General features: G+C 39.1%; 1 long non-coding RNA gene across 1 annotated transcript; it reads left to right on the top strand.

Moving 5' to 3' along the window:
* The first annotated feature begins 14188 nt into the window (after positions 1 to 14188).
* LOC141922437 (uncharacterized) lies at positions 14189 to 59860 on the top strand. Its single transcript, XR_012622984.1, has 3 exons — positions 14189 to 14354; positions 52050 to 52133; positions 59693 to 59860. It is a non-coding gene; the product is annotated as an uncharacterized LOC141922437 (long non-coding RNA).
* Positions 59861 to 72089: the final 12229 nt, after the last annotated feature.

The following is a 72089-nucleotide window of genomic DNA, read 5'->3' as shown; positions in this document are numbered from 1 at the left end:
CTTTGAATTGAAATATTCCTTCCTTTAGGCATAGATTAATCTCATATAGATTTTAAGATTTAAAAAATACTTGGTGAGGCATCATTTGGTGGCCCTGAACAAGAGAATGGATGGAGGTTGGCCTGCTAGTACAGAAGCTTTAAAAGATATAAAAGTGGACCATGGGCAGCCACACATATTTGTGAAAGGGTGGCTCCATGGGCATGTCAAGAGACAAAAAGAATTGGTCAGAGTTTCTGCAGCTGGACACTGCAGGTTGAGTGGGGATTCAGTGTCCAGTGCAGAAGGAAGTTGAGAATTGAATTACATGGATAAAAGATAAGTGAGAAGGAATAAATAAAGAGAAACAGGTAAAGATGGGTTTCCTATTGTTCCTACATCTAAGGGAGTCAAGATTCGGTTGGGATAATAGAAAATAATCCAGAGGGATAGTACCTGTCTATTGCACAGAAGAAAACAGTGGTTGTTATTGTAAACTAATATACTTAAAATGTACTTAAATTTAAGTCACCCTGGATAGCCTGTCTCCTGAAGCATGGGTCAGGCTACCCAGGAGCAAAGTGATCCGGCTCCAGTAGAGTTTTTTTGTTGCTTAGAAATGTAGGCTGTCCCATGCATCTTCATCTGTACTTGAAGAGCAAAGAAAGAACACTTCTTTTCTCTGAGCTCCACCCAAAGCAGCACGTTAAGAGACCAAAATTTAAGAAAAACAGAGCCAGCAGCGGAAGGGTAGAACATTAAATCTTTCTGAAGCAGCACACATACATATCTACTCCCATCCTGTTGCTGAGCACAAAATGTCATAAACTGAGGAAATTCTAGCCCTTCTTTGTTGCTGAGGACTGAAATCTAATTTTTTCACTTTTGAGTAGTTAGTGCTGTTAAAATGAAAGTCAGAAATAAACCAGGATATTGAAACTCTGTTTCTACTTTCTAGTTGCATGTTTTGACGAATGCAGGAGCAAGCAGGGAAGCTTGAAATTGGGAAGCCAGATGATCATAATATCATCTATGGCCAAACATTTGTTTGTTTTGCTTGGCCAATATGTTAAGTAAAATAACTTATGAGAAATGTTAGAATTCATCCCTTCTACTCCTTTTGTTAACAGTTTAGCAGTCGACCAATTCACATATCTAAGGCTTTATGTATTATTAATCAAAAGAGTTAAAAAGTCAATCCAATCTGGTTATATACAGTAGTTCTTGTGGTTTTCAAACCTTTAAATAATTTATAGTGTCATCACTTTCCCAGTGGATGTCAGGCTGGTAGAATGTCTGGAATCAGAATCCCACTGGGAAAAAAAGAAACATAGTCAGAAAAAGTAGTAATTTTTTTTTTAATAATAGCAACTCCAGCCTATTGTATCATCACTATCAGTCTCTAGAGAGATCATTTCTCTGAAAGAGAAGTTTTTCTTATACGAATCCTTTTGGGATCAAACAATCCTGACAAATCTGTGCCTACACAGTATTCTAACTGGCTAAGGGTGTGTGTGTGTTGAGCACATATACAGATGTGTCTTTATTTTTAAAAAATAAAATCCTAGATCTTTATGTACGTATTTCTAGATAAATGTACCCAGTACACAATATATAAATTTGTCTTAATCTTCTGAAACCAATCATAATTAATTATATTTTTTCGTTCTTTTTTGTAGAAATTATAATGTAACTGTAATTATCACTATGGTGTTGAGATCTATTCAACCCTTTTTATTTCAGACACATTTGTTCTGGTTCTTTTGAAGCAGTAAGCCCCCACAGTTGATCATTGTAATCTTAAATGGCTTTTTTTTTTGGTAAGTGTGTCCCAAATTCATTCAGCCATTTTTGATTATGTGGATATTGGGGAATCTACTTTTGAGCTTTTTTAATCTTTCTAGGTATTCAAGAATATCATAAAAAAGTGTTTTAAAAATAATACATTCAATTTAAAAGTGTATTAAGAAATAATGGCATTATTTTATGTGATAGAATACCAGCCTCTGCCTCCACGAATAAGGGACTTGACTTCAATTATGGAATAGACTGCTACCATATATTTAACACATGACCTCCTTTCAGAATTAAAAACCTCCTCTCAACCCAGAAAATCATATATTCTTTCTCCATGCAAAACAAGGTCATTGAAGGTCAGGTATATCTGACAGGTACTCTGCTAGTTTCCCAATAGATTATGAGTTCTTATACCTATTTGTTTTGTGCTGTAGATTTGTATCTTGCAATCAGTGTCCCATGCAAAGGCACTTTTTTTCCTTGAACCTCTCAATAACAAACCCAGGAAGCATCAGTTAAGAAAACTGTCCTGTGATCTTTTAACATGGTTGATTTTCCTTTCAGCTGCCAGCTCTTCATACTCACTCACTTCAGCCAGGTCCACAACCTTTGTTGATGCATCCAACTCCTACTCTTCAAATCCTCCTACAGGTCTAAGAAACTTTGCTTCCTGACCCTTCATTGCAGCCTCTACAATTGGTAACAGAACCAAGTGAATGTCAAAGATGCATTTCTACGTTCAGTCAGCCAGCCAGCCTAGCAACATCCTGCCCGCGGTTCAGAATTATGCATTTATGTAAATTAAGACCGGCCTTAAATGTAAGTAAGGAAAGTAAGCTTTCTGCAGCTGTGAGATATTTGTCATGTCATTATGAACTGAGGTTGAGAAGGTTTGGTAGATGAGGGAGGTAGATGTTTCACTTACAGAATTAGGGTTTGAGCCCCTTATTCCTTTAAAAACAGAAACATAAAATGTAATATTATAAAAAATAAAAAAAAAAAAAGTGAAGGATTTAGGTGCATGCATATCATAAAATTCCCCCAGTACCACTAACTCAGCTGTATTGATGACACATATTGACTCATATTCTGCTTTCAGCAACACTTGTGTAAATCCAGGGTATTGCAACTTCAGTCACTTTGGTGCAATTGCTCTTGATTTACACTCGTGTAACTGACAGCATTTGACCCTTAGACTATACATATATCTTAAATTATGCATTTAGCTTTCTGAGCTGCAACTGAACAATAAGGCAGTATATATATCATCTGGTATGTACCATGCATCAGCTTAATGTGGACATTTTAGTTTTGCAATTCTTCTACTCTTGTGCTGCCATTCTCATACTTGAAAGGGTATTAAATTTTATATATATATATATAAACACACATACATACACACGCACACACACACATACATACACTTTTAAGAAATTTGATTCTTAGATCACGTATGGCCCCAGAAAGCTGTGTACTTTTGTCAAGTTTCCTAAAGAGTGTGTGTAAAAAAGGGTTGAGAAGTGCATGATTGTTTAAATTGATCTTAACTAGCACTTTCCCGGTGATCAGAACCTATCTTGCTGTTCACAGGGATATTCCTCTCCTAGTTCCCTATCTCCAAAGAGGGACAAGGTTCCTCACTGAACATGTAAACATGTCTCAACACAGGATTACTGAGATGAGGGAGAAGAATAGGAGTGTCCTGGGTCCTGTGTTGGTTTTGGCCATATTTCTGGAGCACAGTTCCCCTTTTCATGTGATGTGGTCACACCTGTGGAGTTCTTTTTCCAGGGTAAATCTGGCTGAACATTGCAATATCAGCCTTACCTTGCTGATGCTCTGCCTAGCTCTCACTTGCACAATGATTGTCTTGTAATCATGTTCCCAGAAGCTTCTGACGAAGACAAAAGGTGCTTCCAGAAACAGCTCAAGGGATAAATAACAGACAAACCTAAGCAGCCTGCTTTAACTTCATCTGAAGTCAACTACCCCTGAACAACTCCAAAATGTAGGGTCCCAACATAAGTATTCTGTCCTCTAGTCTTTATACAGTGGGCACACCGTAACCACAGTGAAGGTGAGGCCAAGAGCAGAGAAATGGTACGTGTCTTTGGAAACACAGGAATGCCCTTAAGCATCTGCCCCCATTCTTCTCTGAGTAAAATTGAGCACTGCATTATAGGAACACTTAACATTTCCACAGACTCTTCTTTCTAAGGAGCCTAAACCTGCAGGGCTTGTATAATTTCTGAGGTTCCTGCAAGCTTCCAAAAGGCAGATATTCTCTGAAAAATGATTAAAAGTAACAGTCATCTTTTAAAATTATATTACTAAGAAACAAAGATAGAAATTAATTTTATTTATAAACAAAATCAAAGGGAAAAGAGAAGAAAGTTTAACAGAAAAGCAATGAAGTTTTGGACAGTTCACAAGGTCTGGCAGCCTGTGGGCCAAACAATAAGCAATTTGTTGAGGAAGAGAGAATAAAGACATTCTTTCAGGCTGGCCGGCTGGCATGGTGAGCTGCCCATTGTGCTGCTGGCTGCGAGACCTGGGATTAGGGAGCAACTCAGGTTCCCAGGCTTGGCACCAATGGAAATTCAAGTTTATGTATTTAGTCTTTGAACAGAAGAAGAGGTCACAGTTCAGTACCATTTGAGAGCTGATCTACCAAACAGCACTAGTACTGGCTCCAGAGGATGGATGTTCGTCTGCCCATTTGGTCAAAGGTGAACTGCCGTAATAATGCCTCTAGCAAGGTAGAAAAGATAAAAAAACTTGCAAAGCAAATCTGGAATGGGGGAGGGACACTTTTTCAAGTGATAGACTCCAGTGAAAAGGCAAAGTACAGTCATAATAACAATCTGCCACTTGAAAGTAGCATAGTAGGTTACAATAGAATAATGCAAAATACCCCAAAATACATTTTAAAATATTTTTCTTAAGATATTCACATGATTTTTTTTCTCAGACATTAAGAATGCATTTCTGCATTAAGAAACACAAAAGAGAGGAAGACAGTGTTCTTTCTATACTAGAACTCCAAATTTTTCACAAAAGCCAGATATTTCAGTCTTCACTTTAAAAAAAAAAAAGGCAGAAAAGCAGGAGCAGAGAGTAATAAAATCAATATAGTTATCAATCAAGTTTATATTGCAGGATTAAGCACACAGAATGCATTCCATAGCTGTCAGATTCCCCAAGAGTTAATAGATGAAAATAACAAAGCTACATTATCACCTATAATGTCCAGATATTATTACACTCTGATGACCATTAGGGGTGCTAATTTAGGAACTGGCTTTCTCTGTGGCTGTTGTAGATATTCCAAAAGAGGAAACCCACATTCTCCAAAATGATAGCTTTTTTTGACCAGCTCAAAAGATCAGACCTTTTTTGACTGCCTCCAAATAATTGAATTTTTTACTGGATATGCGGAATGAATTGTATGGTAATAGCAGAAATTATACATTAATAACAGACACATTAGTAGAAGAAATTTACTCCTTGCTGATACTGTTCATGTTTTGATATTTTTGTGTAGATCTAGGTGAATTTTAATAAAGCAATGACCTGATTTCACACTCATGTTTAAAAATTAAGCTACTTGAGTCATGTACACTAGAACTCTACTCTTTATGCTTTTTTCACTTCCTGCAAGTACTCACAGGATTGAGTTTTTCCAGCATGCGTGTCTCAGAAAGAAATGTTGACACTTGCATGTGTGAATGTGAAATTTAGAAGAAGCAGAATGAAAGGGACATGCAAGAATCTAAATAAACCCACCCAAACAAGTAACCAACCAGCTGCATCACTCAAACCTTCATGCTGACTCTGTGTAGAATAAGGAAGACAAAAGTGAAGTTAAGCAAACAGAAACCCTTATTGCATGGTTTTCTGTAATGAATACATTGAAGATAAATGCAGTCTCTTTATGAGCATCCAGTGGGCAGAAGTATCTAAATTTGTTCGTCACCCTCTCTGGGGTATGAACTGAGTCAGGATAGCTGAAACTGGCCTCAGGTGAATTGCTCATTAAAAACATTAAATCCAGCTCTACCTTCTTCAGATAAACAGAAAATTTCGACAGGTTTTTCAGGCAAGCAGCTTTCAGGAGTAGCAATTTGAAAAAATCTCCAAAGCACAAGATTGCATAAGGACTTGACATTCACTTCACTCTTTGATTTTACATTAAGGTCTTTAGTTTAATATTTCTGTCTTCTTACCAGACAGAGAAAAGAAACATTTTTTTGCATAATGAGACCACAGGGTAACCAGGTTAAAGAATTATATACATTATGAAAACTCATATTTATTGGTTTGATATTCCAACACAAGATAGCATGACACTTTGATGTTTCAGTTCTTTAGCTTCTGTTGAGGTAAAACAAGCCCCAAGTCCACCCCAGAAGCAGAAGAAAGCACATCACACAAGCCAGAGGGCCTGCCCTCAGCAGGGAATTCCTGCTGTTTGCTACTGGCCAGTGATCTCTGCAATCTGTTTGGCCTCGAATTCCTGCTATGAGTTTTCCAGAGAGTTTTTTAAATTGGGATAATTTCTTAAGTCGAATAAATGCTGAGCTTTCTTGCCTGTAGGAAATTTGGAGAGAGAAAGGATGCTCCCTCAGTTTTGGTGGGACTCTGAACCCCTGATGTCAGAGGAGAACAACCAAATTCTCCCCACAAAGAACTGAGTGGCAAAGGATATGAGGAGCCAGTGACATTGCCAGTGATGGTCAGAGGCGACATGCCTTACTTTTAGAAAATGCATATCTGACAGGGTCATAGAGCTTACTATGTAGTGTAGTGTTGCCTCAAGTCCTGCCTAAATTAAACAGGGTCAGTCCTCAGCTTGAAAGTTATTTGGGGTAGATACCACATCCTCCTTTAGGCTTTATCTGCACCTGGCATCAAGGGAAAAAGGGATTACTACTACTGCTGTGTCTGGGCATTACTGTGACAGCAATATGAAACAGCAACAAGTGATCATCTACTTCGGGAAGCATAGTTCAGATTGAGTTTGTTAGTGAGGAACCTAAATGTGGGTTTGAAATTCTGAGGAGCTCTCCAAGCCTCCAAATCTTAGAGAAGAGATCAACCACTAATGATTTATTTTTTTTTTAATTTCAGCATAAGGTAACTGTAACTTTATGCATAGAGCTTAGAGAGGGGTTTTCCATCTCTCTCTTTTTCTTGGTCATGTTGTGCCTTTCATCTTTGCTGTAATTCTTCTCCCTTCCAGTGTCAGTTCTCACATATCTCCCAGCTTTGTATCTTGATGTGCGTCTCTCCTATGACTTCTGTCACCTGCGTGTGCCTGGTACAGGCCCCACATGCCACCCCTCCCTTTTTCTCTTGCTGCCTCTCTCTCTTTCTCAGACCACAGGGGCCACACAATCACCACTTTCTCAGTGTGGCATTTCCTTCTGCACGTTGCTCTCACACGTTGTTTATCTCTCGGAAGGATTGTAACTATAGATAGCATCAGTGGAACTGTATCTGTCTAGGAGCAGATGTCTACCTCTGCCGTAGCATCTTAATTGCCCTGCTGTGGCTCACCTACCAGAAGCCATTTTTTTTTTTCTGTCTTACTTTTTTTTTTTTTTTCCTTTTCTTTTCCTCCCTCCAATTTTGCAAATGATTAGTTGAAAACCAGCAGAACTCAGCTTGTAGGCATAGGACTCATCCGGTCATATTTAAATTTGTAAGGAAAGAGAATTCCTTCAGTCCCTAAGCAACTGGACAGTACTTTCTAAGGTCTTTGAGGTTTTGTCTTATATCTTCATTTTGTAGTGATTAGGTAAACACTGCTGACAGAGAAGCTAGAGAAGTAGGAAATGATTATAAAAATATCAGTCTTCAACAATGTGCTACAGTCTGGACTAGAAGGATAAGCAAGTCCTGTAAATAACAATACTATTTTTGACAGAGACATACTTTTACCTGTTTCTAGGGTATTGATAATTTTAAGGTGGGTTTTTGTTTTTTTTTTTTTTTTTTGAGAGGGAGAAAACTGAATCACATAGTGCTTCAGAAGATTTCTCTATGTAACAAAATTGACAGATATTCATTTGGTAGTCTTAAATGTAAGTGGTCCAAATTCTACCTTTCAATCATTCTGGATTTACATTTATCAACAATAAAATATGGATTTGTACAAGTCTGGGACTAGAATTTAGCCTATGGGAAAAAAAAAAAAAAGAAAACTAGCAAATGATTTATCCGTATTCCATTGTAATTACTTTAGGTATTTGGTAGAGGGCTGATAAAAGTGTTTGTATCAGAAAGTCACACTTGAATTGTCTGTGTTCTCCATGTGAGGAAGATAGGTTTGAAAGGTATCCAGCCTTCAGTCAGCTCAGACTTAACCTTAAGTTCACAATAAGATTTGAATCAAGTTTCATTTCGTTTCTTGAAATTGCTCTGTAGAAATGTCTTATGATTGACCTAAATTATATTTCTCCAAGAAATGTTTGGTCCTTTCAATGAAGTAACACAAGCATAGTATTTTTAGCAGGCGTATATATATCAATATACCCATTTACTATGAGTGATTAATTAAAATTAATCAGACATTACCATGCTAGTATATAAAATGCTACAATTACTTCCAATCACAGGCAATACAAATTAACAGAAAAATAGAACTTTGATGTATTGAGCTAGAACTTTTATTTTCAGTACTTATATGCATATAAACACATAAACCATATTTTTTTGTCTCACATCCCTTCCTTTTTAATAAGAAGGATCTTCCAATACAAGAATATTCTGTGCTGAGCATCAGGAATGTGCCTGTCCATGACAGCTAACTTCTATTAGAGATGTTCACAGAAATTTTGGCAAAGTTAATTTAATTTTTTATTCCTCCCCCACCCCCCAAGTGAGTATTAGGTTCTGTTTTGCTGCATTTAAGGTCTTCTTAAGTTGTCTCCTGACTGCTTCAGTACCCTGAGAAAAGTAGAAGGTCTTTGTGCTCTATTTCAGGCACTGCAGTAGTAACAGTTTCAAAATAAACTCAGTTCAGTGCAGAATATTCATTTGGACTTTTTTTTTGTTATTGTTTTGTTTCAGTTCTTTAATACAGATTACATTGAGTCCAAAATTACGCTTGCAAAGACAGTATCTTTTTACTCATCATAATTATTTCCGAGGTGTCAGCAAAACAGTTTTTTTACAACAGAAACAGCAACAACAAACTAATACAGTTTTGGGAGGTGAGCTTCAATCTTTCTTGGTATCTCGTCAGAGCCTTTAATTAAATTTCATTTGATAATATTTACCGCAGGTCATGTTGAACCCTCCTGCCCTCCACTATACACACAGACACACAGACACATACACATACATGCACAGAAAAAAACCCAAACCCCATACCCCTGGAAAGAAAGTGAAGGTTTTAAATTTATTTACAACTGTAATAGTTCTACTTTCAGATTCTTCATTTGATTTCAAGAATTCTTAATGGCAAAACAATACAAAAGATAGTAAGCTTTAAGCAAGACATTGTTACTATTGCGTAAATTTTTGGTATAAATATACATGGTTGATTTTTAGTATTTAAAAATCAGCACACAAATTCAACAAAAAGCCCTAAGAATGAGACCCAGGAATTCTACTTAGAAATACAGGTAAAATTACAAACTACAGCTAAGAATGTGGCTCAGACAGATACATCCCAGAGGCTCCCTAATCCTGGAGATAAATGTAGCTCTTTATCTGCCTTTCTCTTTAGCTTCAAAGATCTCTGGACATCTAAGCTTGATTTCAAGCAAGTGTCCCTATTTCTGTACAAAGGTCCCTTTTATCTGACCACCACAGCAGTACCAGGAGGTACCTACATTTTTGTGAGTTTCTTGAGATCTGTTAACTTTCTGTTAATGTCCATCATTTACAGAGACTTATTTATTTGGATATTGGAGTTCTAAAAGTTCTGGAAAGTCTAAAAATTATTTCATTTAACTGAAGTGAACAATAACAATTAGAATTATTATTGCTGCAAAATGTTCAAAGTGATCTAGTGACTAAACCTCCTATTGCCTTGGAAAATAATAGTCTTAGATCCCTTCCCCAGCTCTGCCATTGATCTGTGGGTTTTTTTGGGCAAGTGACTAGACTTTCTCTATGCTTCTATTATCCTTTAGAAAAGGATGTTATTAACAAAAAACTTATTTTTTTCCTACCTCTTTTGTTTGTTTGTTTGTTTATCTTTACTGATTAGATTTGAAGTTTTTGAAAGACTGAAGCTAGCTTTTGTATGTTGGTAGAAGTAGGCTAAACAGTATCTTAGAATTTCTAGCCATTCTATAATACTAATGATAAGAATAGTAAATATCTGAATGATGAATTGATGTGAAGAGGAATTTGGAGCTAATCTTAAACCTCAAATGAATCCAAATTTTGTAGATGGCAGTAGTCCAGACATTCAGAGTCATATCTGAATTTCTTTCAAGTATGAAATGTTTGGGTAGTTCAAGCCCAAAGGACTTAATTATCTTCATGACTAAACTTGTAGTATCTCCAAGGAATTGGAAATTCCTCCCTATTTATGCAGGCAAAATAAGGCTACATGTAAGAACAATGTGAATCAGGAGAGTAGGACCAGGCTGTCATGTGTTCACTGTCATGTGCCATGACTTAGAGAATGTGAGCTGCAGAAGAAGCACCATTCAGAGAAGTGCAGGAGTGCCCAACATCCCTTTCTGGTCATTTCTGCCTCAGCCGCAGTCCAAAACAGTTCCATTTAGTCTTCCACTGTTATTCCCAAGTGATAATAGCATTATTGTGATTTGAATTTGGCCAGAAGTTTCCTTCTTCACACTTTTTCTTGATTTTTATTTTTCTGTTTCTGGTGTGACAATGAATTTTGGCAACACACAGTGTCAACTGAGCCAATATCAGCATCCAGTATTATATTGAATACAGTATCTGGAACCATTGTTACTATGTGCATATTATAAGCTGTTCAAGCCTGTGCTTCTGATGCTCATGATTCACTATGCCAAGAAGGAAGAATTTCAGAAAACTTGATCTGTGAATCTAGAAGAGGGTGGAAGAAGCTGGGTAGCTGAGGAAGTGTCTCATGATGCATAGGCACTATAAACTGACTCAGCGCTGATGGATACCAATTATCTGACACTGAAAAGAAGAAATGAACGCAAACCTGTTTAGAAGTGTCTCTGAGACCTTGGTCTTGTGTGTTGTGCTGGCTGACCACCTCAGAAAACAGGACATTGTGGATTTAGAGATGAGCCAGCCTTCTCACTCCCAGAGTTTGCCTTTCAGACCAAATCTGTAAAATTTCAGTCAGTCATAATGATTTCTGTAGATGAAGTCTGTCCATCTGATGGTTCTCAGTGGGAGAAAAGTTTAACGTAATAACCTTTGCCTTTGACCTATGCTAGAGAGTTATTTATTTTCCTTTTTTTTTTTTTATTTAGTCTTGGGTTGCCCATGTAATATTTACAACATATGCACACTTTTACTGGACCATCCTTATAATCCTTGCAAACTGCATTTAGAAGGAGAAGAAACTGGGATTACATAGATCTTTGCCTAATTATAGGGACTGCAATTTGAACTATTTGCTGGTCCAGTTTTAAAACACCCCCATATATAGAAGAGCACTTTTGAAGATGGCTATACCATCCTGTTATCTGTTTGTTCTCTGGGGAGAATCCATTGCTCTCAAGAGAGTCAAGCTGTTTCTTTTCATTAGCAACAAGTCTGTCAATAGCAATATCTTTCATGCATTTATGGTAAAAATAATGGAAATAACATTTTTTTCTGCACAGAGTGGATAAAAAAATTGTTTTCAGAAGTGTGTTCTTTTAAATATTTCAGAAGAACATGCTGATTTTAACAATATTTTAACGGAAACATTTCAGCGATTTAAACTCAAAATTAAAACATTAACTTCTGCTTTTTTTTTCTCTTCTGAATTTATGCTTTCAATATTTGTATTTTATTCTGTATTAACATTTACATCATATATACATTCAATATTTCAAGCTGTTCAGGGAAAAACTTTTTGCCTCTAGTGAAACAATTCAACAATATCAAAACAAATGTATTGTTTCACTTGTTGTAAATAAATATTTTTAGAGATTCTCCCCTGTTGCTCTGTGAATGTGGAGTTCTATATTTTGTCCTAGATTGGTACAAAAGGAAAAGTTGAAAAGTCCAGATTCATTCTACCATTCTTAGGGTGAAAACTGGCTGTTTCCAGGGAAAAAAAAAAAAAAGAAAAAAAAAAAGGAGAAGGAAATATCACAGGGAAAAAAGAAACAAAAACTCTCTTACCTTGCTTTAGACACTCACATATCTTTGACAATACACTGCACTGTCCAGCTCTGTCCCTTCAGTACCAGTGCTGCTCCTTGGTATTCATGTTTTTTATGGTTACATGCTGTCCTTCTGACTGTCTGTCAGTAAATATAGCCTAGCCATAACAGAGCTGTAAATATTAAGAGTTATTCAAAGACGTTTTGTCTACTAACCAAGACTTTTTGCAAAATAAAACCTAGTCTTCTTTAGACCTTTTATATGGGAGGTGACATGCCTGAGAGATAATAAAGTAAAACGTTATCTACCCACTGAGCAATGGAGACACTGGGCATCAGCATTACACAGAAACGTTTGTGAATTGTACCAGTAAGAGTATCTCAACTTTAGGGAAAGAAAAAAAATAAATTACTTGGCCTGTCATTAGCGAAGCTATAGCAATAGCAGCAGGGGAGAGGGTAAAAAATCCTAAAATAAGACAGAGAAAAGAATGAAATCTAATTAATGGAGTTTGTAGATTGGAAAGCCTATCTGTGGTTCATTTAAACATGAATATCTAATGCAAGGCTAGGCAATCCCTTACAGCACTGACTTCTAGAAACTATAAAAAAAGATCATGCTTTAGTCCTGCTATTACTTTACCTTGATGATAGGAGGTTAGAATATGAATGCAGTTTGAAAGATAGTACCATTTCTTTGATACATCAAAAAGCACTCTGCAGTAGACTACTACTTTAGTAGGACACTTATAGTCAAAGCTAGTATTTGACTATGCTCCTAATGTCATATTACAATGACAGAAGCTCAAGATATTTCAATTTAATCTTAGTTCAAAAAAATCTTTTAGTTCTGCTATAGCGAAGTCAAAATGGACTTTTATAGTTTTTCAGCTTGAAATTGGACAACGAACAACTTTTATAGTAAAAATGAAATGCAGAATATGGTTGAAAGGGTAATCATATTCAGAGTTAAAAAATAAAGCACTTGCTACTTATTTGGCACTAAAGTTTCCTAATAGGAAACTATGCTAACAAGAATGAGAGTACACAATTAAAAAGCAACTGTTCTGACTAGTAAAAGATAGTGGCTCTGCATTTCTTGTTGACTTGTTTTATAATGTTTAAGGATAATGGTGTCTTTGAAATGACTCCTGATAGACCCTCATGAAAATGAGAACTAGGCCCACTTCATAGATGTTAGGTTGAACAGTTTGATATATGGCTCAGTATAATGTGAATAAATTTTGAGTCATCTTGCAGTTTTTTAAACTTCATCAGTCTAATCTTTTGCACTAAAAAAAAAAAGAGAAAGTGTTCATTTGTAGAATTACAACATGTAAAAAGTTCTTACAAAGGATAGATGTTACCAGCTACTGGTTTCACCAGACTGTAAAATCAATCCAGTGGAGTGAGTCATGCAGTTCAGTCACGATACCTGGTAGCTAATTCGTTACTCACAAAGAGATACGGAAGTGGTGTGTACACAGACTTATCACCAATAAAATGTTTAACAGGTTTGCCTGACTTTAAAAAATTTCCAAGTCTAGATATAATCTAACTCAGGATTCAATTATGTAATTTAAATGACTGGCCTTAGAGATCAAAAAATACATACTGTAGATAATGTAGGTAATTTTCCCTCTGCATGTGTATAGCATTTTCTAGGTAGTATTGTAACTGTATGCAAAGACAAAAGGTATGAAATCTTCTAACTGCAGAGCAGGGGATTTTTCTGTCAAACACTGCACTTGGAGGCTTCTTGTTGCTCACTTCTTACTATATTTGCTATGTTTGACTGGGAACCAGGAAGAAAACTGCCTTCCAGCTTCCTCCTTCTCAGATCTGTTGGGATCCCTTAACAGTGGCAACAGTGACCAAAAAACCCCCAAGCCCCAGCTATTCACGAGTCTGTATAACTTCTCATTTTTCCTTTCCTGTCATGGTTGCAATAATGAAATTCTGTAGAGTATTGTGGAAGTAAACTATCCAACTCTTTGGTTTGCTTAAGAGGTAGTTTGTGGTCGGGTACCAAACAGACGTGTCAAATTACCTAACTTTAATTTCAAGTAATTGGTGAACAGAATTACCCTTGGGGTTGAGGGAATTATAAACAATGCAGCTCCTGGTACTTTTCTCCCCTCTGGATAGAGCCAAGTGGAAATTGCTGCTAGTAGGTATGCTACAGCTGCTCGTGACAGTCTGAGAAGGTGGATATTTGCAAATAATACAATTCACTTGACCTTCGCTGCTTGACAATGAAAGAAAAACTATCTGAAGTACTTTCTTGGGGTTTTGGTAAGCACTATCATTCTTTCCTGTGATTTCTGCAGTGAACGTTTAAGTGTTGGTAATAATTTAAGACAATATCTTTTGAGTAAGTTTTGATATGCACAAACTTAGCCTAATAAAAAGGACAATCCAGACTTGACCTCAAATGCTGCTCCTTAGTTAATGTTATGTCTGCAAAAGAAACATAAGGCTTACATTGACTAGGAAGAAAAAGAAGGAATAGTATATGTGATAATCCCTGTATGCTTTTTGATGATCCTAATTGCTATGAAGGGGGCAATGGGGAGGAATTCATGGGTTTTTCACTTCCCAAAGGACTTTCTGAGAACATACAGCCTTGATGAATCTCTATTTCTATTGTCAAATTCAAAGGTCCTGATTCTCATATCACTCAGACTGTGTGTTTCCTTGACTTGAATGGGTTTAATTTTGTTTTATGTGGGAAATGTCAACACACTCTTTTCATGGTATTCTATTCTGAAGTCTCCAAATCAAGAAGTGAGGATAATTCAAATCAGTTTGAGATAAATACCTGAGCTCAAGTGGTCCCTTTCAGACTTGATTGGCATTAAGTAGGAACCCAGCAGGTCTGTCAAATCCTTTCTTCATATAGACTAGTCAGATTATTTTGGATATCTCCATCCCTACACTTCATGCATTGCTCTGTTTCCTCTGTTGCTCTGATCACTGCTGAGACTGATGGATTCTGATGTTTTTAAACCAAACTGAACATCCACTGGGCCACCTGTCACCTTAGGGGACTTTATGAAATAGTATCTTGACCACAGAACTAACCACCAGTTGCTGAGAGTCAGGCACATATGAAGAAGCAGAGGAATGATCACCATGCAATTTTAAAAGTCAATGTGTATAAAGTTAATGCAGCTATATTGGTACCACTTAAACACTTAACCACATGCATATCCTATATTCAAACCCTCAAACTGAAAACCTTGAAAAACCCTATGCAAACACACAAGCCAAAACTTGATAATTAAGAATTCAGCCAGCACCAGTTAGAGTGTTGTGACTATCAGGCCACACACCCCATGGTAAAACACAGTAGAACTGAGGTTCCTGTTGTCTGATACTGCACTTCTGAGAAGGACAGAAGAAAAAGTGACATAGTCCACTGTATGTGAGTTAAGAAAGGCTCTCAACATATCAGTATGTTATTGACAAAAGCATCAGTTGGCCAAAACTTGGAGATCCCAAATTTTGTGGAACAGCTAACTACTCCAGTACTCAAAAGAAAAAAACTTTTAGGAAGAGCACAGTGTTCAATAGACTCTACTTACTATTACTGTGTGGTTTAACTGGTGAATTGCTGTTGTTTGTAACGTGAAACAAACTACTGGAGGGAAAAAGAGGGTTTTATTTTTATGTTCTATATCTCTTTTCAAGGCTATTGTTAACAGATGGAGGCAACCAAGAACCATACTGTGAGGTATTATGTGGCTGTGCTGTAAAATAAAAATTGAATTTGAATTCTTATAATATGAGAGATGAAAGGCATTACTGTGTTGATTTCTACATCAACTCCTGTAGTAATGAACAGTGGCAGTCCAGGCCCACTCACCAACAAAGAATTGGGTTTGCATGATGAAGTGCTTCTTTCAAGAGAAAGAAAAATCAGATATAAGATTTTTTACTTTCCGGTGCCACAGGACATTTGCTGTCTTACTAGTTCAACAGGTTTTACTCTCAGCTGCTTGTCAGGGCCTGTACATTGCCTCCATTTTGTTTGGTAACTGTTTATAATTTAACCTGGGATTGGTCTTGTTTACTTGCAAATGGTCTCTGCCTTCTTCAGTTTAGAGTTCTATCCATGATTATGTGTCTGTGAGTGTGTGTGCTAATGTTTTGTTTACCCATAGAGTTATATCTTGCCAGCACAGAAATGTTTGTCCATAAGGATAGTGATGTTTGTGGGGTTTTTGTGGGGATGTCTCTAAGGAAAGCCAAAAATACACCATGGTCAATTTCTATGGGTTTCAGAATGCATGTGAGAGGCTGGGAGTCAAATCTTGGGCTCACACATATTGTTTTATTCCAGTTGAGATCAACAGCAGATAGAGGTTTAGCCCCAGGTGTTTAAAGCCTTTCCTTCCTTTTTAACTATAGCTTGCCTTATCGGCCCCAAACTGTTTCAAGATCGTTAGCTTTTAACTGTGGGAAACTGAGTAAGCAACCAACTGAAGCCCTGCCTGCTTATGGGAAGCTGCTGTTGCTGCTGCTTTGAATGTCTGTCCATGCCACTTGCGCCTCAGCCCTGCTTCCTTCTTGCACTACCTGTCAGCAGCACATGTCCGCCAGGAAAGTCACCCCATCTTTAGTGCACCAAAACCGCTCGGTAGGCACATGACAACATTTGAGCTGAAGCACCTGGGCTTTGGCATTTCTTTCTCAGCTGCTAAAATCTCTCTTTGGAGCCTTCCTTTATTTGATTTGTTCCTTTATTTATTTATTACTGAGCTGTCTATGAGCAACTGGAAGAGACAAATATCATTCTCTGAAGTTTTCAAACTTTTAGAAAGTTATGAGGCAACAGGTTCTGCAAGCTGAAATCTTTCCTTTTTATTTTTGTTCTAATTTGTTTCTCATTTAGAATTTAATGTTAAAAATCTCCCCTATAAAATCATAGTTCCAGTAACATATTTGCTCCAAGCACTAGTTCATTCATGTTTGCAATACAGCTTCAGACTAAGTGGAAGATTTTCAGTTTTCTCTGTTATTTATTCCACTTTCTTGGTAATACCAAAGTTATGTCACTAGCATGCTTTGGTATTTCTTTTCATACTCTCTGCACTGACAAAATCAAGAACCCTAAAAATATGCAAGGCCTCTCTGAAACACAGGACTGACTTAAAGGAGTAAGATATGTTTCTTTGTTTAAAGTGTTGTGTTTTTTAGATTTTAGAGTTTATTTTCGAGAAACTTTCAAATTTTATTTGTGCAATGTATGCTAGAAACATTGTATTTTATACTGAGAGCTGAAATTCTTGCGAAATCACTTGAATCCAGTAGATATGAATGTAAAACTATTAAAAATCACAATGCAATTCTGACAACTGTCAGCAGGTCTCCCAGGTTAACAAGCAGAATTCTTCCACCAAGACACATTAAAAAAACAAAATGACAATCCATTGTATAGTTTATATTCAGCAGTGCCATTTTTATAAAAAAAACCAGTGTCTCTTTGTACCCTAGTACTTTTAATTTTTAATGAAGTCAGTTTTAGTTTAAAGTCAGTTTTAGTTTAATCTAGTCCTCTGGTCTGCATCAGTCTTAGTTTATAAAGGAGTTTTAGTGGTGGTTATGTCTTCTGATTCCCCCAGATCTGGTCATTCTGATTTGATATGTAATTTCTGTATTTTTGTATGAGTAATTTCTCCTGAAGATTACAGTGCTATTCTTTCAATAAGAAAAAAATCTTTTTTTCTCCTCCTCTACTGTGCCCATTTTAAGGTTAGTAAGGAAAGTTGGAATGTTAAATAAAACTTCTGGTGGGCACAGGGATTATGTTTGCGGTATCATAGAATCATAGAATGATTTAGGTTGGAAAAGACCTTTAAGATCATCAAGTCCAATCGTTAACCTAACACTGGCAAGTCTACAACTAAACCATGTCTCAAGTGCCACATCTACAAAGGTGTCTTTTAAACACCTCCAGGGATGGTGACTTAACCACTTCCCTGGGCAGCCTGTTCCAAAGCTTGAGAATCCTTTCAGTGAAGAATTTTTTCCTAATATCTAATCTAAACCTCCCCTGGCACAACTGGAGGCCATTTCCTCTTGTCCTATCATTTGTTACATGGGAGAAGAGACTGACACCCAACTCTCTACAACCTCCTTTCAAGTAGTTGTAGAGGGCGATGAGGTCTCCCCTCAGCCTCCTCTTCTCCACACTAAACAACCCCAGTTCCCTCAGCTGCACCTCGTAAGACTTGTACTCTAGAGCCTTCACCAGCTTAGTTGCCCTTCTTTGGACATGCTCCAGCACTTCAATGTCTGTCTTGTAGGGAGGGGCCCAAAACTCAACAGAGAATTCAAGGTGTGGCCTCACCAGTGCTGGGTACAGGGGGATCATCACTTCTCTAGTCCTGCTGGCCACACCATTCCTGATAGAAGTCAGGATGCTATTGGCCTTCTTGGCCACCTGGGCACACTGTTGGCTCATATTGAGCTGGCTGTCGATCAATACCCCCAGGTCCTTTTCCACTGTGTAGCTCTCCAGCCACTCTTCCACATGCCTGTAGTGTTCCATGGGGTTGTTGTGACCCAAGAGCAGGACATATCACTTAGTCTTGTTGAACCTCATACAGATGGCCTCGGTCCATTGATCCAGCCTGTCCAGATCCCTCTAGAGCCCTCCTACCCTCAAGTAGATCAACACTCCCACCCATCTTGGCGTCATCTGCAAACTTACTGAAGAATCCACTTGATCCTCTCATCCAGATCATTAATAAAGATATTAAACAGAACTGGCCCCAGTACTGAGCCCTGGGGAACACCACTTGTGACCAGCCGCCAACTGGATTTAACTTCATTCACCACCACTCTTTGGGCCTGGCCATCCAGCCAGATTTTACCAAGCAGAATACACCTGTCCAATCTATGAGCATCCGGTTTCTCCAGGAGAATTCTGTGGGAAATGGTGTCAAAGGTTTTACTAAAGTCTAGGTAGACAACATCCACAGCCTTTCCCTCATCCCCTAAAGCAGGTCACCTTGTCATAGAACAAGATCAGGTTATTCAAGCAGGACCTGCCTTTCATAAACCCATGCTGACTGGGCCTAACCACCTGATTGTTCTGTACGTGCCACGTGATCTGCTCAAGATGACCTGCCTCATAACCTTCCCCAGCACTGAGGTCAGACTGACAGGCCTGGAGTTCCCTGGATCCTCCTTCCAGTCCTTATTGTAGATGGGTGTCACATTTGAGAACCTCCAGTCAACTGGGACCTCCCCAGTTAGCCAGGACTGCTGATAAACAATGGGAAGTAGTTTGGTGAGCACTTCCACCAGCTCCCTCAGTACCCTTGGGTGGATCCCATCCAGCCCCATAGACCGATGTGTATCTAAGCGGTGTATCAGGTCACTAACCATTTCCCCTTGGATTATGGGGTCTTCATTCTGCTCCCTATCCCTGTCTTCCAACTCAGGGGGCTTGGTATCCAGAGAATAACTGGTTTTACTATTATAGACTGAGGCAAAGAAGGCATTAAATATCTCAACCTTTTCCTCATCTTTTGTCACTACATCTTCACCCACATCCAATAAAGGATAGAGATCGTCCTTAGCCTTCCTGTTGTTAATGTATTTACAGAAATATTTTTTATTGTCTTTTACGGCAGTAGTCAGATTAAGTTCTAGCTGGGCTTTGGTCCTTCTAATTTTCTCCCTGCATAACCTCACGACATCCTTGTAGTCCTCCCGAGTTGCCTGCCCCTTCTTCCAAAGGTCATAAACTCTCCTTTTTTTCCTGAGTTACAGCCAAAGCTCTCTGTTCAGCCAGGCCTGTCACCCTGGACCAGGGAGGTTCAGAAAGGTAAAAACCTACTAAGACATCTGCAGTAGTGTTTTCAGTTTGCCACCACTGGTAGAGGTGTTCATGTAGTGTAAACATGAACATGTCCTCTCTCTGAGTCCCACCAAGATGATGCAAGACATGAAGGATAATGAAGAACATACATTTTGATCTGGCTGAGAATGAAACCATCGTATTATTTTTTTTTCTGCTCTCTCAGTCAGGAAGCAGCATTATGACCTTGTTGAGCCATGTTTAGTCATGCACATTTTAGAAACGTTTTGGGTTTTTTTTTCCCTTTGGTAAGGGCCTTTTCTAGTTACCAGAGAACGCAAACTATTCTCTGCCTTAGGAATGTTTAATGTTCCAACTTGGAAAGCTAATTAAAGAAGAGCTACAAAGGTGTAAAAATCACATTGGATAACAACAAAGAAAATAGATTTTTATAGAACAAAATAAAGCTAGGGCATGAAGAAAGATAACACAGAAATATTGAGACTCACGTGATGCCACATTACGAGCCACTCTCCTCTGTCCGTTCAACCAGAGACCCAATATCATGGCTCTTCACAGAAGGGACCTGGATTAACGTATATACAACTCAACCCTCTGAAATGCAGTGGTTGAAACAAATATGACTAGGCAGGTAGAGGGTGCAGTAAGCAAGCTGAAGTGTCAAAAAAAATTAAGAAGCTAAAAAAAAAAGGTTGACATATCACTAAGGAGTGAGAAAGTCTCTACAATATAGCAATTCTCTGCACATAGAAACCTCACCTTCAACGATCTTTATAGTCTATATGGTGTATATTATTTACATCTGATCATTCAGTTTAGTAAAACAAAAAAGCACCATCTGCCCAACCGCACTTTCCTTCCAGGAAATTGAAATGAGAACGGATGTTGTCTTTCGTGCTTATTTTCATTCTTTTTCATGTTTAACTCTTAGTACAGTTGGTATATGGTCAAAAAGAAATGTAAACCAACGTATTCCTTAGCCACCCTTTCCCAAAGCACACAGTAAAGGAAAAAAAAAAAAAAAAAGAAGAGACAGTCATAGAAAGATCAAAAAAATCCATCCTGAAATAGATTTCCATGCACAATTATCACAATTAGAACATGGGGACACTGATTGCCTATGTTCCTTGGCAGCTGTTTTTTCCTATAAGGCATATAGTCAAGCAGATAGAAAACAATAGCACAGGAGAATAGTCAATTAATCAGGGAGTTATCAGTCTTTAGAACAAGATACATACTCAACCTTTAAGATTTCTGAAGTGTTAGAGGTAACAGAAAGCCCCATCTTTTCTTCCATCCCCCAAATAAGCAGTGTTGTATGCTTATGTACTTAAGCATATATGTCAAAAAGGTGAAGAAGAAAAGCTTCCAGTTATATTTTGATGTATAGGCATGACAGCATGGTTACATAGACTGAGTTGTTGTGGTAGCTAGAATTTTTACTGCAGTTCCCAGAAAATTCTTCAACATCTGTCTGTCCATTTTTTTTTTTTTTTTAATGTTATTCCTTGTGTAGTTAAAATTAAGGAGCAATGTGCGTATCAGGCATAAATAGTCAGGCTGCAGTCATATTCTCCAGGGAATGCTGTTCTTCCCATACTCATTTTACAGAAAGTGTCTGTATATATGCAGTTTAATCCTCATGTTTGTCTGATCATCTGTGAGTGTCTATGCAGTGAGAAGGAAGGATGATGAATTGCCTCTACACTCCTCACCACCCTGGGGTAGCTAGAGACTCTTTTTGGCACCAGTTTAAATGAGGATAGCCACAGATCTGCTCAAACCTACGCAATAACTACAGTAGCTTACTCACTATGAGCTGTTCCACTGATTCACTAGCTGGCATGATCTGTCTTTAATTGAGCCTCCCCCCCCATGTTGGACATGACCCCTTCTTCACTAGATGTAGAGGTTTCCACCTCTATGTGCCTATGTATTAAGTACACCTCCTAGTGGCTGTGGAACGGGAAGCCAGAAATGACTCAAAAACACTGAGTGAATGACAGCTGTGAACTGAGAGACATCTCCTTCTCCTCGCCCTTCTGGATTGCCCACTTTTTCCTTGGCAGAAATGTTACCATGTGATAGATAGCTAAAATCCAAGTTACCATTCACAATGTTTTCAGGGATTGGTTTCAACACTGAAAATGACCAACTACTAATTTTGGGTTTTCATGAGAATTTTAATTGCAATCCCAAAAGGTTTTGCACCAAAACCAAAAGTTTCTTCTGATAGTGGGAGAAATTTTTAAGAAGATAGTCCGTTGGGTAGTCCAGCCTGAGAAAGTTTAGTTTCAGTACCTGTTTTGTTGCAGCCATCCCATATGACCCCAGACATTCCTCTGAGGTTTTTTTGCCTAAATGGTGTGACACAGGTCCTGAAGAAATATCTCAACAAACCGAAAAGCAAAATATGTTAGCATAGATACAAACCCATACATTGCAGCCTTACTACTCATAATACCCATGCCATATATATCCCCATGCCTCAGCCTGTCTGGCCCAAATCCTAAAAAGTATTTGAAACAAATTAGGTGCCTAAGTACTTCTGAGACATAGGCTTCTAGGCCTTCATTTCCCATTTCTAACATACAGATAATAGATAGTCTTCCTTACCCAGATGGCCTAAGGATATTCATTAATCACATTAAGATTGTGAGGTGCTCAGCTACTATAAATAGCAGAGTTGCATGAGCTCCAAGGTGGTGGTTACCTAGGAGATATATGGATCAACATCCCTACTTTTCCCCGCCGTTCCTTGGGGATGGCATGGCCATGCTTTTTACTGATCAGCACCTTCAGGTTTTACTGCTGCTCTGACCAGCACCAAAACCACAAGTAGAACATGGCTACAGAAGAGGTAAAAGCTGTGTGTTCTGATTTGCTGACTTTTCCCCTCCTGTCTTCTCCATCAGTGTAATAAACCTCAAGTCTCTGCATTACCAATTAATAGGCTTTAAAATACCCTTTTAGAATTGTTAACATTTTTAATTAGTAGCGCAAAGAAAAAAACGTTCAAAGCTACCTACTTTTATACTACTCTTTAGCTCAATGATAAACAAGTCTGCTTATTTAAATCAATTTTATGTAAAAACAACAGCAAAGGCTGAGTGCTTTACATGTGGAGAACCTTCTTGATGGAGAAAGAGTGCAGCAGAGAATAGGAGAGAATGGGACTGCTTGTCTAATCGGGATGTACCACCGTACTGAGAATTGCTCAGCTCTATGGTATAGACCCTGAGCTGCTAACAGATATCCTTCTTTAGCTACAAGACTGTGCTTTTGGAGTAAAGAAGATCACAGCTCCATCTGTACTGTTGCTGTGATGTACTGAGTGGGAGTTGTGTACAGGACAGTGAGAACTGTGAAGTTCGAAAGTGGCCATGGATTTATTATAAAGAGAACTCTCGAGCTGTTTGGTGTTTTTCTGAAAGCTTATCTTGAATGAAGTTTTCAAAGTTTTTGATGTGCTCAGTTAGCTATTTGAAAAATTGTTTTCAATTTTTATCACATTTTTCACTTTTAGATGCCAAGAGAAAATATACCATGAAATGTGGCTTTTTTGGTGATTCTTTTGACTAGAAGGGGAGAAAATCTGGTAAGAAAGACTAATGATATGAGATCTATATGCCAGTATCCAAACTCAGTTGGTACCTTTGCTTATTCTAACCCTGAACTCTTCCTTTTGAAGGTTGACTAGCACTGGTCCTAAAAGCAAGGATAGATCCTAAAGAAATTCATAGAGAGGGACTGAAACGCCTTAGCTGAATTTTATGGATGTTCTAATGGAGAGATGCAGAGATTGAAAGCCATTCTGAATGTTGATATGGATGTGGATCTGTTTCCAATGTGATTTGCAGCTCCTTATGGAAAAATGTAAGAAAGCACATCTGGGCCACGCCGGCAGCCTGTCCAGCCCAGTGCTCTGTCCCCAGGAACAGCAAACGGCACTGTTGTTTAGGGAAATCCCACAAACCTGGCTGCATTTTGCAGTCCCATCCACAAAGATTGGATTAGGACTATTAGAGGGTACACCTTCACTTAATCCTTTTAGCATCCCTTTATGGACCTGTGGTCCATGATAAAACAGCCAGATTTAAAGCCCCTTAAAAAATGATGTCCTCTAGGGGAAACACTGACAAGATCCTTTAGACTGTTAGCACTGTTGGGTGCTGCTTTAATAAAGGAACTCCAGTCACACTGTGAAGCAAGAGCAATGCATGACTGCGATATCGCTGCCATGTGAATGAGCTGTCCCAGTACTGCAGAGTCTGCTCTTTACTGTACGCAGAGACACATCAATACTGAATATAGTGTGTTAGCAAAACAGAATGGAAATCTTTTAGGTGAAGAATGGCTTCACTGATTGCTTTGCTCTACCAGAATGGGGTGTGTTTTCAGGCATTCTGATAAATGTGTGCTATTTTTCAGCCATTCAGTGTGAAGTGCTGTAGGTTTCATATAAACTTTTATTGCTCACCACAGGCATGGAAGGATTGATTACATTGTTTGGGGATTTCCTAACTTCTGAGACTGCCTCTTTAGCCAGCCTTAATACAGTGTAAGGAGGGAACAAAATGTTACAGTGCTATTCAGTAGCCTGATGTCTACCTTTGCTCTTTTAGGATCAGCCCATCTGGTTTGGAATAGGGTAGCCAATAGTCAGCCTCATCCACATGCATTCTGAACATCTCCAATGCCTGAGGGCGGTTGAATTGTTAGTGATGAGTACGATGGTGTCTTGCTACAACTATGGGCAATAAGGAACAGAATTTAAGGGTTGTTTCATGTCATTACTTATGCTTTTGAATAGCTGTGAGCATTGCTGAAAAGGAAGTAAAAGCCTGACCTTGGAATTGGGGTGCTATTGGTGTCTGAGGTGTGCAAGCAAATTTTGGTGAATCTCTGCTGAAATCTACTTAATGTAGAGGGAGTCAAGAACAGATGATAACTTTTTTGAGGCAAGCAGCTTAACATGCTTGCACAGGGACCACTCTGAGTAGAGCAAATTCATGCTGAGCCCTGACAGTTAACTCTTAGTGAATTGTCAATACCTTAGGATTTCTGAACCAGTTACTGGAGATATCACCTCTCTCCAATTCTGACATAATGAACTAGTCTGGTTTCACTCATTCCTGAGTAGGCTTTTCGCATTTTCAGACCTCAGGCTTACTAGAACTCAGTTTTACCGGTTTTCAGGTCACATATTGAGCTGGACATTTTGCATTTCTGTATATTAATTTTTACTTTATCTGTGGGGACAAATATAAAAAAAATAAGCTTACAACATGATCTAAATTTCTTGTAATTTCTACCAGGACTGGTTATAGCCCTCACAAAGACACTGACCTGGATTTCAACTACATTACGACTTGAATCTACTCAATTGTACTGTAGTTTCATGGAGGATTCTCGTCAAGTGTATTTGCTAGCTATGTGGCACCCTATCCTATTCTTGATTACTGGGCAAATGTCAGGAATACCTCCCTTAAAATGAATGTTGCTTTCATCGGTAAAAATCTAGCAAAAGGAGATGGGCGCCCTAGGCATTATGAACAATACAGGCTTTCAATAAATAAATAATTCAATTCAATTAAAACAAATGTCTACCCTGATGTACCATAGTTTCTAATTTCTTTAATAAGCATTCTTGGGAGGTGTTTATGGGAAGTGATCCTCAATGAAAACTTCAAGGATGGTTCTGTAAGAAAGCAGAAGTTGCGGCCACCTTACTTTCCTTCCAAGAGAGCATGATGTAAAACTTCAAGAGAACTCCAGCTCAGAATAAGCCTGCTGAACTCATATTGTGTAGGGAAATGTGGGCTTAGACTACAGGTACGTATGGAAACTTTCTTCCTGGAAAGGCTCTGCTCAAAAAGAGACAGTGGGCAAAGAACAAGATAAGGAGCTAGTGAATGATGTAAATCCTGTGCTACTGTGTCTACTGGTGGCCTTAGTCGTGTGCGAAGATGTAGATGCACTGAAGTTGTGTGTAGCAGTCTTGGCTAGCTCTGTGCACTCCTGGACTCCCATCAGGGAAGCTACAGATGCAGACACAGCCCAGCAGACATCAACACACCGAGCCAACTGGCTCTGCAACTGTCTATTTAAGTCACTGAGTCTAATGTTTTCTACTGGCTGGTTGCCTCTGGAGATTTAGAGACAGCCTCTGTGCACAGACATGGGGATAGAGTTTATGCTCTGTCTACTGGCCTGGGAACAGGATTTTCCTCATACATTCCTGGCATCTTTATCACCTTCAAACCCAATCCTATATCCTTAACTAAATTCAAAAATCAGGAGGAGAATGTGACTCAACAAACTTGCATTAAAAACCCCTGGGGGAGGTTCACCATTCTGTTTTTCTGCCTGAATAGATATGTGGGAGGGTAACAATGCATTGAAAAGTGACAACATATAGGGACAGAATCTTCCCAAGAATGAGTGCTCCCGCTGCCTGCTGAAACGGCTCAAGGGCAGAATCCAGCCCTTAAATGTTGTCAGACAACTGGGCAAACAAAAACAGTTTAGCTCAAACTGCCTCCACTTTTTCTGCTCAGAATCTGATCAGTCTAAGATGTCAACTTTTGAAAGTAAAACCTGGGTGAGTGATTGGATCCTTACCCACCCTTCCCTTTGGGGAGAGATTTATGGTCTTGCTTGAAACCAGCCATCAACTCAAACTGAGATTCACATGATGCAAACTAGACCTGGACTGAAGCCTCAAAACTCAGATCTGGATCTAGATTTTAAATGGTGAGACTGGGGATAGGATAACAACCCACCTAATCTAAACCCACATAAATGTATCTCTCTCAAATTTTTTAAAACTCACCAATACACCACATTAATTTCAGTTTACAGAAATTCATTTGGGCATTTTTCATGAGAGATTATTTTAACCTTGTCCCAACACTATTTACTCATTATACACTGTCTCACACAGGTGTGTGATCTTCTCTACAAAAAAGTCTTCACAGAACCCTAAAGCAAATAGTTCATCGGTACAATGTGCGCTATGCTACAGACAGCAAAAGATAAAAGAAAAAAGAGAGAAAGAAAGCAGAGGTGCAAAGAAACTGGTGCTATTTCTTGTCATACAAAGGGTTGCTAAGTACTTTTCATTTACACATATGACTTAATGATGATTGTATGATATTTAAAATTACTGCCACCCACCAGAGATACATTAAAACTTTTATCAATATGTCTCTTTTACTATCTATTTGACTGTAAAAATGGAGAGATCATTGGGAAAAAAACAGCTTGTTGCCAGTCACCAAAAAACAACTCTATGACCTTTCTAGATTTTTTTTTTTTTTTAAAAAGAAGAAGAACAAAGCCCCTTCTACTAGTATCAACATGATTTAAATTTACATGAACAAATAAGCTGTTTCACACAATGGAAATAAGTAATAAACTAGGACGAGAACTGTGACCAGCCTGGGACCTCTTAAAGACCCCCCTGGACCTGGCAGGAGCCTGCTTTTTCTATCTCAGGGACAACTCCCCACACTGGTCTAATTACCTTTTTAAATTCATATCTAGAACCACAGGCTGCCTCATGGGATTAAGCACAGTATGCTTTGCAAATTGAAAATAAGATAGCTGTTAGGAATATATACTTGCTTCTATGATTACAGCAACAAACAATGGCAAAACATTAATTTACATCTATTATAATGGCGAAAAAAGGCCCAGGATTTTCTTTGTGTATAGGCAAGAGATAAATTTGCAAAGGTGAGATTCTAAAAGGTGTAGGCTCTAATGAGGGAGATTCTCTTGCAGAGCAGGTAACTGGCAGGATGACATCAACTCGAAGTTATGAGGATTCAGTATATCATTAAATTTATTTACCATAAAATGGATTGAGGTTTTTTTACATAGTAAAACTATTCATAGGGAAACAAAGTTTATGTATATCTGTGGGGTGGAAGGCATTTGTGTGGGGTGAAACTGTGCAGAGCGGTTGCAACAACAATCCAGTCATGCCTGGGTCTAGGATTTTTAAAGGTGTTTTATCTGGTAGAAATGAATACAGCATTTACAAATTGAAAATAACTCTGTAAACTCAGATAAGATTGTCTTGGTAATATTTTACCAAGGAAGCAGCTCACCACTGCTTACTTTCAATTAGCCATCTAAATCATAGCCTATACAAAAACAATCCCTGCTGCCTTGCAATAAAAAAAAAAAAAAAGAAAGTTAGACTAGTTCCTAAGAGTTTTGATTCATATTGCTGAATATGGAAGATCTGTAATCTTCTCCTTGGAGTCTATAGTCTAATGTAACTGCTTGAAAGTACTTTCCTTCTGCTGCTGGCAAAGATATTTTTTTCTGAAATGAATGGTGATTCATTATAGATAACCCTTCCCGATTAATTTTGTTTTGACTTTAACTTTGGAATAAGAATATAAGCAGTAAAGTAGCTTCTCCCCAGATAGTAACTATGCTGTTATTTTTGGACCATATTGTAGTTGATGTTGAGAGAAGCCTAAATTTAGAAGGAAAAAAAAAAAAAGTTGATTGTCATCAAAAGTTTTAGCTGTAAGATAAAAAGTGGCATTTTATTATTATTACTTGTCTGTGATGAATAATAAATAAGCAAGTTCCTTGGAATAAGTATTCAACTTCAGTGGCTTCTGTCTACATAATTCACAGAACTAACACTCTTGGAGGGCTGATTGGTCAAACAGAAGAAATTTAATTTGTGTCTACACATTTCCAGGGATCTGCAGGTAATATGCTGGTAAATTTGAGGAGACCAAGTACAATGGCATAGCAGCCCTTGCTGTGACAGTGACTTTGTGAGGGTCCGATGCTGCATGAGAATGAGAATTTTGACAATTTCAATGATGTGAAGACATAGTTAAGAGCCTGAAAAATAGACATAGCTGTTGTAAATCACTATATGTAGCATTTTTCAGCAGCTAAATATGGTTTATTACTTTTTCTGTAAATCAGTTTCCCTTCCTTCTCTTTGCCTGTTTTTTGACTAAGGTTCTGCTGATTTTTGCCCAGTTCTTCAACATCTTTTGTGGGCTTTTTCTCATTTCTGTTGAGAAGCATTAAACCTGACCTTACTGGATGAATACTGACTTGAAACTGTCACCTGTCGTGGGTTTTTATATTTTTGTTCTGTGGGTATTTTAAAGACTGTGAGGATGTCCAGACCATCTGATATGTCTGAGTTATCATCAAAGATCCACCAGCTTCACCAACAAGGAGGAATTTTCTTTCAAAGAAATATTGAAATTAAAAATTAACTGTGTGGCATTACACAATATTTATAACATAGTGTATATAAAGGCTTTTGGAAAACTGGATGCTATCAAATACACCTGAATGATTTTACTTGCCTTCATAAAAGGATGAACGGTGAATGTACCTCCCTGAAAGCTGTTAGCCCCAGGCAGGAAAGGAGTTTTTCACTCTCCATCATTCTCTTCTTTTTAATAGTGATTTACTACTAGATAAACACATGCAGAGTGTTTTAAAGCTGGTGGAGAGTCCCACTGAAGTCAAGGGACTTGATGTATGCTAGGATTACTCCACGCCGAAAAGTCAGGTTGATGTTTCACTGTCTTGTTGAAGAAAGATCTAATTATTGAAGTATAATCTGATGAGCAATTTAGTCACTTAGGACAGGATGTGCCTACCTTTCTTATGTTTAAAGGCAACATTATTTTTTTTTACATCATTTTATTTTTTACCTAAAAGAGTCATAATTTACAGTAATGAATTAGATATTTTAGTCTTAAACAGAAATACATTTTACATAAATCTTCAGGCATGACAGAAAAAGAAGCCCAAGTCCACAAAAACCAAAAATTCTACTCCATCTGTGGATTCCCTAGGATTTTGGCCTACATGCATCATTTTGTTGCATGCTTTCACTGAAGCTCCGTCTACAGATGCAGGGGAACACATTGTTCAGCCTATGTTAGTAGTTTCTCCTCCTGCAAAGAAGCTGAAAACATCTGAAATATTGCTGTGAGTTGTACATGCAGTGCACCTTGCAAAGTTTTACTCTCTAGCACTGGCCATTTTCAGCCACAGTCATTGATCACAACTGGCATCAGTAAAGGATCAGGCATGTGCTATGGGCAGGCTTCATCTGGTCCTAACACATACAAACTGCTGCTTGCTCAATGTATTGATTGCATAGTGCACAGGAGCATTTTATAAAATCAGAGACAGTCAGGGGGAGCACCTATAAAAATGCAGTAACAATTTATTTTATAAAGAATTTTTGTAAGTCTCATGAAAAACAGTAGCCCATGAGCTGCTATAAATATTACACTGCAGATGTTTGGAAAAAACCTGTTCACTTATAGGATACACAGAGCTAATTCTTGAAGAAAAGTTGGTTAAAAACTGGGAGGAACTAGAACTGATGAGTTGACCCAGACTATTGCATTGGTAATAGTTTGACTTATGCACTGGTCTGTTTTCAGCTGTCCTTTTTCTGTCTTTTTTTTTCACTGCAGTGAAATAGAAACAGAATATTCTACATATCCCATAATCTGAGCTATAGCACAGCCATCCAGCTGTGATCTTTCCTGTACCTGAGCAACATCTGAACAAAATCCCGTGTGTGTGTGTGTCTGTATATGTATATATATGGACAGATTTGTACCAACTCTGCGTTGTTACACTTGACTTACTCTTTTTTTTAATTATGTAAAAAAATCACATTAAGCTGAATCTAATTACTGCAATGTATATTAGAAGCAGGGCACCATCAAAATTTTATTTAAATTAATCAGGTTTTGATTTAAGATATTAAATTCAAATTAATCATGTAAAAATGGAAATGATCCTTGACGTGCTTCCAGCTGTGACTTCAGTCTGTTTTCTCGTGTGAGTCACTTTCGGGATGTCTTGGGGGGAACATTACGAAAATTCACGCCGGTGCTATTTCAATTAGAGTTATTTAGCAGGACAGATGTAAAGAATATGGTATAATTAAGAAGGAGCTGATGACACGGCTAAAGATTTTCAGGATCAAAAAAAAAACTGTTAGTGAAAATTGACTACTGGTCATGTAGTCCAAGTTCAAATATGCTGGGGTTAAGCACTCATTAACGATGGAACGAGGTCTTTAGATAGACTGTTGGACTCTTTCTCTGGAGCAATCTGCAGAATTCTGCCCTGGAAATAACTTTGAAGCTTCATTAGCAAGCAGATGATACCTGATAACATAATTTTAAAATTCTTAAAATAATTTTCCTCCCCCTGGTGCCTAATCTTTTCTGGCCAGCTAACTTCAAAGGCCTTCAGAAAAACCTGGAAGTGGCATATAAATGCCCATATAAGAGGACATACACACAGAGACATGTATATGCATACAATCAAAGCATTGTTAAACTCATGATGAATACGAGCTGCCAGGAATACTGTAATTTCTTCTAGCGCCGTTTGAGCAGAATTAGTCTGTGCTACCTGCACGCTTCCTGACTGAAACCAGTGAAGAGGATGGGGGCTTTCCCACACAGAGGGCTGACTTAGTATTTATTTATAACTCTTTATACCATCAGTATTTCCACTGTGAAGAGTGATCCGCACATTGTTTTTTTATTCAAGAATAGGGTGACACAAGGTTTTTTTTCATATGTGCCGCAACGTTATGCAGCATAAACTTTGGAAATTATTTGACAAATTCTTTTACCTGAAATTAAATCTCCCAGGTAAAGCTCTCAAATTTTCCAACATGAAAAAAGATCAGAGAGACTACCATCCGTTCCTTCTTGTACTCATAGATCTCCTGAAAATATGTGTATTTAAACACGCTTCTTATGGTTGCTATCCAGGGCTCTCAGTATCTGTTCCCCTCCTACTGAGTAATAGTAAAAGCCAAGTTAAATTTAAAAAATGCACAGTACATACTGTACACCCATAATTATAGATTAAATATTGATCTCCATGGTGTTTTCTCCATGGTGTTTTTTCCATATCTCTTGCAATCTTTCTCTTCCCTCAGTAATGTCCCATTGTCGCTTCCTTCTGCAAAACAGCATACAACTGAAAATATTTTCTGCAACCAAAAGCATTGTTTTTAACTAAAAAAAACCCCAACATAGTGGATAACAACAAAATAATTTAAATATCTAGCTCTGTATATCTGGCAACATTTTTAAGGAGCAGATCCTAGAATTTGTAGAAGCTTTATTTGCTTGTTCAGGGATGCCGTGCACTTCAGCAAGGAGCGGTACCAGAGGAGCAATGTACCAGACCAAGTGTGCCTGGCTATCCATTGTGGATGGGAAGTAAATAGTGTATTACACTTGGTACAACTTACCTATTATATAGATTTCAAGGCAGAAAACTGTCTGCAAAACAGATATACAGTGAGCATAAACTTTTTTGTTATTGTGCTAGTTGATCATGCTGTTGTTACAGTTGGAGGAATAATATGATTCATTGATGGTTTCTGCTTCCCACTCATAAGATATAAACCTAAATAATGATTGTTCTTTAATAGTATTTAAAGATATTTTTAAAACAAACTGTGTGGGAGTTTAACATAATAATGGTTTTCAGTTTTTTAGGAAACACTTTTGGAGAAGTGTATGACTGTTTAAATATTAAAAATGGCTACTCGTAAGAAACACGAGTGTAGTAAGTAATTTGTGAGAAGGGATGTAATAAAAATATGCTCAATTTATACATTTGTCCTTTTTTTTTTTTTTTTTTTTTTTTTGGCATAACAGCTGGAAAGAACAATTTTTTTCCGTGGGCTAGGCTGTTGCTTGAATGACTGAAATGCATTTTCCCATGAGAGATGCACAGGTTCATTTCCCATCTGGGTTTTTTTCCCCTCCTGTTTCCACCTCTTCTCCCCACCTCCTCTCTTCCAGGACCAGAGCATAGGTTTCCACTGATATAACTCCATACACCCCTAAGAGATTATACCAAACACAACAGTGCTCTGTGTGAAGTACAGATTAGCCCACAGATGTTTGTTATCTCTTTCTCAATCCTTCATGTAGGCCTGTGTGGGTGGGTTCCAGTAACCACAGGGACTCATTTGTAGGATGAAGACAGAAGGAATTCAGACTGGCTTCTCTGGTCAATTAGGAACTGGAGTTGATCATCTCAGGAAGCAAAGTTCAGATTCCTGTTAAGTCCCTGCGGGGAACTGCTGGGAAGGGGAGCACAGAGGTGGCATGAGGGGAGCACAGGAGAAGTCCTCGGGGCAGTTGAGTCTCAGTCCTTACCAGGGGAACTTGGCCCTGTACATATAGCAAACACCATATCCTCACTGATGTCACTGCAGCCACCAACCCATTAAACCCGTGTTATTTGTCAGTGAGATTTTATGTGTTGCCAGCTTAAGGATGAGGGCTAAGAGCCCAAACTGTAGGTAAGTTGTGTTTTAATGAAGTAGGTGCTGAAACACTGGACTGGGACTTCATCTGACGATGTTCGATCCAGACCTTTCACATATTTCCGATACTATTCTATGGCATTTGCATAACTTTTCTCAGCACCCTATATCTGGAATAACAGCCATAGGAGAAATATGCCTTTCTTGTCTCTTTCCAGCCTGGTTAGAAGGTAAACTCTTTGTGGTAGTGTAGGACTATGCCTTTCTCAGTGCCTTGTGTACCAAGGTTCAGTTAAGCTTAGAGCCAGTAATGTATACAAATAATATTGGTAATAAACACTATTGTTTCTGTACCATCTCAAAATTATCATGACTGTAACTTCCTTATGGAACCTCTGGAAATATTTCACAGATGGGAACTTTCTCAAACAGAGAACAATTCAGTGGCTTGTCCATGGTTTAACATCAATCTATGAGAGGGCATTGCTCAGATCTCTTGATTTCCAATCCTCTTAATTTTGAAACAATCACTATCAAAATATTTTGGTTTAGTATATTTTTAGTTAATTTATTTGCCTTAGCCAAAATGTATAAGCTGTTGGATATTTCTCATTGGTTTATAACTACAATGTGACAGATAAAACATAAGCCATAAGGTGTCATGGGACTCTGGAACTGATATGAAGCCTGGTTAGTATATCAGAAAATTATATATGAAAGTTCTGACTTTTGCAGCTGGAGCCTTCATTCAGTGGATGTGTTGAGGTGTTTCTCTCCAGAGGCCATTGCCAGAGGCACTTGGGCTGACTCAGCAGGAAAATCTGGTACTTTGGGAAAATCCTCCTGAGACAGAGAGGTGCTGCAAAGGTGAAATCAATATTTTTACCAGTCCTGCCCTTTTGGAGGCAACTTTGTGCAGCACAATAAGACTTGGCCCTTATAGTCTATGCTTTCATTTCTTCTAAGGCAAGAAAGAAACCACACGTAATATCTTACAGAGCAGACATGTTAATTTTGAAAGTGATTTTCCAGGCAACTGATCATGTCCCAAGTGTTACACCTGGGAGCTGAATGTTTATGGCTAACTTTGGAAAAATCTTTTTTAGGCTACTCAGAGATAAATATGCCTGTGTAAATGCACATTTTATCGACCCTGCAAAGCTCCCCCTACTAACTGATTAAAGAAATTTTCAGAGGAAAGGTTCTCACTTACCAGCTGTGAATACACAGTATGCACTGCAAACGGAAGAGCCTGGGTGCATCAGCAAAAACAAAGCAGTAGACTAATTACACTGAAAGAAATCTGCACATTCAGCACACCTTAGCCAGCTCTGTACAGAAAATTGACACAGCACCGTACCTAAACCACCCAAAATACTGAGCCTGACTGTTAATTACAAATCAGGTCCCCAATTCCAGGCCAGTCTGCTCTAAGGAGCAATAGATATTGACACAGAGTAGAAATCGGTGCTTCAAGCTTTTTCACTGTGGACAGCTTTCAGGTTTTCCAGGTTTCATCAAGAATCACGCCATTTTGGTGTTGTTATTAACACCTGTAGCATTAAAAAAAAGTATCTTAATTTTATTTTAACAATATGAGCATTTCTAGCTCTCCTCTTTGCCAAGAACAGTTTGAAAAAAGAACCTTGAAAGGTTCAGTAGACTTTTTTTTTAAAGCCAATGTTTAAGATGGGCTTTAAAAATGCTGTGATTTCTACACATTTTTCGGGGAGCTGATTCTGGAGTTTTGAATTTTGATGGATGGCAATAGTGGACATAAAATCTGAATGCAGTTCACATCCTTAGCTAGGGGAGTGAGGTAATAGATAAATTTGAAATTGTATTTAGGTGCCTTAGATCTGCATTTAATTCATGTAAGTTATGACAAATATAAATTAATTAAAAATGTCAGATGACCAAAAATGGTACATTTCTATGCACATGAAAAGTAAAAATCTTCAGATACTCTAGCCCACAGGATATTCATCTAACCCAGATGAAAATAAAAAAGGAAAATCAACTTAATTCTGGAATCTGCTTTTTCATGAACACACTCAAGGTACAATAGAACTGCACAGGATTTAGTTCTTGTATGAAGCTTTTTCAGACTAGAAGATTCCCAAAGTCTGCTCAATGTAACATTGGTACAGACAATAATTCAGATGAGTCTTTAACAAGTTTTTTCTTCAGTTTTGATGTTACTTCAGGTTTTTGGCCCTGGTAGCAGGTGCTTATGGAAACACTTGTAATTTCTTACCATAGGGGGGGAGAGATATATGAAATTCATACTCTTCTAGGCAACTGTTACTGGGGCTTAGGAAATCATTTGGAGCTGAAGAGTGCATTTAGATCTTGGGAAAAAGGAGATGTCCTGTAGACTGAAAACAGTAACATGAAAAAGAGCAGCTTGGCTAGATCTATACAAACAGGTTCACAAAGACAGATAATTGTATCTGTGCAGAGAAGCTACAGAATCAGAGCTTCAGTCCAAAATAGAAATCTGTATTAATTTGCCCTCCAGATCAGAAGTCACAAGGAATCTATTTATTTATCCTTAGAAGAATAAAAAATAGATTGGTCAGAGGAAGTTCTTGTCACTTTTAAAGTACAGACCGCATGATCTTTGATTTGTAAAAACCACTCTAGCACAGCTGAAATCCATGCTAATTGAGGCTCTCGTTAACTTTATTTTTAAAGATAATAATTCCCTGTCAGCCTCAATTTAAATATCTTATCATTTTCCTGAGCCGGACACAATTCTAGAGGGTTTTTTTCTGGATTTCCCATCCTTCCATTTCTGATGTGTTTATATGAGGATATTTTTAGGACATTATTATTTTAGGATATTATATTTTGTGCTGTGTATAGCAGCACAATACTGTGAATAGCTTAACAATTCATTGGAACTTTACAGTATCTTAACCTGAGACAGCAGAATCCTAATTATAAACTAACTATAAACTGTAGCCTTGTCAGAATGATTTTATTATCCTGATTGCATCAGTTTTGACCCTTTATGAGACTGTGTTATTTGGGACATCAGGAGTCTAACAACTGAAAACAAGCTGAAGACAGATGCTTTTGGCTCATAGAAATCTCTGGATATATTTAGCAATTTAGCCTTCAAAGTAAGCTGTTTCACTGGTACTATTGTAAAATGCATCATTTCTCAGTAGGGCCCACATGTTTGCCTTAATCTGATAGAGTTCTTCTTTTTGTTCTTAACCTACTTCCTTTCCGAGAGAGGTAAGGGAACTTTAGCAGCAGCCGTCAGTAGCAAATGAAGTGGGAGGAAGCAAAGAATAAAAAATAGGCTGAGATTTATAAAAAGAATGTAAAAATCTGTGATTATATAATGATGTACAGAAGATGCCAGCTACCAAAGAAAGCTATGGCATCACTGTTATCTTAGTGAGCTCTGTACTTCTCACTTCTCTGACATAAAGGCAGCTTCTGAAGTAGTTTGAAACCAGTAATCTTTAAGCTACAGGTTGAGAAATGATCCCAAGTACTCAAAGTCCAAATTGAAGAAAGAGAGCCTGTTATCTGAGGGAAAGTAATCGACCTCAAGTTAAATTTTATTTAGCCTTGGCAAATTAGAAAATGAAATGAGAAACCATGTAGAGGTAGAGGCTGATGTGGAATGTCCCTTGGAGTTTTTAGAATTACGAAAATAAACTAAGGAAAAGTCAATGAAACCAAAAGAATTAGTTGTGAATCAATGCTAAATAGTAACCAAGTTCGTACAGCAAAGAAGTCCAAAAGCCTAATGATTCTTAGCAGGGAAAACTGTCCTTATGTAAAAGTATGGGGTTTACTATTTGCAGATAAAAGAATGGGGACTGGAAAGCACACCTGTATCTTTAAATGATTTCTCTGCAGCTCTGCAAGGACAGACTGTGGCAGCTGTGACCACTGCCTCCCCATCCTCCTGTTTTGCAGCCATGTGAAGCGGGTAGGGCTGCTGCACTGGGAGCCCTCCCGGCCACAGGTGAGGAGCCTCGCCATCTGTAATACTCAGTAGGCCAATCAAGCTGGCCCTGCGTGAGGTAAGATGGATAGTTTCCCTGTGTGCCCCAAGCTCCCTCTGAAATTTCAGCAGATCAATGTCACCATGGCTTTTAATTACCCCTCTGCTTCATCATTATTTCATGGACTTTAATATGCCCTGCAGGACACAGCATCACAGAGTATGGATAAACAACCACTGAGCCCTGGTGCCTCTTGAGGTGCTACAGTCACCCTCTGGAGGGAAATGTCACAGTGTCGCGCTCATTTCCCTGGGTAAGCTGACCTCAGGGTGTCCAGGCTGATTTCAGCCTGAGCTGAGACAGAAGGGCAGACACTTCACCACTCTGTTCTGGGCTGAGAGCTCTTATGTTTCATATTAAAACTCGTTGCTGTCATCACGCACAGGCATGGAGATCAGGGTGGCCAGTAGGGCTTTTACACTTCACACTTGTTTTCTGAAGAGGAAACCATTCTATCCTTGCAGATCCTGTATAGCAATCCATAAGCATATGAGAACAGTGCAACACAGTGCCCACCTACAGACAATACTGAAGGCATCCTGAGAGGTGCTCAAACAGCCTGACACAGGCCTGACTTGAAAGTGTTCTGTGGCTTGCAAAAAGAAACACAACCTGAAGGCTACCTGCAGCACAGTCTGTTGTAGAGGTTGTTATAACACATGTTGGCAGTGGTATCCGAGGGGTGCAGGACAGATTTAAAGAGAGAATACCTCCCTGTCCTCTCTTGCCCTTCCCAACACCTCCTGGTTACATACAGGGCCAGGTAAGATTGGAGCAGTTTTAGCTTTTTCATATTAATTTGTGAACCAATATTCACAAATCAGGGAGACAGCACTTGTCATGTGGGGAGCAAAAACTAGGCCAGGGGAGGGGGAATGTATGATGAAAAATATCCAATTTTGATTGGAATTCTTTAGAAAGTTAATTGCCCAAACCCACAGAATCACCGAATCATCTAGGTTGGAAAAGACCTTGAGGATCATCCAGTCCAACCATTAACCTAACACTGACAGTTCCCAACTACACCGTATCCCTCAGCACTATGTCAACCTGAATCTTAAACACCTCCAGGGATGGGGACTCCACCACCTCCCTGGGCAGCCCATTCCAACGCCTAACAACCCGTTCTGTAAAGAAATGCTTCCTAATATCTAGTCTAAACCTTCCCTGGCGCAACTTGAGGCCATTACCTCTTGTCCTATCACTTATTACTTGGTTAAAGAGGCTCATCCCCAGTTCTCTGCAACCTCCTTTCAGTTGTAGAGGGCGATGAGGTCTCCCCTCAGCCTCCTCTTCTCCAAACTAAACAACCCCAGTTCCCTCAGCCGCTCCTCGTACGACATGTGCTCCAGAGTCTGCACCAGCTTCGTTGCCCTTCTCTGGACACGCTCGAGTAATTCAATGTCCTTTTTGTAGTGAGGGGCCCAAAACTGAACACAGTACTTGAGGTGCGGCCTCACCAGTGCCGAGTACAGGGACAGGATCACTTCCCTGTCCCTGCTGGCCACGCTATTTCTGATACAAGCCAGGATGCCATTGGCCTTCTTGGCCACCTGGGCACACTGCTGGCTCATGTTCAGCCGGCTGTCAATCAACACCCCCAGGTCCCTCTCTGACTGGCAGCTCTCCAGCCACTCCTCCCCAAGCCTGTAGCGCTGCTGGGGGTGGTTGTGGCCGAAGTGCAGAACCCAGCATTTGGCTATAGTTTTTGATCAATGAAGAATAGTGATATCTTTTTTGATTAATATTGGGGAAAAGAATTATAAACTGCAGACCTTGGAAGATGCTTCTAGATGTCTGCCACCATGCTTGCAATGTAGCATGCAGTAGCTTTCTGATGTACAGCACTGAGATCTGTGCATCAGCAGTGCAAATTCTCCCTGGGGAGAAAGATCTGCCTCCTCAGACCATCACCCCCTGCCTAGAAGCAATGCAGAGGGAAGAAGGGCAGAGTGAGACAGAAAAGACAAGGCAAACCGCAGGTGCATGCTCTGTAGAAGTGAACAGATCTGGGAGAGAGCTGCACGCAGCTCTCTGCATCAATCATTCATGGTACTTCCTCCCTGGCAGTGGAGAGATGAGAGACTGTGACAGAGAAGATGCTTCAACATGTGAATAACTGTAAGAACGTGAGCAGTACTCTCGTTGGGAGTGCTCCCATGTGGGTTCCCCAAGTACACATCACTGCACCTGTTCTACCTCTTCTGCTGCTGGGCACTTCTATAGCCAGTGACCACAGTACCAGGGAGACAATGGGCAGAGGATGTGCTGCCCTCTCTGGCTCCACAGGCAGGGAATGAATGTGCACAGATGCTGTACAGTGGGCTGTACTTCATGTAGGAGGCCCACAGTAGAAAATGTCTCTCTCAAAGCTCACTGCTGATCAGTGGATGACTTTCCTTTCTCTAACATCTTTTGTCTGTCCTGCTGCATTCAAGTAATGGGTACAGCTGCCATCATAACAGACCTGTGACCGAGCATGGGAGCAGGTATCATGTTGGCTTTAGCTAATGGGAATGGGAACTCCCTCGATAAATCTGTATCTGCCTAAGCATGATAAAGCAGTATCTACGTTAAAAGGCTCAGTTGATGGAACTGGAGGAGATGATATTTCCTCACTCTAGTTCTGGTTCAGGTGTTGGACATCCTATGCAGAAGCTAACATGCTCTTTCTCAGAAACAGGTGATATGAGAAAAGAACAGGCTAAGATACTTTTATCAGCAAAAATAATGAATCCAAGCCTTGGCACTGGAAACACTATGCCCTTTCTTTCCTTCAAAATTTACTGGTTGAACAGACTCCCTCTGTTCTTCCCTCACTAAAAGCAGTATCTGTCCTTGGGTAGCTGGCACTAGCTGACATTGCTCTGTGGAGAGGCATGATAGGGACAGGTATGAGAGTGGGATAAGTGAATTCCACATTCCTACTGGGTAGGAAGAAGATGAATATGTTTAGTTTTACTGAGAGAAAGGTCCCTTCATTAATTATATATACCTGAGGTGGATCTAACAATTTTACTGATACCAGGAGAATAAAAACAGGTGAAGACGGGATGACCTAAATGCACAGAGCAGGGAGTGGCTCTGTGCTAATTGGGATGAGAGTACGGAGGCTAAAATTATCATGTGAGGGCAGCTTAATTTTTTTTGTGAGGAGGTATTAATTAATGAGTTGTGGGCAGGACAATTCGTTGACTCATTAAAGCCCTGTGTATCTGGAGTTGGTCCCAGAATGAAGATAACACATGCAGTGGACTTGTTCCACTGGGACTGCACGTAAGGCTTTGATAACTGCTGCCTGACTGGATAAGATGCAGTCATGGTTAGACAGATAACCCCAAGAACCAGATCAAACTGTACTGCCCAAATCCTCATCTCAGATACTTATCAACCATATCCCTCTGTGTGGACCAGAAGTTATGCATATTTAAATTCAAGCTTCAAGCTGTGGATGTGAAGATTCCTCATCCATGGGAAAATATTGTCATGTTTTTCCTGGGTAATTAAAGTCAAGTGGTCAGTTTAATGAAGACTGAGATATGGAGTTCCCTTTACTTTTAACTATTCTTATTTGAATTCTTGTTTAAATAAAAATAGGGGCCACAGCTTTTTGTTTAAGAGAAAAAAGAACTCTGAGGTTCCCAAAAGGACTGTCAGTAGCTTCACATTTTCTGAAAATTCGGTCCCTTATGGTTGTCTCCTACAAATATGAACTGCTTTTTAAAGTATCTTGGCAAGAGGCCATTTGACTGCTTTGATCTGGATCCTGATATGTAATTTAAACACACCCCAAGTTATAAAGCAGTTGCCCACTTCAGACAGGCTTTGCAAATGAAACTACAACTACTGACAGTGTTTTAACTCTGAACTATGTATGCTGGAAGAGGAGGAGTCAGTAGGTAAAGGGCCATCACCAGCAAACACATATCTGGAGGAAAACATTGAAACTTGGTTTTGAGAAACCACCAAAAAACCCCAGACCTGTGCAAATAATCTGAATTTACAGTCAAGTGTAACACTGTTACAAGCTTCAGGTTCCCTGAGAGCTGTATCAGAGAAAATCACTGAGAGTGCTTTTGTGTAAAAAAAAAATAAGGGAAAATAATTAGAATGGATATATATTTATCTTTTTCTCTCTTTCTTTCTCCCTCTTTTTTGGTTGATTATCTGCAAATGGTTTGTGTTCTACTAAATAAGCATTGCAGAATTCACCTGGTGTAGCAGGTTAATGCACTGCTTCTCTGTACCTCCAAAGAGCACTCTGTCTTTGAGGCACATGGAGAAGCATCAGTCACACGCAGGATCCAGCAAACATGAGGGCTTCAAGAGAAGACATCAGCTGCAGTGACACCGGTGTTTTGCGAGTACTGTGGCTTACGCTGCAGAGTGGGCTCAGGGAGCACAGACTGGGTTTCTTTCAGATGAAATTAATACTGTTGCTAATGGGCATCCAGTCCATGGGACCAGACTAGAATTAGTTTGAGGTAACTCCCCAAAAGACATACAATGTGGACATAGGGTCCTCAGCAGCAATTGCTTCGCTCTACATATTTACTCCTATGGCCCAACTACTTGTGAATACAGTTTAAACCAGAGAGACACATTGAGGAATGCCATAAAAAAAGCATCTGACAGAACTATATTTCCACAGGCACATTATTATTTATCATTTGCACTGAAGCACTACGTAACAACCCTAAATTCCCTGTTATGCGAGGTGTTATACTAACACAGAACAAGAAGATGGTCCCTTCCCCTGAGGAATTAAAACCTGGAAATAGTTTGGGATGGAGCTTTGCCTCCCAATCCAGCCTGACGCATTCACAGGTGCTGTCCTGGCATAAGAAAGCTGTAAATTCAGCCATGAAACTTAGCTCTGGGAAGGAGGTGGGACCAGGGAGAGGAGTGTAAGATTTCACAATGCTCACTTTTCCTCGTGTCTTCACTGGGTTGAAATGGGTAGAAAATAGCCTATAGCCAGCAGAAAGTAGAGGCTGTGGGAATACAGTACTGAACCAATAACCCCGTGATTTATGACCTTCTTGGGATGCTCTGAAGAATAAGTGAGTCACAGATTATCTGCTGACCTGCAGGATAGCTCATTTGCTTTTGTTCAAGCAGCAGTTTTTCAGTAGAACTGCAGGTCCTAATATTGCTCTGTTGAACTGAGTTACCTTACTGCTAAATAAATATGTCAGTCAACAATGACACAAGTTAGCATCTCTGGTGAGAGGTATTTGTCTCATTCCAAAGGGGAGCCTGAGAGGAAGCACTGTGGGCATTAGGAGGCAGGGACCCTAGGGCAAAACAGAGAGCAAGTCAAACTGACGGTGGGGACACACTGCAGAGCTACCAGGACGTATGGAGCAATAGATGCCTTTATATAGATGGAGTTGTGATTTCTGACTCTATGCAGTAATTTCTTAACTACTTTTTCCTTAAAGTTTGGAGAGGTTTATGGTTCCTGCACTCAGATTAGTCCTTCTGTCTTGTGGTCTTCTCAGATTTAAAAGCTTCAATACTCTTTTTCAGAAAAAAAAAAAAAAAACACCACCATAAAGCACCTTATATTTTCCCCTTTCACAAACATATTTGACTAGATCCTTCATTTGCCTACACCTAATGATTATTCTGTGAGATAACCTTTCTGTTTTAGATGTCTGACTTCATATAACTGGACTGAGATGATGATGGACAAGTGTCCAGCAGAGGACTGTGGAGGATGGTCTGTCATGCTCTGTCTTGGTGTAACAACCACTTCCATTGGTTATATTTAATTTTTAAACTGTTTTCATTTGTATCACTGAGACTGTAAAGTAAATGTCTGCAGTAGAAATAGGAAGGGCACATGACAGATAATACTGCCAGTTTCTTTCAAAAGACAATGTTTTAGAAATCACAAATCTACAGACATGCTTCAATGAGAATTAACAGTGAGTATTCACAGCCAGGCGTATTTCGTGAGCACAGAGACAAAACATGGGGAGTAAAGCCCTGTACCCCATCTGACCTTGCAAGGGATCCAGTAACAGCAACAAGGACAAGTAAAAAAACATTTCTCTCCCCAATACTGATTGCCTCAGTCTTGCACTCCTAATAATCATTTAAATAATGTAAATGTGAAGGGTGGTGCAGGAGAGAGAAGGGGGGTGCACACAAACCTTTCTGACTTTTCTTTTTCCCCCTGAACACTGATGCCATTGCATAATTATATGGGTTGGCTTGAAAGAATGAAACCCAGTTCAAAATGTATGAGTTCATTTTTATGTTCTACTGAGAAAATTTATTCAGTGTGACTGCTCAGTAGCGAGAGCAGTAAAACACCTTAATCCCTGGTTGAAGAAAGGTAATACCTTGACAGATGTGTGCCTCCTACTTTCCTTGCGGCCATGTTTCAACAACAAACCTTTATTTCTGCTTCTCGGCTGTAGCAGAAAAAAAAAAAATGAGAGGAGCAATAAAGCAGTCAGACAAATCTCAGGAGCCAGGCGGCAATGCAATAGTAATGACAGATTTTTAATGTGGCAGGAGAGATTGACAGGAAAATGTCTTCAGAGCAAACGCACGCCAGATGGAATGAAAACGGTTTATTGGAGTATGGAGGTGCTGCTGAACTGAATAGAGGGCGGGTTTAAGGTGGGTGTTTTATCTGCTTCAAGTAAACAACAACAACTGAAAAAAAAAAATCTCCTCACCAGGTATTGCCTTAGACTGGTCTTTGCACCAAGGGGTTCTTTTTTTTGTTTGTTTATTTGTTTCTTTTTCCACAGTACTGCACCAGAGAAAAACTTGAAAGTCAAAAGTTCAGTCATTACATGCACTGCACAAAAGAAGAAGGCAAACTGGTTTGGTCTAAGCTTTTTTTATTGTTTGCCTCTCTTCCCTCCTCTCCCTCCCCCCCCCCCCCCCCCCTTCCCCCCCCCCCCCCCAATCTGAAGGAATTTCTCACTCTGTATGAACAGATAAAGATGTTTTGATGTGCTTTTAGATAAATCAGAATAATTTTTTCCAAAAAGAGAACGGGTAAGAAATGGAAACAAAAAAAAAATTCCAGCTGATTGAGTAGCTATCAAATCCAGGACAGATGAAGAAGCCTGCACTAAAAATCCTATAAAAGCAAATATAGCTGTTTCTATATCAGGAAGAACAATATCATTGTATCTTTTCCAACCAAATAAACTTAAACTTGCATGCTCTTAGTAATGATAATAAAGTCAAATTCAGCCCTACAACTCACAAGAAAACATAGTTCTGAAATGTTTCATACACTCCGTACAGAGCAAAGGCAGGAAAACAGCCATAAATGGGAAGAAACAGCACAAAAGAAAGGAAGAAAATACAACTCTAAACTGTGAATCTCCCTGACACCTTTTCATTATCAGCCTAGTCAATGAAGAATGCCACTAAGGAAAGGGAGGCATCATATTATTGAAACATGCTGGGTTTGGGGTTTTTTGAAGGATGCACTTGTATAGTCTCTGTGGATAGCTTTTCTATTTCACTCTATTTGCCATTATTAACTCTCTGTAATTGTATTTTACATGCAGGGCTCGGATTAAGTGTTCTGCATGTATCATGTACATTTATTCTGCTCTTTTTAGAGTTTATTCATGGCTTTTTTCCTTATGTAAACACATCAGAAAGAAGTCACTGAGTTACCTCCTTTATTTGTATTATACTTTAAACCAAAACAAAACCACCCTTTTTGTCTTTGACAACCTGCTTCTTTTTTTGCTAAGAAATATTTATTTAGACAGTAAAATGATGTGATGGTTCTTTCCACTAGCAGAAGTGTATGCACTGAATGTGCTCCAAGGTAATTTGCAGAAAGTGAGGAAAATACTCTGGAAAAGTAAACAGGGAGTTTTGCCATGTCGTTTCATCTGATAACTACAATACTACGATAACAAAGCTTTAGGCAAAATGCTTAATACTGACAGGAAAAGTAATTGACAAAGCCTTGTAATGATCCATTTATAGTTTATATTTTATAGATTTACTGATTGTTCTAAAAATATAAGTTTTACAATTTTTGTCATATTTTGTCCTCTTCAGAATCCTGCTCTAAAGTTCTATTTAACTCTCCTGTTTGTATTAGTCTTGGCAGAGCTATAAAGATTGCTTCTATAATTCTTATGGTCTTTGGGGTTTTGCTGCAATTTCTTTAGCGTTTAGCCAAATATTGCATACAGGCTATTCATCACAATACAAGAGAAAATATTTTTTCATTTAAAAAAATGCCTTTAACTGGTTAAGACATTTTTCCATACAAAGAACAACACAATGCCAAAGATAATAAAGAAAAAATAGCCATGAAGGGGTTGGTAGTGATATTATGTATACTTCTGAAATTATCCTATTTCCTTGCACTCAGATGTAACTAGATTATCAGTGAACTTAACTTTCTCTGGTTGGGTTGAAGCTGTTTTGTAAGGCAGTCCTGCAAAGGACATCACTTCGCTAGGAACTGCTTTTTAGAAAACAAAAAAAGTCAAAGCCATTTTTCAGTTTATTTTAGAATCTATTTTACTAGTTTTAAATAACCCCCAAAATTAAACTCAGAATGAATATTTAAGCAATGTTGAAGATAAAACTTGACACAACAGGATGTGATGGCTGCTGTTCTGTCCTTAAACTACCTTTTTTCAACACACATAATACAGAATATTAATCAGTGTTCTAAGGCTGTGGCAGTACCCAGAGACACAATGACAAGTTAGGGACAGAACAGACAGTTTAACTGTGAATGGCATTCCTTTATTCTGCACCAGAATCCTCATATAATTTAAAAATAGATTGTACTGTGTCATCAGCTCCATTCTGGTATCACTAGTAAACTGCACTAGGTATAAAAGTTGCAGTGGAAATTGTACAAGCATAGACAACAAAGTTGCTATCGGTAGTGTGTAATAGCTAGAGTTTTCATTTCAGAAGACACTGAATACTGACTTTCAACCTCAAATTGTATTCATTAGTACCTTGCATTTTTTTTTCTTTTTTTATTCGTAAAATCATACCAAGTATATCAGCATGCTCTCATGCACCCCCTCACTGTGGAATTTTGATAATGTATGTCCTAACCGCTTAATTGATTGATTAGCTTACTGCAGCTTTCTGAGGCACCAAATTTATCTTTAATAGCCGGAGTCAGGCACGGCAGGCAATCGAGGGGGGGGTCCCTTGGCGTCGATTTGCTCTTAACTGGAAAGTCATTACCACTTAATACATGTAGATTGTGTTGAAAGAAAATTATGTGTAATGAAATGAGGGAAAAATTAGTGGAGTGTTATGGGCGAAAGCAGATGTTACGGAGGAATTATGCTAGCAGAGATAATCACCTTCGCTAGCATTGTGTGTGCTGGGGTGTTAACTCAGGGAGAGAGTTGGTGAGAGAGCTAAATAAATGCATTGATTTACACAGATTCACTTTTCAAACTACAGTATATGACTAGCACACACATCTACAAACTCGTATATACATATACACACATAAGACATGTTCAGGGCTGAACTTTAATATTTTTGATGCTCACACCCCTTTTTAGCTATTTTCCAGCTACTCAAACTATATTCAGAAGTCCTAGCTGGAAACACAGGGAAGTAGCTGTCGATTTGCATAGTATCATGAAGATGAGAATAATATCCAAGGGCAGAAGTACTCATATAAGCATTAAGACAAGACCTTGTATGCTTCAAACTCTGGACAACGTCTCCTGAGAGAAAACTGATGAATACAAGAGAGGTTTCTGATGGTATCACCTAACATTTTAGAAGCTATAAAAATGAAATAAATAGCAGAGATAGTTGCCAAAAAATTATAGAGACGTAGAGAGTCGTGCCTTTTCTTAAACAGACTGTAAATAGATAAATACATAGAAGAAAAAAGATTAAATTTTTCTTTTTAATGCAAGTTAGGAACATGTTTTAAGGTAGTAGTTTTGCAGACTGGCAATAACAAAATCATTCAAAATCAGGCCAAGGGAGGGAAGAGAGATGTCACAGATTTTATTTGAACACATTTTAGAACTCTGTAAATTAATCTTTCACCTGTGGGCATCTCCCTGTCCTTTTCCATCCATGACTGATATATATGCTTGATTATATTTCGTATATCCAGGCATGCAAGGTCACTATTAATTTTTATCTCAGGTTTATCTATTTCATATAATATGTGTTTGGATTTAGAATTATCTCTGCTTTATCACCCATTTCATAATAAAAAATGTGGTCTCGGGAAGATATTAGTTCGCAGATTTTACTATCGAAACCATTGATAATTAGGGTTTCCTCATATATTGTTCTGTTCCTTCACTACTAAATGAGGCTTTTATGACTATAGTTATTGCTGGTGATAATAATACAAATTTTAAAAATTAAAAAAAAAAAAAAACCTCAAGGTCTTGTATTCCCAGTATTGCTGTTCAGAGATAGGAGGTTAGGAAGAGGACTGTCAATTTCCTTGTCACTATATTAATGAGTTAAAGAAATGCAGCCAGCCCCTCATGAATCAATTGGAAAACTATGATGAATGTTTCAATAATTAAGAGAATAATTAAATTGCTGAATGTAGGATGGCACTAAATGAAATAGCTTTTGTAACAGCAGCATATTGCTGTTTATAAATACTAAGAGATATATTAAAATAATGCTGTGAGTCCAACTTAGATTTGTCTATCACTTTTAACTGGTTGTGGGCCTGATCCTGCAAAATCCCACCATATACACAATATACCTTATGCCTTAGCTCTGTGCACAACAATCATACACGCAAAGCTAAACACTTGCAGAAATCTGCTGCTAAATCAGAATCCCTCTGTGTACCTATGTGCCTCTCCACCTGCATATTGTAACATGGCCACCATTGTGGTTCTTCAGTGATAAGCAGCTAAACTTAAACAGATAATGAAGACAGTGAATTCACAGTTAAAGCTGACACTCTGATGGTAACACGCATGATGCTTGTGGAAATATTTTTAAAAGGTGATATGTGTTAAAGGTGAGCTGTAAAGCTGAAGTGAAAATTATGTTAAGTTCAAAAATATGTCCTGAATCTCTCAACTATCAGGCAAGTTTTACTGCAGCTTTCAAAATTCTCTTTTCTCCTGTACAATAATCTGGCAGTTCCTCCTTTGATAAGGACATTCCCAAACATAACTTTGTGTGATATCACACATACCAGAACCTAGGATGCTAAAAAGGAGACATCCTAGAAACTCATCCTTCAAACCAGGGTGTCTCAGAGCAATGCACATGCTTAAAAAAATTATTTTGGGGAAGCAAATGTATAAACCATTCACAAACCCAAACCTTGAAAACATTTATAATTCTTCGGGGGGGGGGGGGGGGGTCTTTGGGGGGGGAGGGGTTCTTTGGGGGGGGTGTGTGGGTATAATAGGGGAACTAATTACCTAGTATATACTTGTATTTATTTTTGAAAGCTTGTCACAGTTCTTTGGCTGCCGGAACATCAGCATGTTTAAGGAGAAGTCACTCACAAATAAAGCAGGGTCATTTCAGGTACAAAATTCAACCACGTGCATATAAGGTCCTCTCTGATTGCGTATAGACAGCACTGCCCCTCCCTAACTGCTGTAATGTGACACCTGGATTTTGTTTTCCTGTCTACCAGTATCCCAAAGTGCTTTTCACTGTCCCATCTTTTTCACCTTCCTGTTTCACTGATTTTTCTTCCTTTTTCTGTCCTTTCCCAACTCACCACTTCCATTCACGTACCTCCTTCTGTTCCCAAACGTGTTCCCACCATACACTTCCAACAGTCCCTAGCTTTCCCCACAGGGGGAGGCACATTTTGTTTGCTGGTGGGAGAAGGATGTGGAAGGAAATTTTCTATCCAGCTCTGAGTTAGCCCCTCTTTGTAGCTCAATCATCTTGTCAGCCACAATTTCACCATCTTCTTCACCTCTTATGTTGTTGACTTTATTCTTCCTGTCTCCTCCAACCAGCATATTCCCGTGCACTCAGAAAATCATCATTGATCTTCTCACATTTCATATTTGCTTTGGGTCTTTTCCCATCTTTCTTCCATGGTGCAGAGGCACCTCGGACACTCCCCTGAACCCCATAACCCCAAAATGTTTCTTTTTCAATTTTCTCTTCCACCTTGAATACCTCTTTCCTACTCATCACATCATAAATATATGTTCTGGGGTATTTGAAAACCCAGCATTATGTACTTGGCACACTAAGGATTTGAGGTGGAACAGAAAATAAATATAGCCATAATATGCTTTAAAATAGGTGAATTAGTTGGGCAGGAGACTTTTAATGCTACATGGGTGGTCAGTAAAAAAGTAGCAATTACCATGAGATGGAATCTAATATACCACCGTTATTTCCTATTCTAGGCATAGGGCAATACCATGGTAACCTAGACTCCACTGTGTGGCAAGTGTTGTTAATTGTATTGCCTTTTAATGGAAATAATTTCTCCTGTCTGAAATCAACATTTACTGGCAGTGACCAATGCCCAGAAGGATATTCTCAGAAGGATGTTGCACGATCTACAGTTTGTATACTTAATATTTCTTACTTATAGTGAGAAAATTTAATTTGATCAGTGAAACAGGTGAACTCTTCACCTTTCTGATAAATCCTGGTAAATTAAGATATTAAAAGTTCAGGTAGATAGAAATTCACTCTCACCAGTATGTTAGGAATGCCACATACTGATAGGCCAAGCCCAGGGAAAGGAAACAATCCAGCTTATATTTGATAATTAATTAGATAACTTTTCAAGGGTTGTTAATACAGCATCTTTCTTTAGCATGAAATTTCGTTTTCCTCGAACACTGGAAAAAGCCACGTCTATAATGAAGGTGACTTGAAATTTTCTTTCACAAAATCTGCTTCCAGCAGGTGTTGCTTTGCCAGAATTTAACATTCAGGTCAGAAGTTTTCTTCTGTATGGCTCTGTTTCAGGTGAATGTTCACTTCTGAGAAGAGGATTAGGGAAAATACGTTGTTTGCCAATGCTTAAAAATAAATATACCTTTCAGTTGTTTCCTTAACACCTCAGCAATTTAAAACTGGGTCTTGAAAACTGGTCAGCTCTTAAGTGGCTAGGAGAAAAAAAAGTTTATTTATGCTCATTAGAGGCTTGTTATGGTTGTCAGAGTTTCTATGTGTCAATCAGGTTGCACGGATACACCAGGTCCCCTAAGATACACAGCCCTGCCACTTGAGCAGGATTTTGCTCCTACTTGCTGGAGTTGGCTGGGTCTCTGGATCCAAAACTAACAGCAGAGAGCTTTGCTCTTCCCTGCTCCTGGTGGAGTCCACAGGATATGCAGTTGGAGAAAAATTACTTTCATACAGTAAGTCAGTAAAAGAGGGGAAGGAAAAGGTATGAGGAATCGAGTGGTGGGGCTTTGGCAGAGCTTATATTTAACAACACAGAAGAACAGCCACTTTGGGATGTGGAGATAATGTGCATGCACAGATCAGTATGTCTGACAATTAGGGAAAAAATGGGAAAAATTATGAGGGTCCAGGACATGCTGTACTGAACTGGCCAGAACATTTAGAAACATGGCAACCTTCAGATTTTGGGTAAGGAGGAGCAACATGTGAGTCATAGAAGCAGAAAAGAAGGGAAGTCGTGAGCACTGACCACAGATGTGAGGAGTGACTGAATGAGTAGGAGGTGGATATAAGCTCATGGGGAAGTGAGGAATGGGAAGGAAGGTATGCACAAGTGTTACCAGAAAGGAGGTAAGAAAAGGAGCAAAAGGATGTTTAGGTTGTAAGGAACAAGAGGAAATCTAATCCATCCACCTCTATTGAACCTAAACTCAAATTAAGCAGTCCTGAGTTCTGTGCTGTTTAGCAAAGTAACAGTACCTTCTGTTCAAATTTGTTTCCGGCCCATGCCTAATAACAAGTTACGCAGAAGATAACACCCCTCCACCACTTCTGCATAGACATCAGAACAGTCACAGGCAATGATGTTTTTGCTTGTTCAATTCCTATATTTTCAAAACACAAGGGTATTGAATCCATGAAATTTAAATTAAGCAATGACATTCTGAAGTTCAGCACTGAAAAATTAGAAATGTCTGGATTAAATCTGCCCTGGCAATGTCAGTTTGGCCCACTTGGGGTTATGCACTATGACTGTTGGTAAGGACTGGGTCCCATACTGTCTCCAGATGTACATTGGTCACACCGGGGGGGGGAATGGCAAGTCTCTGCTGGTTGTGACAGAGTTAAAGGGGAGCAAAGCAGGTTCTCCTGGCTCAGTCACCTGAAGGTGTGGAAAATGTGTCCTAACCCTATTGCTTGCAACCTAGCCCTGTTTCTGAGAGTGGAGTTCCAGTTTGCCTAATGAAGGCAAATGAAACATAAATTTTATGGACAAAAGCTTAAACAAGAAAAATTTTTGTGGTGTTTTTCAGGTTTTTTATTGATTAAATAGGGAATTTATTCACTTGTTGTAGCAGCCGTGTTTGAATAACTACCAAAACTTTAGGTGCAAACAAATGCTAGGACTATGTTCGACGAGCTGGATTTCACTTCACATCCATTTCTAATGAAGAAGCAATAATTCATGCTGAAGTGTTCACAGTTGTCCACTTTTTTCCCTCATTTTGTTGATCTCCCAACCCAAAACAGACTTTGCAGAAGGACCCACGTCCCTCAGCCAGCAAGCAAGGTCATCTGACTTGTGCCCTGTGCATGAGAAATGTTACACAGTTGTAAGTGCTTTGGAAAATCATGTCTTTCATCTCACAAACTGGGTAGGCAAAATTTGATGATTTTTCACATCTTTGTTTCAGTTTCCCAGATGAAGAAAGAGTGCTACCTCCCTTCATGTAGTGAAGACCATTGCAATCAAGTCTGCAAAGCACAAAGATACAAAGGTAATGTCACCACAGAAAAAAAACTGCAAGAAATTAAGTAATAATGGTGGGGCGTACAGAGCATATCAAATGGGTAATGTACAGTTTCTGATCCAAGATAGTTGTTGCACAGTATGACTTCTTAGGCTGGTGCCAGGCTAGAGGTTTCAAACCGAAGTTAAAAAGAAGCTGGTCTTGTGTTTCTTATTCTGCCATGAAGTACATTGGCTTCAGTGGTAGATAACAATAAGGGGAGGATCACAAAATCTTAAAAGCAAAAAGCCCATGAGGTAAGAACGAAGAGAGACAGATTTGATCCTAGATGTGGTCAGTGTAAGCACTGGTGCAATTAGTTCATGCCTTGAAAGTCCTCAAAGGACAGGTCACTCTGCTATGGGTCTTGTATCAAAGATACTGGAGGTTGGCAGACTCTTGAATCAAGTGATTGGATTTAGGGTGAAGAATATTTTTTCCATCACCCACTGAAAGTGCTGAAATACTTTAAATCAGACATATTCAAGGCAAATCATCATGGAGACATAACCCAGATTTTCCCTAGAAAACCATGAAGGATTGTGGTGAGGGGTAGTTAATTTATGCCTCAGTAACAGTCTGCAACTACAGTGAGGTTCTTGAAAACAGCACCTTGTAGCTAGGAGGGGAAACTCATATTAAAGGTATATTTTTCTCATCTGTTAGCTCTTACACTCCATTATATATTTTCTATTATAATTTGGAGTGGAGGATCAGAGAATAGAAAACTGCTGCATTTTAACAGCAAATGTTTGCTTTCAAAGAAATGTACCTCTATTTACAGAAAGCCTGGTTAGAGTTTCAAAACTACTTTTGTCCCTATAGCACCATATTATCTTTTTGTGTTTCTTAATTGAATCCTCATCCTGGAGGCAGGTAGGTGCTGAAAGAACTAGACCTCCCAGGTACAACTGCAATGTACTATGTCTGAGTTTGAAAAATGGGAGATGGCTATTTCGTACTCAAAGACATTTACTTTCATCCTGTTTTTTGGTGGGGAAGAGTTGCTATTATTTCCTTCCCATGACTACTTCATGAGAAGAAAGAAACACAGGATGGAATGAAAGGAGAGCAGTGAGACAAGAATACTTTTTCTATAATCTACTATAGCTGGGTAAATGCTACTAAAAACACTTGTACATTCACTGGAATTTGGAAATGGATTAATATCAACCATTGTTTACTCACTGGAATTTAGAAATGGATTCATATCAACCACACTGTCTTCTAGCTGTGTTTGCTTTCTAGGGACATTTGTATAATTCAGTTAATATTGTGGCTATTCACAGAGAATTTCAGAACAGCATGCACAAGTATTGATGGAAACTGGATCTTAGATTCACACACATGAGTATGTGTGCCAGAAGTTTTTGCACGTTCAACACATTGGAAAAATAAATCAATACCATGTGACTCATCAAAGCAGTCATAACTAACAAAGCTCAAGAACTGATTGGTGAGTGTTCACAGAGAAGTGTTCCTGAGCAATTAAAAATACTTAGAAAGGAAAAAGGATCTTGTTGAATTCTTTTGCATAATAAACTCAAGGAAACCTCAGTCTGCCCATGGAGATCCCATAAGCAGAAAAAGGGCTAAACTTACTGACTGAACTGTTCATTGTGAATTATTCCCTCTGCTCTAATGTCTGCACGGCATGGAAGCATGGTGCCAGCCCTGCTACACACTGTAATTTTACTCTTCTAGGAATAAAGTGGGAATATACTGCTGGGCATGTTAAAGCACTCTGCAGAGGACATTATATATATTTTCAACACATGACCTGCCTTTGGTTTTTGTATTGAAAATGGAGAGTTATCAACCTTCAGAGAGAAAATATTAGCCCACAACCAGTGAAATAAGATAATATTTTTTACTTTCTTTCTTTGAAGCAATATTTGGTGCAAAAACTATATAAGACTGAAATGTAGACTTTGAGAAGTCAAAAGGTCAGCACAGCAAAACTCAGGCAGCTTGCTTTTACATTTTTGGGCTGACTATGAATTACAGTTACTGATTTCTTTAGCAAATTCCTGCCTAATTGTTATTTTTCCTTGATTAAATTGTCCTTTATAAGGACATCTGTTCTGTTCCTTGCCAAGGTGTAAGATACAATCATATCTTAGAATTTGTAAAGTACTTTGGACAACACAGTAATAAATATATTCTGATGATGAATCCTGTAAAGGAGATACTCCTCCTCCATCCCAGCTTAGCATATCTCACTGTCAGAATATTTTTCCTAATACTATGACTATTCCTCCCCTCTCTCCTGATGAAGTATTCTTCTAAAATTCATCCCACTCTGATTTTGGGAGTGTCCAAAAGCTTATTAAAAGACATGTATTGCATGGGGATGGTCACTAGAATTCCTCTCACAGGGAGGAGGACTTGTCTTTTCCAGGTCTTCTCAGCATTAAGAAGTATATAAGACTGCTCTCCCAAGCTGTAGGCATACCCAGAGCAAATTACTGTCCAATGGGACAGCAGTGTAGAGGTGAAAAAATTCAGAGAGGAGAAAGTTGCCATAGCCTGGGGAAGAGAAAACAAATCTAGACAGCAAGATCTAAGGAGGTCTTTTAATATGACAGAGATACGTTTTGTAAAGATTGGAAAAGCAGTTACTTGATTTGTAGAAATTAAATCTGGAAGGGAAAGTGTGAGGAGCAGGTATAGAGCTAATGTCATAGAATCATAGAATGGTTTGGGTTGGAAGGGACCTTAAAGATCATCCAGTTCCACCCCCCTGCCATGGGCAGGGACACCTTCCACTAGACCAGGGTGCTCAAAGCCCTGTCCAACCTGGCCTTGAACACTGCCAGGGAGGGGGCAGCCACAGCTTCTCTGGGCAACCTGTTCCACTGTCTCACCACCCTCACAGGAAAGAATTTCTTCCTTATAGCTAATCTAAATCTACCCCCTTTCAATTTAAAACCATTACCCCTCGTCCTATCACTAGACTCTCTCCTGATAAAGAGTCCCTTCCCCATCTTTCCTGTAGGCCCCCTTTAAGTACTGGAAGGCTGCTATAAGGTCTCCCTGGAGCCTTCTCTTCTCCAGGATGAACAACCCCAACTCTTTCAGCCTGTCCTCATAGGGGAGGTGCTCCAGCCCCCTGATCATCTTCATGCCCTCATCTGGACCCACTCGAGCAGCTCCATTACGCTGAGGGCTCCAGAGCTGGACACAGCACTCCAGGTGAGAGATCTCATGAGAGTGGAGCAGAGGGGGAGAATCACCTCCCTTGACCTGCTGGCCACAATTCTCTTGATGCATCCCAGGATATGGCCTAATATCCTCCAGCATCATGCAACAGAAATAATTCTGTACAATGATGGAGAAACAGTGGCTCAAAGAGGTTGCATTTTTCTTATACTGAGTTTATGACCAGACATCTGGCCAGTGATGTGAGGTGGATAGTATGAAATAAAAGGATTGGACAGAAGGTAGCAACCAGTGATAAAGAGATAAATGCTAGGGAGCATCAGCTTTGCAACAGTTGCTGGGAGTGAATTAAATCATAGAGGAGTAAAAGCCAGCAGGAGATGGGGAAGCATTGACAGAAAATGGGAAGGCAGGGAGAGTACTGAAGAAATGGTTGGAACATTTGTTGGAAAAAAAACAACCAAGCATCAAGTTGTGGAAACCCATGGTGGGGAAAGGGAGAGTTGTGGGAGATGGGATGATTTGCTCTCATCTTCTAAGGGCTCCGCATTCCCATGAATGCTCACAGCTTTACATAAATTCACACGCACAGCATCAGGAGCAGATTAAGCTGAACTGGAAGGGAACCACAATGTGGGGAGGTAACAATTAAAGGCAGTTGCTGGGCAGCTAAAGTGTATGGGAGATGGATTGTAAATAGGCAGAGATAGGTTTGCTGAAGTGGCTAACATGACAGTGATCCTGAGGGGATGGACAGCAGCTGCAGGCAAATCCAGGACTGGGTGTGTAAAGCTGGGAAGGTGCTATTTGTCCTGCCCCTCTCAGCACAGATACTAGCCACAGTCCATCTGTGAATCTTTGAAATAGGAAGGGGAGAGTGAAAAAGCCATAAAATATGGACCTCTCAAGGCAAAGTAGGCTGTGGCTGCATACATTGTGATATTGAGAATGACATCCTGGCTCACACTCCTTAACAGCTTTACCAGTGTAACCATCAGGGCTTTAGACATTACAGGGTAAAGCTAGCATCACCCTGGGTAGCATCAGAAGAGACTGCTACCAGGAGGACCACCACTATTATTACTAGCTGCAATAAAAAAAGCACTTCTTAAAATGTTTTTTCTACCTAATTGTCAAAACTGAATAATATTATCAGCTTTTTTATCCTTTGAGTATTTTTCTAATAAGAAAGCACAGAGATGCACTGCAAATAAAAGCAGAAGATTTGAGGATGCAAAGCAATCATGCAAAATGACTTTCATATCAGTTTGATAAGCAGCTGAAATTTAATAACTACATCTCTCCTATGGTGCTGGATGAAAGTTTAATACTTTATGCTTTTGCTTCTTTCTTCCGCACGTTGCTTATTCAGAATCATAACTTTTCCTTTTATAGTCACAGAAATGCTAGGTGCAGTGGATTAATCGAAGCTTTAAGAGGCTCCAGCCCAGTCCAGACTATAGTGACTTATAATCAAACCCTAGGAGAAGACTGTCAGGGGTCATAAGGGAAATGAGTGGAGATCCAAATGTGAAAGTAATATTTACTGAGGATAATGCACACAGATCTTGCTGTCCCAATAGGCAAGATGGAAGGCCAGTCTCTCACAACCGATTTCCAAGAGATGCTGGATGCAGTAGAGGAAGAGAGAAAGAGAAAGGTAAAAATTACTCTTAGAATTGGCCCACAGATTTTAGCTGAAAAATGTGATACAAAACTACAGGATGAGAAGCTTTCAGAACGTGACATGAGGCAAATTAAAATAATAAATAAATAAAATTCAGCCAACAACAAATAATTATGGCACCAGAAAAAAAAAAAAACAAAAAAAAACAAAAAAAAAAAAAAACCAAAAAAAACCAAAAAAAACCCAAAAAACAAACAGGAGCCATCCCCTGTCATTTGCAAATCAGTGCCCGGAGTGTTAAGCACAGAGGTTTTTCCACCGGTGACACAACCCTCAGCCCAACAGCAACTGCCCTGCCTTTGAGACCGGCATGGGGCTAAACCCACTGCACCTCCGAGCCGTGCCTGACAAATTTTTCCAATGTAATCCTGTGATGGGAACAGGCAGGTGGGCAGGAGGCAGGCAGGGGGTCATGGACTGTCAGGTCTGGGTCAGGGGCAGGTAGGGAGCAAGGAGCAGGAGGGCAGGCAGGGGTAGCAGGCAGGGGCAGAGGACAGGGGGGGTCAGGGGCAATAGGCATGGGGCAGGCAGGCAGGCAGGAGGCAGGGGGCTCTCAAGGGGGCAGGCAGGGTCCCGTCAGACAGGCAGCAGAGGCAGACAGGGGCGGCAGGTGGGGGCGCGGGACTGGCAAGGGGGCAGGCAGGCTGCGGGCAGGCAGGGGGCAGGCAGGGGGGCGAGGTGCCGGCTGCTCTGCTCCAGCAGTGCCCCCTTCTGCTGACTGCCGAGGACGCAGTCGCAAGCGCGGCTCCAGGCAGCTGCGCATCTTTCGCATCCCGCCGGCCAGGAAGGTGGCTCTTGAAACAGGGGAAATGTTGAGCATGGTCGGGGATTAGAAAAAAAGGATTTAAAAATCAAAAAGTAGACAGCCGTTTGCAGGCAGATGCTGGAAAGTCTCCGGATTCATTGGTGGACGGGTGTGTGGCTTTGGTTTCCAGCGTGTGTGCACTACAAAAACAGATAATAAAAAGAATACAAATGAAAGAACATCTGATCTAGTCATCGGATCTAACTACAGCACTTTAATAGGAAATGCAACTCCAGATGTTGTCTTAAGAAAATGAATCAATTAAGCAAATGAGGAATCCCTTCATAAATCATAGCAGGAGAAGATAAAGTCCAGTAGCTTCAGACTATTGTTTAAATGTCCTAATGGCATTCATTCTTCTCATATACCTGTAAGCTTTACTACAAGGCTCCTCATCATTTAAGTTGTTGTTTACCTTCCTGAATGCTGGTTTGATTTGAAAAAGTGTTCTAAATGTTCAAAACCTTTTACCCTGAAAATAATAATACATCAGCCTTTAGGAGTTGAACCCAGCAGAAACTGGTGTCACTATTCATAAAATAATTGAGTTTACACAAAAAGTGATTTCTGTAATAGCCCCCTTTTTACAAGTATGTACATTTTATTTAAAATTACTAACTCAAAAAGCAAGGTAGGAAAAAAATCACCTCCAACAACTTCCTGTAATTGCGAATTATTGTGAGGGAAACAGAAGGAAAAGATTTTGAAATTATGAGCCATTATGCTTGAGAGAGAGAGAGAGTAAGTGAGAGAGAGGGAGAGAGAGGCAGTGGGAAAAAAAGACATCTCGGCTTCATGAAACACAGCTGACAAGCTCGACTAAATTACCCCCGGACCATTACAAAAATCACTTAATTGCCAACCATTTTGTTAGGTCAATTGACTCTAATTGAAAAAATAACAAAAAGCTTATTATGCTGCAAATGCGGCCGTGGAAAATGAGTCTTCTGTTAGGAGGAAACAATAATTCTAAATTTCAGCTGCTGCTAACACTACAAAGTTCAGTGTTTTCTTCTGATAGAATCTACTGTGCAGGAGAAAGTGAATATGCTCCAATTGATTGATATTTCTTTTAATGCTGCCCCCCCTTCCTTCTTCGTACTCTCATCCCCTTTATCTGACCCACCCACTCTGCTCACTTTTATTTCCCTTCCTTGTTGCCTCGTGGTTCTTCTTTTTGTGGCAGGGTCGATGTCAGTTTTTGTTTCTAAGAGGTTGTGGTTCGGTGGTGTGTGAGGCTGCTGTGACTCCTCTTTTCAGCTTCTTCATAATAACCTCCAGACCCAACATTTTTCTCAACCAAACCCAGGTGGGGGTTAAGGAGGGGCACCTTGATAAAACCTCCTGGCCCCTTTCACTCACTCTCCTCTTTCCCTCACACACAGCAATTTCCTTTAAAGCCTGGTAACAGAGAATTGTTTACATATTTTCACCAACTAAATACCTTAGAAACAGTCCCCCAAATGTATATTAAAAAGCACAAACCCTGACTGACACATAGGATTGTAATTAAAAACTCTGTCTATGCAGGGGAAGGCTTATTTATAACGATACAATTTTCAGGAGTGTGTGCATGAGTTTGTTCATTTCAAAAGAAGATAAACCGGCTGGAGCTCTCTTATTGTCCCAATTACAGATTTGAATAGTGGAGGTTCATAATGGGATTGATTCTGCTCTGTGAAAAGTAATTATTTGTCCATAAAACCAGGAGGCTGCAGAAATGAACTCGATGGCAACAGTCTTTTGTTCAGCTCCTTTGCAATGGAGAAGTGGGGAAATTGAAGAAAGTTCTCAGTAGCCACATTGCATGATTAAATATTTCCATAACCATATCTATACATTTACCTCTTGCATTGTGCTTTGCAAATTCCTTTTCTGGTTTTATACTTTCAGGGAAACTGCCTGACTGGGTTGCACTTTTACAAGGCCCAAAACTCTTGAGCTGACTACATTGAAATCATGAACAAAAACCAATGCAATACAGCAGGATGCTCCTCTACAGTAATTTAAAAAGGTAAAAAAAAAAAAGGAAAAAAAAAAAAGAAAAAAAGAACTTTGTGCATGTGCCCGTGTGTGTGTGTATGTTTTTACTGTGCCTTTCATAGCTTAGGTAGATCTTCCAGTGCTTTACAAAGCAGTGAGTTAAATACTGGTGGCGTGGTGCCTATGTAGGCAAACGGCACAGCCATTATGTGCTCAGCATACGTTTTTATTGTTTCTTTATATAGAACCCAATATCACTTACACAGAGGGGGATATAACAAATATATCAGACCATGAAGCACACATATGTGCTGTTTCTTTCTGAGCATCCGCAGCTGTATATAATCAATGGAACATTCCTTTGGAGTGCACCACAGGTCAGCAGGAACCTTGACACACAGCTGAATTTATGAGCGATCACATTGTTCTAAATATGCATCACTTAGATTTCTACAGGTGTTTAAAGATTTGCCCCAACATTCCTTTTTTTTTTTCCTTTCTTTTTTTTCCTTTTATAAAAGAATGTGCACATGGAAAACAGAGATTGTATAATTAAGGCTTCCATTTGGATGCTAAAATAAATATAATTCACCATAGATGACAACAGAGAATATTATATCATCTCTAAATAAACCCCACTCAAAATCCTGAAAAAAAAATAATTCACCTGGGTGAAATATTGCTTATAGTCAGGGACTGGAAAACCCTGAAATCGTCCAAGCCATGTTGAATGTGGGGGACTTTGTAGAGCATTAAAAAAAAAAAAAAAACACACCAAACATTAAAATCTATTTTTATCCTGCAAAATACATGTCTGTAATTTTATCTAAATGTATGTATCAAAAATAAAAATAAACACCACCTTACAGAAACTCTATTTGTGACACATGACTTAAGATAAAACAAGCTTTATTAATTATCTTCTTCCTTTATAGTAGAAAAGATATAAAATTAAATAGATAAAATCTTAAGAGAAACCAATGTGCATGTATTGAGGAAAGACAATGAGGCTTCACAGACTGACTAGAACCAATTCCTTTCAAATAAGTGGGAAAGCCCTACAGAGAGAAATAAAAGTGAGGAATGGTGAATTCTGTAACACTTGCCAGACCAATGAGCTTCATCAATTAATCACAGCAAAATAATCACCACCTACATTAAAGAATAATACATGAAAAGGACAGGGCATAGCTTTAACTTATTCAGAAAGGGCTGACTCCCTAATCCCTCTGAGTCTTGACATGTTAACTGGGTAGCGACTAATTAGATGTCAAAAATTCATAAGCACTCTTTAATATTGCATATATCTGCGGCAGACATTTCAATATGAGAGTTGTATACACAGAAGTCACTATAGCATTAAAACACAGCAGGGTGGGAGAAATAAAAGGAAAACAATAAAAACAATGGCCCTTAAAAACCCAAGAGAATGCCTCCTTTGGAAGTGTGTACTTTCTTATTCAGAAAAGGTATCACCTTAATAAGAATTATAGGCAAAGAGGTTTCACTGTTCCATGCTGTGTGGACGAAAAGAGGGAGAAAAGACTGACTTATCAAAGGCACTGGCAGGTAAATAGTAATTTACTATGCATGCACAATGAACATTACACAGTGCCTTGACACAGGGCGATAATGAAAGACATGCTATTGTGGCATCCATCGAGGGAATTTTTTTCTTCATTCTTCCTTCCCCTGTCTCTCTTGAGCAAAGAAGCAGTGATGTTTCCTGGCAGCTGCCTCCTGTTTCAAGCCATTTCACATAATATAGGAAGAACCTGAAGTTTAGTGTATTGAGAAAGTGAGTTAGTTTGCTGGTTTGGTGATATATACATTGCTTGTGCGTGAACTTATATTTCAGATGCAGGAGTCTGTATTTTTATGGAACAAGCCTTTCTTGTCTGAAGAATTATATGAACCTGATATATAATACAAGGCAGTGAGATTAAAAACAATGCATCACATAATACACTGTTTTATGACTTGCATCCTTTAATTGTAGCTCTCAGGAATAAAAAGAGAGGAATGTGCTCTTGTTTATAATGCAGAATTATCATTCTCTCTTTTGACTAACAATGTGTACTGTACAGGGCTAGTAGTCTGTGGAGATTCCTCTATTTTCCCCTTTATCGAACAGCAAAGTTAAATCTCAGTTTTGCAATGCTTCTAACTAGCTTACAGCCAGCAAGCCTTCAAATTTAACCTGCAAGCAGTATAGGAGGCCGTGACTGTAATCCCACTATAGCTGCTGCTGTTTAAATGTGACATGACTGCAACTGGAATGTTTTAATTATTTTAAAAGTGTAAAGTTCTGCAACATGATGATATAAAGTAAGTAGCCTCCTGCAGAGAAAAATTATTAGATCTGTACATCTCACTGGAGTAGAATCCAAAAAGACAATGTAGCTCTCCTTGTACATTGCAGGTGTATAATAATGATGTTTGTATCAGCTGATTGGTACTTTCATAAGCCGACATCTCTCACTGATGGCAACTTCCGGATTGATGTAATACAAGAATAAGAATGAGATGTGATTTAATGATTGCTGACCATCTTAGACTGAATGGTCAACTGTTATCTGGTTATGTCTGGTCTTTTCTTTGAAGGTCACTACATTAATTTTGTTTCCAAAAGGCCTTTTTTGATCAACACTGAAACTGTAGTTAACTGCATACATTTGTCATTGCTGCACTATTCACACCTCTTTCTTGTAATTGTAAATGTGTTACCTAGCCCTTATATTTTTTGTTCATTTTCGATGTCTTGAGTGTCCAATGGTGTTTCATGGGCACACACTTTATGGTTTTATACTAGAATAAAAATATTAAAGAGTAACAATTAATTAGCAATTCCAATCAGAAGGTGACTGTCTGCAGTGCTAGTAATAGGTTTTGCCTCCTTTTCATCTGGCGCACTTGGCCAGTGAGACTGTCCCACAGAGTCACACAGAATCATTCAGGTTGGAAAAGACCCTTGGGATCATCGAGTCCAACCATCAGCCCTACTCTACAAAGTTCTCCCCTACAGCAGCTTGCACATTCTCCTCCTGCCTTTGCTAGAGCTCAAGGGCAGAACCAGGTCACCTGGATGAGACCTGGTTGATCATGTCAGATTTTCAGAAGGACTCTGGAGATGCAGAAATAGGTTTTTTTTAGTCACAGTGGTCTATTTGTTCTGTGTGACCCAGGATTTGTTTGTATATTCAGGAGCAGAATGAGTTTGCATGCTCCAACTCATTTGCATGTGCAAAGCACTTGTGTACAAACCCCCAAGAACTTGCACATACCATGGGTGCTTTGTTCAGGGGTTCCTTACAAATTTGGGCTTTGTGATTTTGTGATTTGATGGAAAACAGCATCCTACCCACATCATAAACATTTCATAAATTATTCTTAATACCCAGTATATATGTAATGAAAGCCATGGGCTTGGGAGTTTTTTGGTTGGGGGTGGGAGGGGAAAGAGAGGGAAGAAAAGGAAGTTCCTTCCTTTCAAAGACATGTCTACTCCAAAAAGTGCCGTCGAATATCTGTCTCTTATTGTTATTAGCAAAATTCACATGGCTTTCAGTGGAGTAAGGCCGTGATTTCAGTGCACCTCAGTAAAGAGTTTAACTAATGTCTAATTTAAAAGCTGAAAGTAAGTGAGGTAAGTATCCTTCATTCCCCTACACTACTCAGATCTCTCCAAGGGCCACTGATACAAACTAAATCTTCACTTATAAAAAAAACAGATTTTCCAGGACAGTGTTCTGTTTTCCTGAGAAATCTGATTTTCCAATAAGACTGCATTACTGGATGAGCCTAAATCCAAAACAAATGTAGAAAAAGAGACATGGTCCTACCTAGAGCCTGGCTGCCAAAGAAAGCTCTGCAAACCCAGTATAATTGATAACACTAGTGCATTAGGGCTGGTCACCTTAAAATGGACTTTCAGAGCTGTAGTGGGGAAGAAAACAGAAACTGAGTTATTGATCAATAACTGAGCATCCCTTTAGTCATGCCACCTGTGCACAGGCAACTTGTGAGCTGACAGATTTCAAATTCTATCTACAAAATGTTTTAAGCCCAAAAAATTAAGTCATGCCAAGTAAAGGTCGTGTTCAGCAAATGCGTGCAGGAGGTTGGGGGTTTGGTTTTGTTTTTTTTTTTCAAGAGGTAAAAAAGATGTAACTGGGGGGAAAAAAAAAAAGGGTGAATAAGTGGAGTTGTGGTTCTCCTTAGGCCAGATCAGGTCAGTAAGTTTTGTGAAGAGTTAATAAAGGAGGTCGATGTGTTCACAAAGGGAAAGGAACCCATATCAGAAAAGTGCAAGCTCAGTCAAGACTGGTGGAGTATCTGCTGATATTACAGCCTTTTCATGATTTCACAATGCTTACTAACATCCAGAAAGATGGAAGGAGCAAACCAGAAACCGGAATAGAAGAAAGTCTCTTGCACTACACTTTCCTTGTACCAGTGAAATCAGCTGGTGGGAATGACCACTGGAAAAAGGTGTATCTGTGTTCCCAAAGAAAAAGAAACACAGGTCTAGGCCATTTTTTGCTCTTTCTGTCATTCTGTACAAACGCCCTCCTGGGCCAAGATAGAGCTGACTGATGCCACAACAGTTCAGAAGCTCAAATTGTTGAGAAAGCTGAAAGGAACAAATGGGAATCAGCAGAACGCATCACCAAAAGGACAAATAACAGATGGACAAACATAATTCCAAAGCAAATGCCAAATACTGGAAGGAACAACAGAGTTGGGTAACATACTGGAAGAGAAGCAAAATAGTTAGATTCAGAAGACCAGCACAAATGCCAAAAGGCCTTCAACAAAGAGAAAAGGTGAAACTAGGTAGGCAAAAGAGAAGCTGCTTTAAAATTTAAGAGTATTTGTAGCAGAAAATATTTCTAGCTTGTCTTCTTACCTTAAATATTTTTATAGCACGGTGTGTTTTCTACAGGTTTAGGGCACTGTGCTCTGCACACTGGAGCCCTATGTGGACATGTTGACTACAAGAAAGGATTAAATAGGGGTGGCCAAAACCAGTTTTAATCATGTAGCTCATCTGATGCCTGCGATGACCACAGCAATGTGTTCATTGTGTAGGTCAGCTGTGATCCAATGACATTACCTCGGAAGCAGCCATAAACTAAATGGGCAGATGTTAAAACAAGCCAAGTCTGCTAAACAGCCACCTTTGAGCTTCATTCTGGCATTAAAATGTTGTTCATATACATTTGTTAGAGTTGTTAACTGTAAGGTGCTCTCACTCAAAAATACATTCAGGGCCCTGATTAGCTGTGTTCCAAATTACTAATACAGTCATAAGAGTTAATCACAGAACTAGTGTTCTTGTAATGAACTATTGGTCTACCTTGCTCCCACAAGGCAAAAAGTTGTTGTGTAGAAGCATTATAACATAGGCTGTAGTTTTACTGAAACCATATTAACCAGGGTAGGGAGTTAGAGAGTTTGGTCCTTTTTCTACCCACTGTTAAGGTCAATTCTATTACTTATGTGGTGGAAAGCACAACAAATAGATACTGCTATTGCTCTTTAACCAAAACTTATGGTGCTAAATTTCTGACTACATTTGGCAGAGAGTGTGAAAACCCCAGGATCTCCTGTTTTTCCTCTTATTGCAGCCAATGGTTTCTGAATGTCGCTAAGGACAAGAAGTATATATGAAGTGAGTAATGTACAATACCTACACGATGATTTTATTTTTGTTTTAAAATGTGGTAGATTTCTTGCTGACCCTGTCAACAACTACCAGTAGCTAATTTGCTAGCTCAGTGACTCATCGTCAGTTCAGTTTACATGTAACTAACAAAGGTCAGCCATGAGAAAAAGTATTTGATTTCAATACCTAATTCAAGGAGGTGTGATATTTCTATGGGTTTTTTTGACTGCTTAATTTAAATCCCTCTAATTGCAGAACCTGTTTGCTGAATAGTTCTAGGTTCACTGGTTCACTTTAAATTAGATTTGAGAATCATTAAGTCAGCTTCCTGAAAGGCTCTGACCTGTGTTGGCTGTGTACAGTACAAACGCAACGTCAGACAAGGGGTTCTGCAGTTACAGGTCATGTGTTTCCATTGGGTTCTGCTGCCTGGGGTCAGGAGATGCTCTTTCTGAGTAATTCAGCACAGTTTCAGGCCTCAGCTGTACTGCTGGGGGTCACTGTTCATGGTCAGGTTGCCATGGGGAAGGGATAAGGGAAAAGTGGACTTTTGTCCTTCCTTCCATTTGACTGCACAGCTTGCTGCTTAGCACAGGGTACTTTGATGGGAAGTGGCTATGAGGAAGCCCACACTTGTTCCAGTTCATCTATCACAATAAAAGTTATTCTGGAGTGAAAGAATGCAACCTAAGGGATGCAGAAATTTTAAATGATCAAAATCAGAGCATGTGCATGCTCACAGAGGAAAAACACCCATGTAAAATTCTGTAAAGCATGAGAAGTGTGGTATTGGGCTGTTTAGGCATGCTGTTCTGTTCTGTTTAGGTTGTGGGGTTTTTTTCCCCCTCAGCATTCAGTTTATCAGAGTTAAGTGGTCACCATAGAAGCAGTTAGTATGCAAGTGCCAGGACTAACAAGGATGGTTTGGTGCTGATGCCTCCCTGCTTTGCCACTTGTGCAAAGCCTTACAGCTCAGGGAAGGAGCCAGAGCCCCTGACCAGACCAGGATGCTGCTGCTGATCTCGTTCTAGTAGTAGAAAGCACCATGAAGAGTGTAGGTCAGTAAGAAACAATAATCTGTGTACATAAATACCGACATATTCTATTAGGAAGGAAGCATTTATGAAAATATAGAGATATTGATGAACAGATAAAAATATAGGTTCTCTGCTGGCACTGGTGAGAACAGCTTCCACTAGCTTGTGAAAGCTGAATCCTTAACTTGTCAGCAAATTGGATGAATTGCGGCCTCAGTAATACTGTAAGCTATTAAAGGTCTACTGGTCCAGAAGCACATGCTCTTCACTGACTTCCACTCCCTTGGCATCATACTCTGCACTTAGAGAGGTGAGAACTGAAAACAGTGAATGACACAATGTTTTATGTCTAAAAGAGGGAGAATATGCTTGTAGTTGTGACTAAAATACCCTACATAGCATGAACAGGAAGAATTTCCTACCATGGGGTAGTATTAACTGCCAGTAACTTCTAAATTAACTAGATTCTGCTGTTCTTAAGTGCTTTCATAGAATTATTCTGCTAAATAGTTATCTGTGCTTGGCAGGGAGGTTATATTTGCTGGAGAGAAGCTGAAACTAATTAATCTTGATTTTAGGATCCTTCTTGTCCTTCTCTTAAGTCACATGAATATTTTATGTATATATTTTGGCATACTTCAGGTGAATCTGGAAAACATGTTTTAGCCAAGTGTAGGATCTAGTTTTCCACCTCGGAAAAAGTAGTACTAAAAAGTATAAATATAGTATAAATATAAATATTGTATAAGTATAAATATAAATAACTAAAAGGAAAAAAGATGTCATGCCTCTCTATGGTGTTAGTGTTACAGTTACTGTGATTGCCATTACAAATGTACAACACTCCATTTCACCCACACCTCTATTTCCTTGTTCTCAGAACAGGAAATAACTGCAATCACTTAGAGGTTTGAACCAGGAAGTGAACAAAGTGCATCACTTCTGAATCCCATGATCTGCCTGCAGCCCCCTGAGCATACACCCACCCATGGACAGACCCAGAACCGAGCAGCTTGGAGCATCTGTTATTCATGTGGCTGTTGTGAAGCCAAACTGTGTCAAGGCCAACAGCCATGAGCTCAGCACTGAGGAAAGAGGGGTGAGGATACTCCCTGTTCAGTGAAATTATGTGCAGGACCTGCCCAGGGTCTGAGATTTTTATTTTAAAAACAACACATAAAGTTTGCCACCCATTTGTAGTGCACTAGAAGTGCACTCTTTTGAGGAGAAAATCCCAGTCCACATAACAGACCTTACAATTCAACATTCTGCTCCTTTCATTTACACAGTTCTGACACTGTTGGAAGATATGGAAGACTTGGGATTTTAGAGGTATTTTAAAATGTGTTAAAAAATATGCGCCTTTATATTTTGATAGTATTTTACTGATTTTAACTGAGAGGGCCAAAATTTCTACACAAATTATCTCAAAAAAGTTCTGCACAAATTATCTGAAATGATGCTTTCTTCATGTTCATGAGATCAGAACCGCTGGTCTAGCTGGAAACATGTTTGGGAGGTCTCCATCCTAGATGAAGGCACAGGACTGGTTCAGCCTGTGACCTCTAACAGGGTCCAAAGCCACTGAAGCTTTTTTGACTTGGTTTCCTGAGGGTTAGGAAGCCTACTGGAGCATGCCATTTATGTCTGTTGTTCTTCCCACAAGTAACCTTTGAACTTAATTTCAGTAAATTAAATGAAGGTGCTAAAGTGCTCAGATATGCTAACTCTTGACAAGTTTTGTGAGATTAGTGGCCCAAACGAGTGTTTCCACTGCAGGAAGGGCAGTGCTCAGCAGTGTTGTTCTCTTGGCCAGACAGCTCCTGTGCACTGACTGGCCAAAAGATACATGCATAGCTCAAGGCATGTGTTTATCAGGTAATGACAGTATCTGGGAAGGCAACAATGTGTGTATTTAGGAGAAAAGATCGGGGCACATGACGAAGAACTGAAAATATAGTAATATAGCCACCAGGAGGAAAAGGGAGACAATGGTCACTGCAGCAAAGACCATAGAAATAAAAAGGATATATTTGTAGGAAATCACACTCTGAAAGTCCATTGCTCATGGAACCACTTATTTCATTTTTGCAGGTAGTGCTTGAATCTACTGACTGTCTCACTTGACACCTACTGGGGTTTTTTTTGCTGGCACCCTTATCCTTTGTAATTCTAACACAGGACTTAAGTGTTAACTTCAAATCCTGCATGAATCCACTGACGTCTTTTCCCTTTACAGAACTTACAGTTGGAGAAAGGAGCCCTACTGCACAGAAGATTTGAATAGATGGATAAGTACCAGTGAAAGTATTTGCATAAGGAAAAGAATTATATTTTATAACTCAACATGAGAAGCATAGATTACTTTGCACATACTTATTAAGATTAGTCCATAAGAATTCATTACTGGCATCTTACTGGAGAAATTAGTTATTTCTTTCTCAGTCAAAGATAACACATAGAACTTTGTTTGTACAGCAGACAATTAAGATGGAGGTTATTTCCTAACACTAATGAAAGTTCTCCCTTAGAACCATTGCAAATTTCTATGGACCTCTAACCTGTCATTTTCTTCTGTTTAGTTCATTGTATTTTGCAACAAAGAAAACTGTACCCGGCTGTGCACAGAAAAAGAAAAACCCCTTTTCAGACAAAAGAAGCAAAGCTCTTTTGTTACAAAAAATAGCACAACTTCAGAAAAGATATTTCCTAATAGAGATCACTTGGCTATTTGACTGTTTTCAGCATGCAGAGGGTTAAGCCCAGCTGAGAATGCCAGACATACCTGTATTCATTCCATTTTGAATAAAGTGACAAATTCCTATTCTTGGTCACTGGAGCACAAAATTAGCCCCGTGCTTCAGTGAAAGGTCAACATGGGAAGAAATAAACAGGAGGTGAGAGGTCACGACCTGTGTATAGAACAGCAAAAAATGGCTGAATAAAAAAAAAAGTGAATTCTACTGTATATTGTACTTTCCATATAGTCAGGTCCCACCGGAAATGTAAAGCAGTCCTAGAGTGTTCTGGAAAACTGAAGACTGAAATGTGCTTATATGTATTTATTTATACTGCTATTTTTGTACAGGTTCCATTAGTTTGGTTTATTTTATATAACTCCTGTATATACATGTTTACTCATATGATCCAGAATCCAATGGATCTAGGAGACATTTAACTGATCAGGCCCAGAGAACTCTTTCGCTGTCCATGTCTTTTGGTTGCATATTCAGTGCTTACTAAAGACCTAGAGACCCCTGCAGAATGCTCAGGAACAGAACCAGTCATCAATGGGAATAAGAATCTGAGTCGGACATTGAAGGCATTGGAAAGAGGCAACAAAAACAGTGTTTAGCTCTACCACTCATGTTTGTGCTCAGTCTCTGGCACTGATGGACTGAAACACTAATCCCATCTGATGCTGCCTATTGGTTCTGTCTAGTCCTGGGGTAGGAAATCAATTGCCATCTTGTGTGTCCTGGGTAGATGTAGTGGAGGTGTGAGCAGCAGTAGCAAACAGCAGATCAGAGAAAGTAAATAAAGGAATATTTATTCAGTCAAAACTGGTGTTCAGCAGCTCACCTCATGCACTGGGAGCTGTGTCTGTGGAGAAGAGAGCAAAGCTTCCTCAGAGCTCAGCTCTTCTGGAAGAGATTGCTGGTATCAGCATCCTGCAGATACTGCTCAGATCACTTCTCAAGTGTCCTGCAGACACAGGTCTGGGGAGAATATCAATGTCCACTTACTTCTTTGGAATCTTGATTGTCGATTGAAAATAAAGTGTTACAGAAAAAAGCCTTCTCTGTAGGTGCATATGGTTGACAGAAGGGCCAGCTAGGAAAGAACAGCTCTGCCAGAAATAGTTGTCTCTTTAAAAACCAATACAAAATCAAGGTGGTGAACCAAAGAACACCTTCATGGACACTACAGTATTGATTTGTAGAGTATTTGGCTTTGTAAAAAGAAAACATTAAAGAAGGAAGAAGAGTCATTGTTCAATCTGCAATGCTGGGCAAAAGGATACTTTTTTCTTTTCTTCTTCTCTTGAAACCTGTCTGGGAGGGTTTTTATGAAATATACCTTCATCATAAAATGACAATTCACTGCAACCAAAACTCTAAGCAGTAAAAGGCTTATTTTGACTAATTTCCTGTTTCCCAAAAAATTAGGAAAAAATGGAACCAAAATGATTGAAGCAACCTGTTTCCACATTTTGAAATTCAAAATTTCCTTTTTCATTTGAAGCTACTTCTTATTTAACATGGTAAGAATAGTTACACAAGAGAAGGAAAAAATGGTGAGGACAAAAAATTTTGAAGATACTAAAATGTATATCAACTTACTCAGCTCACTTCCAAAATTTTGGATTTTTATTTACAAAATACATTCATCATAGTATCAGAAAATGTCTGCAGAAGGGGAAATTGCATCCTGCCCAGCTCTAGTTGTGAAATTTTCTAAGTACACCTGAATATGATGACCTCACAGAATTAGGATGCAGCAAATAGCTTGAGTAAGCCATGTGTCTTCATATTTCATTGTATGGGCTTATCCAAGGAGACTACAACTAAGCTTTCAAAAACATGGAATCAGGATCTTTTTTCTAGTTCTTTGTTGCTCTAGTTTTATTTTTCTCATTTTTGTCTGGTGTCTTACCAATGCTTTGCTAATTTGATCATGTTCTTTTATTCTGAAATGGATATTTGCCTTCTGTTTGCTTTATTTTCCCTTCTAGGACTTGCTTGTGTTTTTGGCTTAATATGTCTCATATTAGCAGCAGAGTTTTACAGTGTTATGCCAGTTGGCACTTCATACTTCAGCAGGTTGAAGAGCAGTATGAGGTCTTGTGTGGAAAATACCCACCCAAATTAACCAGTTACAATCCTTTAGCAACTGTTTGTGCCTATTAGCTACTATACATCAGGAAATGGAATGATTCTGATGAACCAGTGATGGTTGTCCAGTGGTTCCCAAACAATATGAGCCAAGTTAATTTCTGTTGCAGTTCAGAGAAGACAGTAGCTATCCCAGTCAGACATATGTCAAAACCTAACAAAAATAAATGGTTGAATTTTACATTATTACTTAATATTAATCCTATTTACATGCTGTAGCAAGGTATATTGTTCTTTTGAAATCAAGCCATAGTACTTATTCTGGTGTTAGGAGAGACAAAAACAATCATCCCATTTCTTCCCATTTCTGCATGGCAAGTAAAGGTAAATGCAAGTAAAGCATAGATCATTTTATATGCCAAGAAGCCCATGTGATCCAATAGAAATCTTCAGTGAGCTTCAGATGAATGGATTTCTTTGGGCAAGAAAGAAGATATAGGCTTGTATGTCTTCTGTATATTGATGTTGTCTGACCCTGTGACTATCAAGCCTGTTTTGCTATGGCTGCAGAGTGGCTGACACCATGTCTACGTACACTGATACTCAGAGCATAGTGAATAGCCTGATGTTCATTTTTTGCAGGACTAAGATGATGAAAACTGAGTAGAGGGACAAGAAATAATTGTTTAAGTTTAGGCTGACATGCCTAGTTCAGAAATCCTGGTGTCCATTTGTACATGGAACTGAAAAATCATCTTAGTTCTCAA

This window comes from Strix aluco, chromosome 4 (genome assembly GCF_031877795.1).
Source record: "Strix aluco isolate bStrAlu1 chromosome 4, bStrAlu1.hap1, whole genome shotgun sequence".
NCBI classification, from domain to species: Eukaryota; Metazoa; Chordata; class Aves; order Strigiformes; family Strigidae; genus Strix; species Strix aluco.
Note: the sequence above shows the minus strand (reverse complement) of the source record. Positions and strands in the feature narration are given on the sequence as shown.